The 54,673-nt window shown below is 39.0% G+C and overlaps 4 protein-coding genes across 6 annotated transcripts in view; 2 read left to right on the top strand and 2 right to left on the bottom strand.

The window, feature by feature from the left end:
- The first annotated feature begins 1,723 nt into the window (after window positions 1–1,723).
- LOC124285955 (nuclear RNA export factor 1-like) lies at window positions 1,724–34,122 on the top strand. The gene is made up of 19 exons (XM_046722244.1): window positions 1,724–1,734; window positions 15,941–15,946; window positions 18,507–18,578; window positions 18,902–18,972; window positions 19,194–19,282; window positions 19,899–20,006; window positions 20,592–20,701; window positions 23,101–23,137; window positions 23,678–23,746; window positions 23,930–24,046; window positions 24,730–24,776; window positions 26,736–26,797; window positions 27,574–27,689; window positions 28,556–28,598; window positions 28,816–28,888; window positions 29,372–29,429; window positions 29,908–30,062; window positions 31,313–31,373; window positions 32,250–34,122. The coding sequence occupies exons 4-19, from the start codon at window positions 18,957–18,959 to the stop codon at window positions 32,286–32,288; spliced, it is 1,200 nt and encodes a 399-aa protein (XP_046578200.1). The 5' UTR covers window positions 1,724–1,734; window positions 15,941–15,946; window positions 18,507–18,578; window positions 18,902–18,956; the 3' UTR covers window positions 32,289–34,122.
- LOC124285956 (nuclear RNA export factor 1-like) lies at window positions 10,428–17,979 on the top strand. The gene is made up of 7 exons (XM_046722245.1): window positions 10,428–10,585; window positions 13,427–13,495; window positions 13,984–14,105; window positions 14,758–14,816; window positions 16,128–16,195; window positions 16,888–16,971; window positions 17,941–17,979. Exons 1-7 carry the CDS (start codon window positions 10,565–10,567, stop codon window positions 17,977–17,979), a joined length of 462 nt encoding a protein of 153 aa, XP_046578201.1. The 5' UTR covers window positions 10,428–10,564.
- Window positions 34,123–36,843: 2,721 nt separating the features above from the next.
- LOC124285975 (tubulin--tyrosine ligase-like) lies at window positions 36,844–46,218 on the bottom strand. Of its 2 annotated transcripts, XM_046722282.1 has the most exons (10): window positions 45,944–46,218; window positions 44,586–44,664; window positions 43,851–44,074; window positions 42,275–42,407; window positions 41,696–41,896; window positions 39,442–39,535; window positions 38,598–38,716; window positions 38,026–38,399; window positions 37,735–37,809; window positions 36,844–37,409 (listed from the first exon to the last, which is right to left on the bottom strand). In XM_046722282.1, exons 1-8 carry the CDS (start codon window positions 46,116–46,118, stop codon window positions 38,291–38,293), a joined length of 1,134 nt encoding a protein of 377 aa, XP_046578238.1. In that variant the 5' UTR covers window positions 46,119–46,218; the 3' UTR covers window positions 36,844–37,409; window positions 37,735–37,809; window positions 38,026–38,290. The 2 variants fall into 2 exon arrangements, with proteins under 2 accessions (XP_046578238.1, XP_046578237.1); XM_046722281.1 differs by having other exon boundaries at window positions 37,735–38,399.
- A 3,434-nt stretch (window positions 46,219–49,652) lies between these two features.
- LOC124285962 (delta(14)-sterol reductase TM7SF2-like) overlaps window positions 49,653–54,673 on the bottom strand; it is a 17,707-nt gene continuing 12,686 nt past the window's right edge. For both annotated transcript variants that reach the window (XM_046722262.1, XM_046722261.1), the window contains exons 5-11: window positions 53,852–54,038; window positions 53,111–53,308; window positions 52,061–52,284; window positions 51,526–51,694; window positions 50,778–50,858; window positions 50,290–50,412; window positions 49,653–49,909 (exon numbers count right to left, since the gene is read on the bottom strand). In XM_046722262.1, coding sequence (XP_046578218.1) covers window positions 49,752–49,909; window positions 50,290–50,412; window positions 50,778–50,858; window positions 51,526–51,694; window positions 52,061–52,284; window positions 53,111–53,308; window positions 53,852–54,038 — 1,140 coding nt within the window. In that variant the 3' untranslated portion in view covers window positions 49,653–49,751. The remainder of the gene's footprint in view (window positions 49,910–50,289; window positions 50,413–50,777; window positions 50,859–51,525; window positions 51,695–52,060; window positions 52,285–53,110; window positions 53,309–53,851; window positions 54,039–54,673) is intronic.

Raw genomic sequence — 54,673 nt, 5'->3', positions numbered from 1 at the left:
ACCCAGTCCAGGTCTAGTCGCTGGGGTAATAGTGTCCTGTGTGGAACTTGGTGTAATTTGAGTGATAGTCATCTATACTAGATTGATGCATGTAATAAATGCTGAGCTTGTATATACACAAAGTGGTGTTTGTACTTTTTAAGAACAATGTTCTCACATACTGACAGTTGCCCACTGCAATACAACTCTATGTACAGTACATTTTAATTAATGTTCCAGCATACAGATCCGTGAAGGTCCGGGTTAGAATATTGGCCTTCAGTAACCCATGCTTGTCGTAAGAGGCGACTAACGGGATCGGGTGGTCAAGCTCGTTGACTTGGTTGACACATGTCATCGGTTCCCAACTGCGCAGATCGATGCTCATGCTGTTGATCACTGGATTGTCTGGTCCAGACTTGATTATTTACAGACCGCCGCCATATAGCTGTAATATTGCTGAGTGCGGCGTGAAACTAAACTCACTCACTCAATCGTAGAGATACTGCAGCGCAACCGGTACAGAAACGGACGACTGCTGAAGTTATGTGACACTGGACATACGGTATCTGGACATAGGTCAAGTTCAGACAATAGCACGGTAATTAGTCAGTGCTCCGCCTGGGGTTAGCCACGGGCATGTGTTCAGCTTTGTTTGCTGTTAAAACTAAACTCACTCACTCACTCCAACATACAGACATTTAACCTATGATGACTGTATGTGAAGTTGCGCATTTTAAAGACCACTAAATCCTTATTTTCATATTTCCACTTTTTTGTATATGGAAGTAAATGATGTTGACCTCGTCTGTATGAAACACCACACATAACTGATGGAAAGTTGATATACGAACACTGTAGATTCCTCCACCTGGCCGCCAGGGTTAGATCAAATAACAACAACAGGGCTGTTTGTTCATTTTATTCCTAAATACAGGTGTTCTTGAAGGTATCTCAAATGGCATACAGTTTCATTCAGATCTATTTGAAATATCATTTACTTTCAGCAGAACTTTGTCCACTTCACTGAATTATTGATTTTCAACGTTATATTAATATTTTAGAAACTCGTCGCTGTCTAACTATAACTTCAGTTGTTGTTTCAAAAACGTTCAGGACCGCCTCCGTGGTGTAGTGGTTAGAGCGTCCGCCCGGAGTGCGGAAGGTCGCGGGTTCGATCCCCGACCGCGTCATACTAAAAGACGTTAAAATATGGTACTTGTTGGTCCCTGCCTGGCACGCGGCATTAATGGGTACAACAAAGACTGGTCGGCTCGGAGTCAGTATAATGTGTCTGAGTGGGGTATTCATGCTTCACTGCGGCATGGTATCTCAGTGAGCTAGCAATATAAAACCAGCTTCAGTCTGGGCTAGTACAAACAGCCGCACATACACATACACACGCATGCACGTCTTCATATGAGCGAAATATTCTCAAGCACGACGTAAAACCCAATTTCACCTCACCTCACCTCACCTCACCTCAAAAATGTTCAGAAATTATCTGAATGAGAGAAATTGTAACACAAAGATGCATATATGGAGGTTGTTGCCTACTTGTTGGGTCTAACCTTGTAACACTGTGTACTACGACTCAGACTTAAATCGACAAAGTGTTGATGACAATCCTGCAAAAATATACCACGTAAGTTTATACTTTCAAATTTTGATACATAAATAATGTCATTTTTGTTTTAATGATCAGGGAAGTGTAAGGAAAAGGTTCATTTACATGCATCCAACCTGCCAAACGGGGTTCGATCCTTCGCCACATGGGCAATGGGCGTTTTACATGGGCAATGTGGTAGAATGCCATACTGCACTTTTCAAAAAGACTAACTGACTGACTGAGTTTGGTTTTACGCCGCTTTTAGCAATATTCCAGCAACATCAAGGCGGGGGACACCAGAAATGGGCTTCACACATTGTACCCATGTGGGGATTCGAACCCGGGTCTTCGGCGTGACGAGCCAACGCTTTGACAACTAGGCTACCCCACCGCCCCTTTTCAAAAGGAAGAAAAGCATCTGAGATATATACAATGTTGACTTTGTATATGAATGCATTATTTTTGACTGCATGATGTTCGTTAACTGGTGCAATTAGAGACAATATAATAGATGGTCTATTATATGGTCTCTGGTGCAATGCATACACGCAACGTTTGTAGCTTAATACAACAATTTGTATAAAACTGCACGAACACGCACGTGTAAGTTGTGACAATCATGTGCAATACCAATGACTGCAAAAAAGGTCAAACATCAGTAAACATTTTATCAAACGTCGTCCTTTTGTAAGGAGGAAAATGGCAATCGCAGCAGGAAGTCTGGAAGGTGGCGATCGAGTCCCCTATCTGCAGTTGCGCGTCGTTTCAACGTACACAAGAGCGCCACATCTTGTTTATGGGATCAGACTTAAAGCACCGTTCGAAATACCGGTATACACGAATCAGTTCAAACAGGTATCGTCCGACAAGTGGTAGTCCTTGACAAACCACTCATGTACAGGATCGCTACACCCGGGTCTTCCATCTACGTCATCGACATGCTACTGCCATTGATGAGGGTATCGGACTAAACAACCACGAATCGCCTGTTAGAGGTGGGAATTGGACCCAGGGCACCAGAGTTTCTCCCGGTATTGGGACGTTGGCATCGACGACAACGTCAGCGATGGAACAACACAGTACAGGCCTGTACGGTCGCGATTGATAGCGATGTCTTCTCGAACGACAAGATGGAAGACTTCGTGTCCACTGACGTTGTAATGAACGTTTAATTTGTACCGAGTTGCGGTCGACGGGTCGACAGATTTGGTGGCGAAAGTGTAAAGGTGTGGGAGCCATATCTTACACACGGAGATCTGGAATGGCGGTGGTTAAGGGAATCTGACAGCACACCGCTACATCTACTAAAACCTTCAACGTCACCTTCTTCCGATTATCAACCGACATGATTTGTTTCGGTGTGATAACACCGCGACACAAACAGCTCGGGTCACGGTTGACTTCCTTAATAATTCAAAAGTCAGTATCCTGTCACGGTCCTCCAGATCTCCAGATCTGAACCCGTTAAAGCATCTGTGGGATAGACTCAATAGACTTGTACGTCAACGTCAACATACACCACAGACAGTCACAAATGTCAATACGTTGCAAGGAGAATGGAGGAGAATTCCACAGGAAAGAATAGTAGGCTTATTATTCAGTTTGTGCCAAGAGTGATTGAGTGAGTGAGTTTTACGCCCCACTCAGCAGTATTCCAGCTATATGGCGGCGGTCTGTAAATAACCGAGTCTGGACCAGACAATCCAGTGATCAACAGCATGAGCATCGATCTGCGCAATTGGGAACTGATGACATGTGTCAACCAAGCCAACGAGCCTGACCACCTGATCCCGTTTGTCGCCTCTTACGACAAGCATGGGTTACTGAACGTACATTCTAACCCGGACCTTTACGGGATTTGTGCCAAGAAGATGCAGAGCTGTGATAGTGAGTGGGTTAAGTTTACGCCGTTTTAAGCAAATATTCCAAGACTATAAAGCAAATGGGCTTCAGAAATGGGACAATGGGGACACCAGAAATGTAGGGAATCGAACCCGGGTCTTCGGCGTGACGAGCGAACGCTTTAACCATTAGGCTACCCACACCGCCCCGCAGAGCTGTGATAACAAGACATGGTGATCACACCATGCAGATACTGATCGTACAATCTATCTCGAGGATGTACAGGTTTGTCATTGTCATTTAATCAATATCGTCAAAGTCAAATTAAGTAAAATATGTACTTTAAACTAAACAAAGTATTTCTCAAAAATTGCCCGTGCGTTCATTTTCAAGAGTATATATATTTTCGCTTAAGCGCTGTATAAATTCGTGTTCATTACTAAAGACTCTTCCATACCCAGATAAAGCCAATAACATGTTATTCCATCGCGATAGAAACGCTAATCACTCACGCAATGAAACAAATTGGCAACAAATATCCAAACCTCTCATTACTCTAAGGCCTTCTATGTACATTAGGATTAGGGCGTGGAAGTGTCCAAATTACAAAATTGCAAATTGTTCATTGCAAATACATCATGTGGACTTAGAGTGAGTGAGTGAGCTGAGATTTACGCCGCACTCAGCAATATTCCAGTTATATGGCAGCGGTCTGTAAATAATCGAGTCTGGACCAGACAATCCAGTGATCAACAGTATGAGCATCGATCTGCGCAATTGGATGTGCCCTTTGAGGAAACACGTATACCTTGGAACCATGTTGAACTATGGAGCTACTGGGGCGTAGGAACGGTTTTCAGAGTGGGGGTGCTAATTTATGAAAAGTATTGAAAATCAAAGTGAAATTGTAGTTATGATAAGGTAGATACTTTTTCGTCTTGAAAAAGGCCCCCCCCCCCTGTTCCTATGCGCCTGAGCTATGGGTCTATGACTGTGGGCCTATGGGTCTATGGGCCTATGGGTCTATGACTGTGGGCCTATGGGTCTATGACTTTGGGCCTATGGGTCTATGACTGTGGACCTATGGGTCTATGACTGTGGGCCTATGGGTCTATGACTATGGGCCTATGGGTCTATGACTATGGACCTATGGATCTATGACTGTGGGCCTATGGGTCTATGACTATGGACCCATGGGTCTATGACTATGGGCCTATGGGTCTATGACTGTGGGCCTATGGGTCTTTGACTGTGGACCTATGGGTCTATGACTATGGGCCTATGGGTCTATGACTTTGGGCCTATGGGTCTATGACTTTGGGCCTATGGGTCTATGACTGTGGGTCTATGACTATGGGCCTATGGGTCTATGACTATGGGCCTATGGGTCTATGACTATGGGCCTATGGGTCTATGACTGTGGGTCTATGGGTCTTTGACTATGGGTCTATGGGTCTATGACTGTGGGCCTATGGATCTATGACTGTGGGCCTATGGGTCTATGACTATGGACCCATGGGTCTATGACTATGGGCCTATGGGTCTATGACTGTGGGCCTATGGGTCTATGACTGTGGGTCTATGGGTCTATGACTATGGGCCTATGGGTCTATGACTATGGGCCTATGGGTCTATGACTATGGGCCTATGGGTCTATGACTGTGGGTCTATGGGTCTATGACTATGGGTCTATGGGTCTATGACTGTGGGCCTATGGATCTATGACTGTGGGCCTATGGGTCTATGACTATGGACCCATGGGTCTATGACTATGGGCCTATGGGTCTATGACTATGGGCCTATGGGTCTATGACTGTGGGTCTATGGGTCTATGACTTTGGGCCTATGGGTCTATGACTGTGGACCCATGGGTCTATGACTGTGGGCCTATGGGTCTATGACTATGAGCCTATGGGTCTATGACTATGGACCTATGGGTCTATGACTGTGGGCCTATGGGTCTATGACTATGGACCTATGGGTCTATGACTATGGACCTATGGGTCTATGACTGTGGGCCTATGGGTCTATGACTGTGGACCTATGGGTCTATGACTGTGGGCCTATGGGTCTATGACTATGGGCCTATGGGTCTATGACTAAAAGCCTATGGGTCTATGACTATGGGTCTATGGGTCTATGACTATGGACCTATGGGTCTATGACTATGGACCTATGGGTCTATGACTATGGACCTATGGGTCTATGACTATGGACCTATGGGTCTATGACTATGGACCCATGGGTCTATGACAGTGGGCCTATGGGTCTATGACTGTGGGCCTATGGGTCTATGACTATGGGCCTATGGGTCTATGACTAAGAGCCTATGGCCTCGTAGTTTGTCATGAAAAACAAGATGCAGAGGGAGTTCAATACCTGCTGCCACGGAATAGTGACAAAATACGTCTGTGGAGTATATACAGTATTGTGTTTCGATAACCCTATATTTAGCTCATTTATTTGAAACAGATGTTTTTCTCCAGGAAATAGATACAGGCTTCATTGGGGTTTTTATGGCTTTTTTATTGAAAAATACTTTCAGCGGCATTTAGTTACTTCGAGGCGATGTATCCTAACATAATTTGAATTAATATATATGTGGAAGACATTCTTGATAGAATATATGTGGTTTTGACTCAATCTGTAATAGTAGTAATTCAGTAATAAGAAATTGTTATCTCGTTTTGATCAAACTCGCGCTTATTGGAACGTATAAGAATCAGTAACTACTGTATTATGTGTGGTGAAAATAGGTATAATTGCATTATATTGTTGTATCCATAGATCACAAGAACCGGTCCCGCCTCATTAAACATAATCACTGAAATGTATAAGCCGTGTACACAGCTTCCTAGACGCATGTATTCTGGCTGTACAACGAGGAAATCGAAGCCCAAACCCCTGTTGTAGGGAAAATAACAACAGGATCCATCGAACTAGCTCGTCAGTATCTATCTCACCTTCATCACTAATGGGCTGACGATAAGGGTAAACACGTGTTGCCATGGTAACCAACAAATATTGTCGCCGCGTTATGATCACGTCGAAGTTAATTTCATAATTACGGGGTTATGTGCGTCAGGGAGAACCACATTTGCCGTAACTATCGTTTACGTACTTTCAGAATGATGGTATGCTTTGAAAAATACGATACATGCTTTCGTCTTCTGATTACAGTAATTATTACCGTCGACATCTATCGATTTTATATACATATACATGTACAGATGTTTCTAGTGAGACCTAAATTGAACGGGTCTGGTGGAGCAGTGGGAGGGTATTCATTAAGGTTATGGTAGAGGGATACAAAAATGTGTTGCGAAGTGTCTTATCGTTTTAAAATGTTTTGTTTAAAAACAAAGTCAACTAATAGAATAATATCTTCCTTTCAGTCCACATCTGGGGTTAAAACTGGATGTGAAGCAAGGGGTTTTACTCACCTGGAAATGGGAGTTGGGGTTTACACACTTGGATGTGAGTTTAAAGATTACACTCATTTAGTATGATGTCAGGCTATAGACCTCTGAATATGAGGTGAGGTGTTTTCAGTCTTGGATATGTCGCTAGGGCTTTGTACACGTGGATCTCTATGTGATACTCTGTACACGTGTATCACAAGGTAGGGCTTTACACACTTGGGTCTCAAAGTAATGCTTTTACGACTGAATCACAAGATAGGCCTTTTATATACCTGGGCCATACATTAACATTGACTTACGACTATCTTAGCGCTAAGACACCTTCGAAAGTCTAGGCCCTACATCTCAAAGTAATGCTTTTACACATGTATCAAAAGGTATTTCTTTACACACGTGGATCTCAAAGTAATGCTTTTACACCATGGATCACAAGTGTTACACAATCAGATCTCAAGATAGGGCTTTATAAATCATGAAAATCATGACAATCTCTGAACCACAATCGCATCATTGGGTGTTACTAACATTTACAAGAAAAGGGTCGCACTTCAGCTTGCTACACGAATGTCATAGGATAGTATGAAAAGATACAGAAAAAATAATTTCCTGTCAACGAACATACATCATTACAACGTACATGCAGAGTGCCATATATTTCCGCTATTGAATTACTGTCAAACACTCTTATCCACCAGTGTTAAATCACAAAGATAATAACTGTGGTAAATCTGTGCGTGGAATATTCTCCAACCTGCGCCTTAACTCGACATGGGGCTTTTAATCAAGATATATAATAAGCCCAAGGTAGGTAAAATCTTATTTACGTCATCAGAGTACTAGTATATAGATACACATAGAAATATCGTTCAGTGTTTGGCTGTCTGAAGATCTGGGAAAGCAGACTGAAGATCTGGAAAAAGCAGAGGATATCGGTTTTGAACAACTGACTAGAGGGGTATAGATGTAGGTATCCTGTTTATTGTGTCTGCCATAATCGCTACAGTTTGGGTTGTGTGGCTTCCGGGGTGTACCTTTCAATACCCCTTCGGGTGGTGCTGTAGTGGTTCGCTTGTTCGCTTATCACGTCGATGACCCGGGTTCGATTTCCCACATGGGTACAATATGCCCATTTCTGGTGTTCCAAACAGTGATATTGCTGGAATACTGCTAAAAGCGGTGTAAAACCACACTCACTCACTCACTCACTTGTAGTGATAAGTTAACTGGTATCATTTCTGGTCTTAATAGGGTCCCCACAACGCTAGTAAAGGTAATTGCTCATCAGAAATGCAGAAAATGCATTCGACTTGGTTGATGAATGCATTACTCTGAACACACTTACATAAGCAGATAATTAAGGTTATCCGAGTGGAATATTGCTAAAAGCGTCATAAAAATATACTCACTTTATGACTCAATATCCCGTATTTTGATCAGGACCACAGGGGGGTATTTACACATACCCCACAACAAGTGTGGGTTCCGTATTCCTCGCCGGGAGCTCTCATGCCCGTAATTCGCCCCGTTATTTTCTGTATAACTACCGTACATGCTTGAATATACGCCCGCCTCGCGTCTACTGACACCCCGCCATGACAGGGGCATAATGATACTCCGCTACAGTGACGTTTCAAAATGAATAGTGAAAATACTATGAACCATACCAGTTGATATCGGTTGGCCCCAAACCATAGACCGCGTTAGTTTGAGAAACAGAAAGCTGGAGATAAATACAAAGCTTTTATGTAATATCATGTTGAAATACAAACTGCCTGCCTTGAATGAATGGTGGATCTCTAGACTTTCCAGAATAAACAAATGCCGGGCTTTCATCCAAGGATTTACGGAATTAACAATACTCTTTGATGTCTTGTAGTAAACCACTCTCTCTTCGATGAGATATGACCCGGGTTAGAATTGATCTTCAGTAACCCATGCTTTTCGTTAGAGGCGACTAACGGGATCGTGTAGTCAGGCTCGCTGACTTGGTTGACACATGTCATCGTATCCCAATTGTGCAGGTCGATGTTCACGCTGTTGATCCGTGGATTGTCTGGTGCAGACTCGATTATTTACAGACTGCCATCATATAGCTGGAACATTGCTGACTGCGGCGTAAAACTAAATTCACTCACTCACTCATAGAGATATTGCAGAGCAAGTGTTACAGAAACAGACGACTATTGAAGTTATGTGACACTTATTACGGGTGTCTGGACATAGGTCAAGTTCAGACAATAGCCCGGTGATTAGTCAGTGCTCCGTCTTGGGTTAGCCACGAGCATGTGGTCAGCTTTGTTTGTTTGTTGTTTACGCCGCACAAGCTTAAATTCTAGCTAATATGATGGAGGTATGTAAATACTCATATCTGGACTAGACATAATGCAACAGGACATCTGACTTTCATACAACAGATGAAGACAAATGTAAAATCCTAATAAATCGAAAATTAAAAGAAATAATATACATTAAGTCCGTGTAAGTATCAGTTAAATAGGACCTGCAAAATTCGGGATAGAATTGCTCTGCGGCAACCCATGCTTGTTGTAAGAGGCGACAAACGGGATCGGGTGGTCAGGCTCACTGACTTGGTTGTCATGTCATCGTATGTACCAGTTGCGAAGGTCGATGCTCACGATATCATTTACTGGACTGTCTGGTACAGATTTAAATATTTACAGACCACCGTCATAGCTGGACTATTGCTGAGTGCAAATATTAATATAAAATGTTAAATACATTTTGTCATTTGCATGAAACATTTCTTATCAGACACTTATCCCTTTCAGGGCGGTGGGGTAGCCATGTGGTTGAAGTGTTCGCTTGATGACCCGGGTTCGATTTCTCATTTCTGTGACCCCCGTCGTGACATAAACGGCGTAAAACCATACTCAATCACTCACTCAACCGAGTACCTGGGGTACATTTCTGCAGTACCTGTAACGACAACGACCCCTCCCTTCGGTATTGGTAGTGAGGAGTGAATAGCTAGCCCCTAAATTTTCTCATGAACTCCCTGCATGTCATGTACAAAATCAATGAACACCCCTAACTTTGAAACGTAATTTTCAATATATAAATGTACAAAATTGCTGACCCCCGAATAAATTGGGTGACCCCCTTAAAATCATCATCACCCCCCACACACACACCGCCACCCCACCCCATCCACCCCAACCATAAATTATGAACGGTCCCCATATAGTCTTTTCGTAATCTTCTATTTCCACGTGTTTTTTGGTAGAAGCATTTTGCTTGCGAACAGATTATTTTCTGTGTACACACGTTTTGATATACAGAAATAACAGACCAAAGAACATAGAGAACGAAGTAAAATTTATGGTAGAAAGCAGTGTACCTCAATCGTACGGTTACTATGAGGAAATTTCCAATTAGTAAGTGGCAATTTCCAGTTAATAGGGATATGAAAAAAAAAGTGACATGGTCCTAATAGGCTTCCGTACAATCCTCATCGTCTAAATGTTTGGGATTTTCCCTCAAGAAATTAGGTATTTTCAGTGGTGGTGTCAGCGTCATTGCGTTATTTTTAGAAACATACATTCCCGTGACGTCATCAATTTGTGTGCGAATTTTCCTTACGCTGCAAGGGACATAAGAACGACTTCGACAGTCGAAGTTAACTAATCTGAAAGAAGGATAATGTGTGCATACAGACGGGACCCCGATAAATTCACAGTTACTGCCGGCAGAGATGGGTCTCGCTCGTTTGGGGGTAATATATTACGCTTTCTTTACACTATTCGTGGCTAAACACATGGCTCCGTATCTGTGGATTACCTGCCGCCATTTGCAATCGTATTTCTCCGTATGTTTTGAGTGAACGCTTTACGTCAATTTAATCTCCGCAATTTTCCAGTCAAACGCCCGAGATTAACTACTATATGGACTACACAAAAATACACAACTGCCAGCAACGAATACAATACTTGAAGTTTATAAGAACCTGGGTACACCAACCAAAAAACTAGGGAATGTCATAATGATAGCAAACACAGTTTTTATTTTGCTCACAATGACAGGGCTTCTCGATACCTAAATGAAATATACTTTTTGTTATCATGTTTCATTGAGCCCTTAACTTGATTGTGTGTAAATACGTCGTGCTGTATGGTAACTGTAAAGTCCAAACATATGCCAACAGGAGATTTTCAATATTGGGTAATTTTGTCAACTTTTTCCTTTGACCATTCTGTACTAATTATTCTCATTTGAAGATAACACTTACGAAATTCTGGATGACAATAAATTGAGTCATTCAGTGAGCTGAAAATAATATGGGGAGCACCTTTAGAATACAGCACCACAACTTCTCGTGAGGACGATCTCTGCCGTAGGTCACATGTCATTAAGACAAGCAACCAGTTTGTGAGAACCCGTCGGACCTTGAACCCACGACCTTCGGATTGTTAGCTCGACAGCTAACCGACTGAGCTACGTCCACACTGTTACACAATGTGCAAATTTATCGAGTCATTCCTGTGACGTCACGGAAATGAACGGAAAGAGTCGAATAGGTCACGGACAATTACGAATGCTACGGGTAGACTTGGTGTCTCGTGATTTTATTCTTCGGACAATTGCCGAATGGATCCGATGCCATTTGGCACACTCGTCCCATTCCGTAATCTACAAATTAACGTGTGGCGTGGAATGAGCCGATATGCCTCAAACTGAAAAGGGTTGTTGACGTCAGGCGTCAGGCGTAGATTTTCACGGTGCATGCATGAATGACGCTTTTTATATAAATCGGTGATTTTGTGACAGAAAAGTGATGTAGGGAACACTGTAAGGATAATGTGGATCGCACTAAGGAGCGAGGGAGACATGAGCATGTGTAGTGACGGCACGAGGGTGAGTTAGCCTTCGAATCATTACTGAACAAAATTTATGTTGCGTGTGAAAGAGGCTTGAGTGCAAATTCCAGGCCAATTTCCATTAGCCCACAATTTCTACATTAACCCATTTCATAATGTACTTTCGACGTTTTTGGTTTCCCGTTTTTGTGTGAAAAAAAGTATTAAAATGCAAAAAGAAAAACAACAAATGGTACTCATTATTACACGGACATGTACCTGCTATATTGGATTAGGTCCCTAACCCCTAACCCCTAACCCCTCAGCCCTAACCCTAACCCTAACCCTTGAAATAATCCTAATAAATAGAATGCATTGACCGAACCACGGACATGTACCTACTATATTGCATTAGGTCCCCAACCCCAACCCCAACCCCCTAACCCTAACCTAACCCTAACCTAAGCCCTAAGCCCTAAGCCCTAAGCCCTAAGCCCTAGCCCTAACCCTAACCCCAATACCTTGAATTAATCCTAATAAATAGAATGCATTGACCGAACCGGCACAGAACCCGACTGGCGTGTCTAGTGTAATGCATTATTACCAGCTTCGAAAAATAAAATACTAATAAAACACTTTTCTATGTAATGGTGCAAATTACTGAATGACAAAATATATATGTAAATTTAAAAATTACAAAATACAAAATACACAAAACATAACACCTCAGCAGCCCGTAATACAAATAAATATGAGTGTATTAGTGAAAAAGAAAAATATTTCAAACTGGTGCTTGCAAAATATTACGCATCCGCCGGTATACAACTACTGGAAACTCTCAACATCGTTGGGCTTATGCAATGAAATAGCTCGTAGAGATGAAACACCAGTGAGCGGAGCTTATACGCACTCGCTGAGCCAGACAACCGTGTTGCCATGCAGGCGTCATAGGGCATTGTATCGAGAACGTGCTTTCGAACAAAATCACATTACATTACGTAAAAGGGTATTATGACGTATTTTTAAAGTTTGTGGTGCTGTATTCTAAAGGTAGGCCTAATATGGATCTGAAACCCAAAATTTCAATTTGAGTTGTCTGAAACGATGATAACTAGTTTAACAACTCACTTCCAGGGTGAATCTTGTCTAAAATACATTCACCTTTCATGAGAGAGGGATCTTATGGTGGTCATGATATCTTTTGTGAGGCAGGATATATATAAGGATGGGTATTAAAGAAAACCCAATGAAAGGAAGTTCGCTGCAGTGTGTTTCAGTCTTCTTTTCGCACAATATGCAGTATTGCCATGTTTCTGTAGTGGGTACGTAGAAACAGCTGAATTGAAGTCATATTTTTAAGTAACAAGTGTCTGTGTAGAGTGCTAAATAGATGACATATTTGGTGTGATTAATCTTATTAATAAGGAGGACCCTATCTAACAAAGTGATCAAAGCGGTAGGTTCACCTTGTGATATAGCCCAGGGTATTTAGAATATTGAAGATAGTACATGACTGGTTGATCAATAGAGACCTGTTGCACAACGTAGTCATAACTCTGTTCTTGAATGTAGACTTGCAACACCGTCATGACTGCTTTCTGAAACAGATACTGCATAAATAGATCAACTCTGGAGTATTAGTAAATAGTCTTTACATATTTATCACAAACAATTATCCCATGAGATTGATTGTTAACACAATTGTTCTTATCTCCCACTGTTTTTTAAGACATGATGTATGGTTTTTTTATTCCGCCCAGGTCATGATGACAGATATTCTGGCCCCCGATATGGTGGAGGCAACAAGTACAAAAAAAAGTATGGAAAAGGTAAGACTGATTTCTTTTCAGTAAAATGAACTGGATAAATGGTCACTCAGACTTGTTGTTAACAGTCATAATTGATAACCTGCAGTAGTAGTAGATAATAGAGGAAGAAAGACACAGTCTTTTGTACACTGTATGTGGAAAAAGCTAGTTTTCAGCCCCCTGCTTTAGTTTTGCTGGATTATTGCTAATTCAGTAATTGCAGCTTAAGACAATAAACACTTGTATGCAAAAACGATTAAAGAATGCAATGCAGTGTTATAAATCAGGGATGCCAGTTGTTCCTGATGACCACAGTAGATCAATACTAAGTCAGGTTCTTGACTCATTGTTTTGCGTACCAGATAGGTTTGATTTTTGCTTGTGCGTTCAGTCATTGGTTTACCTGGTTCAGATATAAGTTTAAATGTCTTTTTAATAAATAGTAGAAATGGTTGCATCATTACTTTATGGTGTTCAGAATTATGACATTGCAATATCTACTTACACAGGTCGAGGCTATGGTGGGTACAGTCGAGGTAGGGGGATGTCAGGTCACCCCAACCCACGTTCCAGGTTTGAAGATGACGATGGTGATGTCAACATGGATTCTGGTGGAAGTAAACCCCCGATTGTAAGTAATGGCAAGGCTTTGACTATTTTACAGTATTTAAACATCCTCTACTACAAAACAAATCACATATAAAAAAGATGTTATTCATAAAATATCTTGCCTTCATTGTCAGTTACCAACTTTTAAAAGTGCCCATCAAACAGGTCACATCAGACTTGAATATTCAATGACATAACACCACACTGAAATATGTTTCTTTTCCCTTTGTGATGAGATAGTTTAGTACAGGTACTTACCCTGCTACCCTGCGTCTGTTTCCTGACAATGGTATAAGGATCTATACCATAATGGAAAAAAAGTTATCTACAAGATATGTTGCCTCTACTGAAATCTGATATCCTTATATATTTGCCCAGTTGATAGCTTGAAATATTACTGATGATATCAGGGGTGGAAATAACCCATTCCCTGATGTCCCAGTCCAGTGGGGTTTTTTTCTGTCGGGCAAGCTAATTTGTACCTGACGCTGTACCAGTGTCCAGTTGACTTTGCAATGTTAATTATGTTGTTTATTGACAAAATCAACAAGAAAATCAGCCGGTGTAGTGGAAAAATTATCAGGGCAAGTGATTTTACATGTGCCACTGTACCTTAGTACACTAGCAATTTTAAAGCTATTTCCACCCGTTGATATGCAATGATTATGTTTCAGCACTCCCTATGGTAGAGGAGGTAGCAGTAGCAGAGGAAGGTTTAACAGGACGAGAGACCGTGAGTGGAACCATGTAACATGTTCAATGTCCCTTGGAGATCATAGCGTTAGAAATGTGTTTTTCTTTAGACTAATCCAGCTTAAAACAAGATATGTTAGTAACATTCAAAGTGATGTTATTGTGAAATGTGTAATCCCAAATATGACAGGTTATGTTTGACCACTTTCTAAAGGTGTATTCAAGCCCTCAGCTGATTATGTATCATCATGATGGTTTGGAACACTGCTCATGCAGTGCTGGTTGTCTTGGACATGGTTGACATGGTAATTCACATGCTGTCGTGATATTGCTGTAATATTGCTGGCTGTATCTTTTATCAACTTGAAACCCGTGAAGGTCCGGGTTAGAATATTGATCTTCAGTAACCCATGCTTGTCGTAAGAGGCGACTAACAGGATTGGGTGGTCAGGCTCGCTGACTTGGTTGACACATGTCATCGGTTCCCAATTGAGCATATTGATGCTCATGCTGTTGATCACTGGATTGTCTGGAGCAGACTCGATTATTTACAGACAGCCACCACATAGCTGTAATATTGCTGAGTGCGGCGTAAAACTAAACTCACTCACTTATTTTATCAACTTGAATGTAGGAATGCTGAACTTTTACGATGTTCTGATCAATACACCATAGTATATCCCACTTTCTTTGAAAAACAATAGATGAATTTCTCAGCCGAAACTTTGTTGAAGTTTGAACAACCTTTCATGGGTCATTATCCATGAGTGAGTGTTGTAATTCATTTGGATTATTTCAAGCATCCTTCACCTATGTTATCCCTTTTCAATAATCCTGTATGTTTCAAATCACGGCAAGAAAGAATCACATAAGTGATGTATTAATTTTGATATAAATTAGTTCTGAACTATCAACTTGGAACTTCTACAGAGCATGTGACAACTATACCAGGGTTTCTGTGTCTTGGCACATTGCTCTCATTGCTGCTGTGTTCTTCGCCGCCTCCGTGGTGTAGTGGTTAGAGCGTCCGCCTGGAGAGCGGAAGGCTGCGGGTTCGATCCCCGGCCGCATCATACCAAAAGACGTTAAAATATGGTACTTGTTGGTCCCTGCCTGGCCCTCGGCATTAATGGGTACAACAAAGACTGGTTGACTCGGAGTCAGTATAATGTGTCTGAGTGGGGAATTCATGCTTCACTGCGGCATGGTATCCTAGCATTATAAAACCAGCTTCAGTCTGGACTAGTACAAGCAGCCGCACATGCACATCCACACGCACGTCGTCATATGAGCGAAATATTCTCAAGCACGACGTTAAACCCAATTTCACCTCACCTGCTGTGTTCTTCAGGTGATGGTAATACGCTGCAGAGATTAGGACTGCCTATATCCAATGAGACAAGGTGGACCAAAGTCACAGTAAGTCACAAAAAGGACTTTTACAATTATTTCATACAAAACCATATTTTAGACATCTGTTTAGTTTTCATTTAACTTAAGTAAGAGTTTCAACATTAGAAATACTATGTGGAAGTGTAGGTATTAATTCACATGAACTAGTGAGCACATATATCTCCCTAAAACAGTTGTGAAATCCATTTCACTGCTTTGAAATAATATTACTAAATGGAATATCATTAGCTGAGCTTTCTAGCAATAAAGGTGCGATACTTTATGAATTGATGCAATTTTCTGGACCAAACAGAATTTCACTTTACTCCGGCTTCAGACTGCTGACTGGCATCATAGGCCTAAAAGAAAAATGTTATTTTTCCGAATAACCGACCAATCCTTGAATTCTGGTGCCGACCCTATTCTTTTTTCAAGCGGAATGAATAAAAGATGCTTTCAAATCCCATTGTTTCTTTCCCGGCACCAACAGATATTGGTCATTCTGATAGAGGAAGTCGATATGATGTTTGTACTTTACTTCTAAAAAAATCAGACCTAACAACCCTAAATTTTAAAGAGGTGTAATCGGAACCACAACATTTTTTTCATTTGGCCATATTTACAACGATGTATTTACACTACAATTAATGGAAGTAATTTTTCTATTATGTCTTCTTTGGGACAGATGAAAATGTTAGATGTAATCTTTGATATTACAGGTACCACATGGTAAAAAATGTGAGAAAGATTTTCTGTTGAAAACAATCAATGGTCAACTCTCTGCACCCTTTGAGCCAGTTTATGTGAGTATAAACGTCACTGATTCATTGTTTTCTCAGTAATGTCAACTACTTAATTCTTTTCATTCTTCTTTGATTGTATCCATTAATGACAATCTCCACTCTAAATGGTTTTCAGTTCCATTGACCACAGTAGCTGCTTGATGTAATTCAATTCATGTTATTTTATTATGCACATGTGTTGAGGCAGTTGTGGTAGGTCACGGAGACCTGCATTACGTTGCGGCATATGCTACACATTTTTTACAAAGCGTGACTGTTTTACTTCTGTGAATGCACATACAAATTGAAAAGACGTCATCCCTCTTTTTGTAAGATCTCCATTTCATGCAGTATTTTGTCTCTACCCTTGTTTGTCGTGTCAGCATGGTTAGTGGCACAAGTTCTCCTTTGGGTCACATCACCACATGAACGTAAATACATAAAAATCTTCCAAGATGCTGAAAGCAAAAGGTTCTCGTCACAACACATGAAATCCAGCGCAAATCTGAAGTCATAATCCTGTGTTTAATGTCTTTTTAGTTACCCTATACATTAAAGTTTGACCATAGACTTGGGTGGGTTTTTTTGTCAACTTTCCTAACAGAACTATTGTCATTCCAAATGCCCACTATAAACACTAGTCTATTTATGGATAGAAACAATTGAGCTGTATGGTCAGATAGAAGTAGTTCCTTTTCCTTGTAAAATTTAGCATTTATCAAAGTATAAATGCAGGTTTTTGAGTATTCTTAGAAAAGGTACAGATGCAACTTTTGTTATCCCCCATAGCGGCGTTTATGGGGGGTATTAAAATGGACTCCTCGAGCCCTTTGACAACAGTAAGAACTGCATATTTCTTCACCAAACCCTGTGTCTGGAAAATTCTGGTTTTTGGTGTTTCTTCTTTACAGTAACATAAATTATTATATAAACATGGTTCGCTTTGACTGAAACTCACCCACTCAACTTAAGGCAGATCCTTTGTTATAGTTCCATCATGAAGGGAAGAATGCTGTGATCTCTATGTGAATAAAATATTTTTGTCACCATGGCAACAAGGATGTAGGCAGTGACTATCAAACTCATAGAATACTCTCCATTCGCGCAGGATGATGTGAAAGACAATGCTATCAAATGGGGGATATAAATGGTAAGGTAAGCAAAACATTGAGAAGACATGGTTCAGTAGAAAACAGAGTATGTCCCTCTTATAAACACACGAATGAACTGTTCAACAAATAAAATCAGTTGATTCACATATACTGATTGTGATAAGGAGCCCTCCACAAGAATTTCATAGTTCAAGAGGTTTGGATGTTGGTTTAAGGAAACATCGTCATTGTTGCTTCATGTTTCATAATTTCATCATGAATTTGAAGGTCTGCTTTGTGATGTAGATGTTGGTTTTCACTGTTGAATATACCAGGTTTTACCTTGACCTACAAAACTAGGCTCTGTGTACCATGGTCTTGAGGTACTGAATCTATATCATTACAAGTGTATTGTTGCACCTTTTCTTGTAAACTTGTTGTGACAGTTGGGGTATGTTGTTGTAGATGCTCCTCAATGTTGGGTTCAGCAAACCACCCATCATTCCCATGGACGAGTCAGCTATCAAGAAACTACAGGTATGTGAAAGCTGTTTTACAATTCCAGCATTGTTTCTAAGGAAACGTTGTCTTGTGCAAACTGAAAATATATAATATTTACCACCATGGTCTCCTTATAGAACCAGAATATGTATATATTTGTAATACAAACCATGCTAGAATATGATCTATTTTTGATCAGAATGAAATAATTTGAGACTTTAATACCCAACTTTGGACCATCAAACTTTGACAGAACATGTCAACTTAGCTCTTTCTAAAATGTTGTGATCACACTCGAGATTGAACCATGTTTGGATATTTTGGTCCATATTTCTAAATTGGGATTTTCTACGTTTCAGGAACGAATGAGTGACCGATACGACCCCGACCACAAGATCTCTCAATTTGAGCTCAATGTATAGCGATGAAGGTGAATCCATTAGTACGAGACATGTAAATCTTTAGACAGACATGTTATTTCATCACCCAAATCAAATGTTTCATGAGCCGCCAGTCAGAAATATGGACTGCTACCTTGGACCGTAATACTGTGGATAACTTTATATCTGTGTCAAATAAGGTATATGTGTAATAAAGTAACCTGTTGAATGTTTGTTGTCCTGGCGTTCACTTGAACCTCTCTGTTTGCAGTACTTAGAGCGGCTGGTATGTTCCTGGCTCTGAACAGAAGCAATGTTATGTCTAATATCATCAAGGTCATAAAGGAGAACATCCCAGAGGTAATGTAACTGTGACATGAAAATATAATGGTTTATGTTGTCTGATGCTGAAAATGAATTGTTTATTCATGGGGAGATGGTTTTGCCGGTGTGACCTTGTTTGGTTAAGGTGACCTCATGTGACCATTTGGGTGACGATGTGTGTCACCTTGGCTTATCTGTGGCCCCCACATTTAAGGTGGTTTGTCCAGGACAACGTATATGACCTAGCTGTTTCACTTACACCTTATGTGTGATCTGATCAGATTTGTGTGACCTCTCGTCTGACCTGATTTGATAGGTCACTTGTGTGACCTGGCTTATTTAGGATGGCACATATGGCTTGGTTTATTTCGTGTGACCCACTATGACATGATTTGGTCAGTGTGACCTCATGTGGGATCCGTGTCATTGTCAGGTTGATCTCACTTTGACCTAGTTTGGCAAGGTTATTTCATGGTGATCTGATTTGGTCTTTGAGGTCAAGTTTGACCATGTCCAGCTAGGGTGACCTCATTGTATTAAGTTTCAGTCTGGGTTCTGAGTCTGAGCTGCAATGTTGAAATTGTTGTCACATGTTCTGCATGTGTATGATCATTACTTTGTAGCTAAACCTTAACAACACTTCATGTTCCAGCTTACAAGCCTGAACTTGAACAACAATCGCCTGCTGTCTTTAACACATGTGGCGGACATAGTCTCCGCTGCACCTGGCATTACATCACTTGACCTTGGCAAGAACCAGGTAAGGACAGGAGCTGGACATTACTTACGACAAAATTTTAATTATATTTTGACATGCTAGTGTTAAATTCCTGATGTTGCCTTGGCATAATTATGTTTGCCAGTATGATGATCATGACAATAATAGGTTGAAAGCACAGTGCCACTTGCTTGCTAAGTTAACCTTTTCTTGATACCACATTTTCTTGTGTGTAATGTGTATTTGACTTGTATGTGGGGCACAGGGGTAGCCCACTGGTTAAAGCGTTCGCTCGTCATGACGAAGACCTGGGTTCGATTCCTCACATGGGTACAATGTGTGAAGCCTATTTCTGGTGTCCTCCGCCATGATATTGCTGGAATGTTGCTAAAAGCCATGTAAAGCCATACTCACTCACTCACTCACTCATTTGATGTTTCATTTTATGAATATTGATTAGTTGCAAGAGCCCATTGATAATTGCTGACGCAAACAAAATCGATCAATATCTCGCTGATATGTTGTGGAGTGCAGCATCAAAGTACAAGCAAACCAAGCCCCCAATCCATTAAGTGGCTTCTTTCAGCCTGGTTGTTTGGGACCTGTTCTCATCCTCTCTTTTTTCAGCTACGGAACATCGATGAATTGGACAAGATCAGTGGATGGAAACTGGATCACATTCAGCTAGATGGCAACGATCTGTGCGATCGCTTCAAAGACCGTACTCAGTACATTAGGTAATGTATGGTAGCTCATTGTCTGACGGGATGCTGCACCATCGATCGGGATGACTCCTTGCCCCACCCATCCAGCCGACGGACAGGTGACAAGTGAGACAACTCAACTGGTGGCAGCAGTGCCCCCTCAGCCTCCCTCAGTTGATGGTGTCGGCAGCATGAGTGTGGCATGTGTGATACTGTCCTGCCTTAAAGCCGCAATACATGTCTCCTTACAGTCACAGGAAAATCAAGTGACCATTTACGTAGACCATCTGTACAGGTCCAGTGACAAAAGTTCATTTACTGTTAATAAACAGCTGCATTTCAAGTTTCCTTACAATGACAGGACTACAATGTTGACAGTAATGTTAAGTCTGTACTTGTAGTGTTCTTTTTTTTCATACTTTATATAGGGACTCTCTGTTTCCATGACAATTAACGATTTACAAGTTGATAAATAGCTGATGAAGTTGCTCTGGAACTGATCTCTTCTCAGATACTACACAGCCTTTCTCAATTGTCAACTGATCATATAGTCTTCCTAAGCATACCTTATAAGTAAAGAGATGGAAAAACAATCTATTTTATTCCAAGCTCTGAAATTTGTTGGATAAGATCTGAACTCTGTAAAAAAATGATTCAGAAAATGTTTAAGAAACTTTAGCCAAATTTCTCTGCCCTCATTACTTTGTAATGTTTGATGTTGTGGTGCCACTGGTTGTAATGTGCTGCATGGATGCAATAGTACCTTTGAGCATCCTCATGATACTGTGGTCTGCAGACTGGCCTGGGCTTATCTGGTGATGTCGCTACCATGAATACACCTATATCCTTGCGAAGTGAGCAAGGAGATCCTGTAGACGTATTTGTGGTACTATTTCAAGATTGTCAAACATGTTTGTAAACAAAATCTATATTCATCAAGTCATTTATACATTGCATCAACTTCCAAGTCACATATATGAATAAGCATGGTGAATTTGTCCACGACTGAGCCAAAAAGGGAAAACTGAAAAATGATCGCTAGTGTCTGCGAGATAGATAATGTTGCTCAGTTTCAGTGAGCTCAAACTGAAAAGGTTTGATCACAATCCCTGAAATTGACATGGCATTATCCCAACAGATGGATTTAGTACTGACTGTCCATGGCGTGACTTGAGTGATGCGACTGGCTCTGATGACGGGTAAGATCTCTCAGAAGGGGAGACAACCTAAGACAGGAGTGGTCGGGACTCGGGAGGGAGATGACGCCATTTGCTGAAATTGACAGTCCAGATGGTGCTACATTTGGGATTAATATGTGTGAACATTGTAACATCATCACATCATCATATGGTTGCAATATACAAATTCGGTTCTTGCACTACACTATCAGATTTGAGGTGCTTTTATAGTGTGAAAGCTCGTAAATTCATATCACCAACAGATGATATGTTTGAGTTGTCATTTGCTGGAAGACAACCTTATGACACAAACCACGGACACGTGGGAAAAAAACATGGAACATAGCAAATATTACATGTTTCAACTGATTTTATTTTTCATACAAGAACTTGAATCACCAGTTTTAGAAAAGATGAAATCTTTTAAAATTTAGGCAAAAGATTTTAAATTCTGTCATATTAAAATTTAATTTGTCTTGATTACAATTATTGATAATTGTTTCTGATGACATCCAAGAAAAAAAAAATTCTTTCTCATTTTTGAACTAATTGTTGAATTTTTTCGTGATCATCTGGGAAATTTTTTTTCATTGGATATAGTTCATGGAAATGAATTCTTGTCATCAAAGGAAGCAGCTTTGTTTTCTTAAGATCCGAATAGATACAGTTAGTGACTTGTGATGTTCCTGTAATGCATCAATGACTTCATAATGTGCAAAATTTGCCAGTAAATTCATTTTTATGCCAGCATTTAGAACAAATTCACCTCTCCGATGAATTTAATGAATTAATTGTATGAATCAATAAATTTCAGTTCCCATATCCATCAAATTGGACCCTTTTATTAAGTTACCAGCCGCCTTGCTTTCCCCAGTCTGCAGACCACATTTCAGAGGATGCTCAATGATATATTATTGACAATCCTCATGCAATTCATTGTTGAAAAGTTAATGTCTGTATACCTGGAAAATTCAAACATTTTGTTACAAGGAGCATGTATCTGAAATAGGAAAATCATTTAATTCTTTACATTAAATTACAGTGTTTGCTAGTGATGATATGTATCATAAAGACAATAACAAGATTTTCAGAATTTTGTTGGAGAGATATAACTTATAGATAGAGATGTGAGGAACATTGTATTTGTCAACATGATTACTGACAGTGCATTAGTTCATTAATTACATTGATAATTACTGTTTGTCTATGAAGCATATTTCAGTATACTTAGAAAAGTGACATGAAATTTTGCAGTGCTGTACGCAAGCGGTTTCCCAAGGTCATAAATCTGGTGAGTAGAGATGCAATGATAAAGAATGGAACTTGATGCTTACTTTTTCTTATACATGTATATCATACTTTGGCCTTCTCTTCTCTCATCCCCCTCTACTTTGTCGTCCCCAAAGAACCCTAATAAACCCATTTATATTTCATTTTGTAAAGCTGAACCATATTTTATCACATCCATTGTCGTACGCTACCAGTGTAAAGTTATTTCGTTTCAATCGTTGCAAATACAAAATAGCAAGCCTCTTTTTGGCTGGGGGGAGGTGGGGTAGCCTAGTGGTTAAAGCGTTGGCTTGTCACGCCGAAGACCCGGGTTCGAATCCCCACATGGGTACATTGTGTGAAGCCCATTTCTGGTGTCCCCCGCCGTGATGTTGCTGGAATATTGCTAAAAGCGGAGTAAAACCAAACTCACTCACTCACTCTTTTTGGCTGGGCAGAAGTTAAATTGCACCTTATTGTTGTATTCTTTTCCCTTTTATCATGCACAAGAAATACATTATAATCTTACCATATAGAATGAGTCATGTTGCTTCTGTTGCAGGATGGTCACGCGCTGCCGGCCCCGATTACATTTGAGTTGGAAACAAGCACTGTGTTGCCCAGAACAAAGGTATATGGCCATTCATGTGTTTTTTTACAGTGCATAATACTCAAAAAGTGTTTCTTTGTATAACTCAAATACAGTTTAAAGCAACTCATGGACACGTGGAGCTTTAGATGACAAGATAGGATATAATCACTGTGTATTGATATTAATTGTATTGTTACAGAATTGTCTTGTCATTGTTTTCAGGAAAGTTACTTTCTCAATGAAGACATCCAAAACATAGTGGTGAAATTCTTGAGGGAGTTCTTCTCGATATATGATGCAGATAACAGACAACCTTTGCTAGATGCTTACCATGAACAAGTGAGTTGCCGTTGTCGTCTTTACCTCTTAAGAATTCTGTACAGGTGGTGGTAAGGCAAGATGTTATTCTATTTCTTGCTTTAAAGATTGTTTGTGAAAAAATTCTTGTCGGTTGTTGGAAGAAAATAAACTAAAAGGACTTATTATTTCTTCGTTCTACAAGCAATATCACAGTTACGTGTAGTGTTGATCACTTAAGTTTGTATTTGTAAGGGGGCGGTGGGGTAGCCAAGTGGTTAAAGCGTTGGCTCGTCACGCCGAAGGCCCGGGTTTGATTCCCCACATGGGCACAATGTGTTAAGCCCTTTTCTGGTGTCCCCAGCCGTGATATTGCTGGAATATTGCTAAAAGCGGCGTAAAACTAAACTCAGTCAGTCAGTCAGTTGTATTTGTAAGAAGTAAGAATTCTTTGGCATATTTTGGTTTTAGGATCAGTGGAAACAATGAACCATTTGAATGTCTGACCTTGAAATTTTGTTGTAGTACATCACAGCAGATTTTGTAATGTCCTGAAAGCCACAATTTTCAGTATGGAAGTGTTGCAGTGGACATGAATAAACATTTACAATGCTGATTCACCTTGTCCTGTTTTGAGGGAGGTGTTCGGGTTGGTACAACTGAGACTGTTTTGGTTCTGTTCTGTTCTTACAGTATTGTAATATTTACTTTGTGTGCATTTTCAGGCATTATTCTCTATGACAGCTTCCTACAACCCTGCAAATGACTACAAGTAAGTCAAGCATTAGATCACTCTGAAACCTTTACAGACAGCGTAAGATTGTCAGCAGTGGGGTAACAATACAGCAGTACACTATTATATGGCAAACGATGCCCATGATAAAATACACTGATTTACAATAATTGTATTGTGATACAATGCATTGCATTATTAATTACATTCATGTGAAAACATGAGAATACTAAAAACCAGCTCTCACAGACTCTCTCACTTTTAGTTGGGTATAAATTAGAGCATAACATTCACAGTATCTTCTCCATGTTGCAGACCTGTTTTATCCCAACTTCTATCTCTGATACATCAAACAAAAGAAATAAATCATGGTTGTGAATCATGAATTGAGAATGTCAGTGCATGAAATCTGTACCAGGTTATTAGTTTGGTATCAAGATACTGTATCATTACGCCTCTTATTAAGACTCTCTTGCCTGCTGGGGTTTGCCATGGTTTCCTTTCTCCTTCCTTCCCTCTGGCATACTTTATATGCTATGAATTGTATAAGTAAGGAAAGAATCTTTAATTATTGAATGTATGTTTTAGATGGATTTTCTCAGAACCATATAATTTGTTCTTCGGGCCTGTAGAAAATAGAATCTGCATGTACAATCAGTGTCACTCCCTGTCAAACACTTTAGCTCCAAATATATCGCAACACATATCACAATACAGATGCCAGTATCACAATACAATATACTAGTATTTGCCTATTCACAGTCCCAGTTATAACTATTTTCTTTCTTTTTATCCCCCGCAACGTCCGTCCATCCGTGCATATTTGTCTTTTCCAGAGCAGAACTCTAAAACCGTTCACTATTTCTTCACCAAGCTTGGCAGATAGATAGATCTGGTGGTGTACTGATGCCTTTTGGTAGTGTTGGAATTCTGAATAAAACATTTTTGGCGTTTCCATGGCAACAAGTTCGACTTCGAATGAATTTAGTGGTAGTGCTCTTTTCCGGAGCTGAACTCTAAAACTGTTCACTATTTCTTCACCGAACTTGGCACATAGATTGGTCTGGTGGTGTACTGGTGCCATTTGGTAGTTTTGGAATTCTGAATAAACTATTTTTGGCGTTTCCGTGGCAACAAGTTCGACTAAGTATGAAATTAGTGGTAGTACTCTTTTCCGGAGCAGAACTCTAAAACCATTCACTATTTCTTCTCCAAACTTGGCAGATAGATAGATCTGGTGGTGTACTGGTTCCTTTTTGGTAGTTTTGGAATTCTGAATAAAATATTTTTGACGTTTCTATGGCAACAAGTTTGACTAAAACAGAAATTAGTGGTATTCCTTTACCATTTTTATCCCACCGGCAATATTTTTCAACAAGACATGGTAGATATATCAAACAGATCCTAAAGTTGTGCCTTTTGCTATTTGCAGATTTTTGGCATTTTAATTTTTCCCAGTTTCCATGGAAACGATTCGGACTTAGTCCCAAAAGTGAGGGGTGGGCTTCGTTTCCGGAGCATAACTCAAGAACCGTTCAATATTTTTCAACAAAATTTGGTAGATATATGAAACAGAACCTTAAGTGGTGCCTTTTGCTATTTGCAGATTTTTGGCATTTTTATTTTTCTCAGTTTCCATGGAAACGATTCAGACTTAGTCTCAAAAGGGCAGGGTAGGTTTTGTTTCCGGAGCACAACTCTAAAACTTCTTAATATCTTTCAGTAAAACTTGGCAGATATGAGAGGCAGATCCTGAAGGGGTGCCTTTTGCTATTTGCAGATTTTTGTCATTTATTTTTTTCATGATTTCCGTGGAACGATTTGCACTTAGTCTCAAATCAAGCTGGACTTTAAGTAACTGTCAGATGATTTGTTCTTTCAAAGATGTGGGGGCCGGGGGGATATGTCATCTTCTGATGACTCTTGTTTAATCAGCGAACATCATTGAAGATATATGAAGATAATGAAGTAAAACGATTCGTATTTGCTTACTTTCAGGCAAGCATCCCTGAATGAATACATCTCTGAAAGCAGAAACCTTTTAAAGTGCAGAGACCAAGGTTTGTAGAAGTTTGTTTGTTGAAGTATCATGTGTTGATTAAGTAAAACACAATCTACTGTTAGGTTAATATGGGGGGAAAAATGAAACATAAAATTTTATGGATGACGACTTCTTGTTTATTGCGTTGAGCGACATTTCGATGTAGATTCCAACATCATTATCAAGCTAAAAGTGATTACAGCCAAATGGTGAGAAGCATATATATGGTATGTTGTGACAAGCAGCAGATTACCCTAAACAACAGCATGTAATAGAATAACAAGTGGTACATATTTTGTCATTTAGCTTGATAACGATGTAAGAATCTACATCGAAACAAGTTGTCATCCATAAAGTTGTATGTTTCATTTTTGACTAGCCAACTTCTAGAATGCTGATCAAACACAGAGAAAAAATGGTTCATCATATTATCAGCACCCAGTGGATTACAGGTTACAGTTGGTCAAAGCTGTCTAAGCCTTTCATGATTTGAAAGATCCATGGTTAGTCTATTGATATACAATCATAACCAGATTACATGAAATGCTGTTGTTCTTGCACACTGTGCAGGGTTGCCTCCCTTAGCTGTACCAGCATGTGCTTATAAGGAAAATACCCATACTCATTGTTAAATGTCCCCACCCACATTCGGATGACACTTTGTGCTAGGATTTGGCTGAGTGCAGCATTATGCAGAAAACATCATCTACGACGCTATCTACCTTGGAGTGGCTTGCATAATGGTGTGCACTCATTATTGGCTTAGTGCATTACCTTCTTTGTTAACTGTTGCAGTAAGGAGAGATAAGTTGTTACGGCAAGGGAAGCTGTCGGTGGTGTCGCAGCTGTGCCTGATGGCTAAGACAACCCATGATCCCAACTCCTTCATTGTTGACGTCAGTCATGCCAGTGTAAGTATGGGTGTTTCTTTGGGTGTAAATGGTGCAGCCTTAATTATTTACATTCTGAACTGGTCACATTAAGTTCAAGATACAGAAATTAGATTTGTTGGACTGAATGCTTTGCTTAGTTGTTACAAGAACTTAGATTGTCAAATATTGAGCTGCATTAGACTTCCATTGCCTATCTATTTACCATAGTCTGTTTGCAGTGAAAACATACCGGTGAATTGCACTTTAAACAAAATGTAAATCGATTACAGTGAAATTAAGATTGCAAATCCTCATTTTCTACCTTGCCAATGGAACATTTAAATCTTAGATTTTTATTCAACTTATGAAAAAAGTTGTTTAACAAACGATCATAGTTTCAAATCGCTTATATTGGTTTGTATTACAAGGGGGTAAGCGCAGTAGTTGGAACAGGGAAACAAATACTCGTGCGGTACGTGATGAGCGTTAACTTAGACCAACCCTACTTGATCTCGGTGTTTCATTTTATGTGCATATCCCCTTGTAATACAAACCAATAATAGCGATTTGAAACTATGATCGTTTGTTAAACAACTTTCATCCCAAGTTAAATAAAATTCTGAGATTTAAATTTTCAAATGGCAAGATAAAATTATGAGGATTCGCAGTCATAATTTCACTTTATTTGATTTACTTTTTTGTTTAAAGTGAAATTCATCGGTACGTTTTCACCGCAAACAGACTATAGTTTGCTGTCATCTTCCATCAGGAAATGTTCAAAGCTGTTGAGCAATAATGTTAGGAGGTCAGTTTGATGAGCAAATACATGTCTCTAGCATGTGAATCTCCAGATGTCATACTTATGTATAGAAAACCATGTCATGCCATTTCATCTTGTGTTGCAGAACACACATCTTATATTTGCACTGTCTGGTGTTTTCAAAGAAAGTAAGTTGTCAACTTCTAATATTTATTTTGTAAATAACACAGTAATTTGCTGACCTTGCACATCAGCCAACCTGCCAAGAAAAACCTTCAAATCACTACCTAAATGATGTCCCTCTGAGAAAAGCAGATGCCATATTATTGAACAAAAGGAAAGTTTGGGATAATGTCTGAAATACGAGGTACAAGTTGAGAAACTGTTATGAAATTTATTTGACAGGTGAAAGCAAATCAGACAAGCCTCCAATCCGAGCCTTCAACCGAGTCTTCTATACAGTGCCAGCAGGAAGTGGGTAGGTGCATCTTACACTGTAGGGGCCAGTTTTAAAGGTACAGCTTGTTCAGCTTGACCTGATCAAGTGAAAACTAATGTTTTGCGTGACCATGTCAAAACTGATTGAGTCTATTATTGTGAAGGGGTGCACCTCTGTCAGTTGATTGTCAACATGTCGAACAGCCGAGATAAGGTCGCCATTTAACATTCACTGCTCGCCTATTTAATGAGGTTAACTCGACCTGCCGTTTGTGCCATTTGACCTCCTGGGTCATGCATATGTAGAGTAGCTCAGGTCAAGCTGAACAAGATGTATTTAATAGCCTGAAAATACTCTCGAATCTCAACGTATTTCAGCAGTTTTAGACTTGGTTTATAGTACTAGTTGTTACAATTCTATGAATAAATGTCTCGTCTTTAGCATGTTAAGGGCTTTGGTTGTGGTAACAGGTTGTTACATGTTTATGGTGTATGTGATATTTAGTTGTCTCTCTCTCTGCAGGATGGTGATAACCAATGATATGTTGACAGTCAGCAATGCCACGACGGAACAGATGCAGGTAAGAAAGTGCCGCACTTCCTTTTACTTCATAGCTATATGGTAATTTGTCTTAAAGTGCCTAGATTTACTAATCAGTGTTGATTTTCTTAGACATGCCAGGATCTGCAAACACAGGGTTCAAATCCCAGATTCACACTGTTTGTTAACCTTGGTTTGTCTGCACCAAGCAGGTATTTGTTGGGATCACAAAAGTGATGAGCATGCTTTGAACTTTCTTCCCATTAATTGCTGTCATGCCATTTTATCTAACTGAAGTACTTTCAAACATTAAACTATCTCATTCACTTACTTGTAAATCTTTCACTTACTTGCCTTATTTAGATATGTGTTATTTTAGTTTTAATGGTGTATTAGCGTTATGTTAAATCTAATCCCACCATAATTTTCAACATGGCTGTTTTCTCCTAAGTCACTGCATTTTAATTTAGTTTTCACATGTTTGGTTTTTTATAAGGAGTATGCTGCGTATGTTGTAGAATGCCTTCAAGAGTGCTGGCCCCACCCCTTCCTCTAGTCCAGTGACAGGTGTCCCCCCTGAGCTTCCGTCCACAAGTTCTGGAGGGGTAGATCGCCAGACTTTGATCCAGAAGTTTTCATTACAGTCTGGAATGAACCTTGATTGGTCAGGAAAGTAAGTACTTTTGTCAGCTATAATTACCCTTGTATGGGTTTATCATTAACTCAACCAGTGCAGCAAGAAACCAATGCTTGTACAGTGTTCTAATATTTGCATGAAAGTCAAGGGGTCTTTGTGGTAACCCCAGTGTTGTAAGTTCAACATTTAGCGTGTCCCTAGACAGGGCTACAGATGAGGGGCGTACAGGCGTAATGTATGACTCAATATCAATGAAGTACGACATAATATGAGATTTCAAGCGTATCATGTACGCACATGAATACCTTTGTACGTCTAACATTTAATGTCCATGCGTATCGTGCAAGTGGAAATTTATTTCGGATAAATACTTGTTGTCAAGAGTTTCTTTTCCAAGGCGATTTGACACATGAGGAAACCCCAGCAGTGGGAATCCCTTGCGTTGCTATTTTTCGATTGGCTAAAAACAACACTGTTCCTATTTATATCCAGTCGGCCCTGACATTTCGCGCATCACACGGTCGCTCAGTTATTTCTCACTCGTCTTCAAATAAAAAATACATGGTTGGAAATAGTGATCAGTGAATCGTCCAGACAAACCACATCACCAACAAACTCACACAAAAACATGTCAGTACACCTCCAAAATTCTCAGTACACCTACACTTCCAACATGTGCAAGTACACCCACACCCCCAAAAGTTATCTGGAGCCCTGCCTAGATTCAAGTTACTGTAGAGGACCTCAAGGGAACTGATACACTGTGGGTTTGGGATTCCAGATTTGCCCTGATTATTTTCCTAGGTTTTTCAGCAACATGCCCATGCACTGAGTTTGTTGAAAGTGATAATCATGTAACACCTGCATCAGTTTGGTATTTCCTCCAATAGGCTGGCACATCATAATAAGGATGATATAGATTCACAAAGAACTCCTTCGCTCACTTGTTTAATCAGCTGTGAAGATCAGAGTTAGATCTTCAGCAAACCATGCTTGTCATAACAGGACTGTTGACACATAACATTATATCCAATTGTGTAGATCATACTCACGCTGTCATATTGCTGCATGCGGTGTTAAACAATAAACAAACACTCATTTAATCAACACATCATCAAAACTTTTGGACAACATAAGGATGTGATCTCAGTGTCAGTGTGAAATTTTAGGTTTTCCTTTTGCTGAAGATATCTTAAGAAATGAAATTAACCATAAAGGCAGCAAAGACTTATTTCCCTGTGTTCTTATTAATAGGCAATATAAGCATGTGATCTTTGTTTTTGTAGATGTCTGGAAGAAAATAACTGGGACTATGAGAAGTCAGCTACCGTCTTCACTCAACTCAATGTATGTATACAGCGAAGTCCATAGATGTAAATTCATGTTTGTGTGGCAACTGCAGTGGACAAAATCCAAGTTATGACACAAAGGTGTCTACATGTATACTGGGAACTGAATAGATACAGTTTCATTTGTTTCTATAGGAATTGATGTGGGCAGGATCCACTATTGTATAGGTGAAATAATACTTAGTTTGGCATGAAATAACATTATCTCTGCAATTCACTGTGCAGTGCCATCTGGTTGCTTGGTCCTGAATCCTACTCCAAATGGTGGAGGGCATGTTCGGCAGGCAGGCAGGCTTGATTATAAGGAAATAATGGGACATCCTTGCTTGCACATTTGTCACCAGTCAATTTATTGAACACACAGATGATCATATGTCCAAATCCCAGATTCAGTCTTAAAAGAGTGTCACCCATGAAGTTCCAGGTTAGAGTTGATCTTCAGCAACCCATGCTTGTTGTAAGAGGCGACTGATTGGATCGGGTCATCAGACTCACTGACTTGATTGAGACTTAGCATCATATCCCAGTTACATAGATTGGTGCATATAAGGTCAATCACTGGATTGCCTGGCCTGGACTCGTTTATTTACTGACAACCATCACAGCTGAAACATTGCTGAGTGCTGCGTTAAACAACAACAAAAGCAAAAAGTGTGTCAGTACCATATACCCTTGCTCATATCTTTCACCAAAGTGGTAAACTTTCAAGACCTGCATCACTGTAGGATGTTTCTAACTTCCTTATCCACAAATTTTATTTTCTTCTTTTACTTTCCTCTCTCCCTATTGTGTATGAACCCTAGAGAAATCATTCTAGACATAAGATACAAATAGAATCTATTGGGTATTATAGAAAGATAATTTGATATTGCAGGGTGATGGCCGGATTCCACCCCTGGCTTTCGTGAAATGAGAGAAGCTTGACCTCTATCATCATTGTGGTTATCTACAACACGCCTCAGCACTTTGTCAGACATTGAGAGTAACGTTACAAGCTTCTGTTGCCATGAAGAGTGAAAAACCTCCTTGATTGAAGGTGTATGCAGGAACATGTGTGAATATGCACACAGTTCCCAGATGGAAATAATGCAACAGCAGAATCAGAACCTAAAAGATGGATTTTGTTCATTGTGTAAAGATCTCAGACAAGAACTTGTCAGTGATAAATTTCCTTATTTGAAGTGTATAGTACTTTGTATATATGTGTACATTTTATTGTGTAAATAACTGGTGGACGAGATGTTTTTCAGAAATGACAATCAAAAAGTATGAGCAAATTAATTACTGTTCATTTTCCAGATCATTTCTGTGAAGATTTCCCTTCCTTCATTTGAATTGTTGAAAGTGTTTTTAAGATGAAAACTATTTTTTTATTCAAACATTTGTTGTATTTTGTTGATTTTGCATGTTTTTATATAAGTAGTGTGTTCTGGTGAGAGTAGTTCAGGGAAGGATCATGTACTTTGTAACAGAAATTAAATGCTGTATGATAATGTTTGTGACCTGTTAAAAGACATCAACAGGATTTTCATATACTTGTATTTGTAAGTGGTTGTTATTTGATTTGATTTGATTTGAATTTTTATTTTTTCATGAATTCTTTACATGATGCATATGTATGTAAAGATACGGCAAATTTAAGGTGTAGAAATAGACATAGGGAAATCATTTGGAACACTAAAATAGTGCTGTTTTGTTGATATTTCAGAAATAGATATTTATTTTCTTACAAATTGAATTCCTTGAAACCAATGGCTGTTTTATTTATATAAATTATACACTATCAATTACTTGGTTTACAGATTGTTTGTATACTTAAAACATATAGTGGTTAACAAAACTAGAAAGGAAGAGGGCAAATATTGGCTCATTTTAAATGTAAAATATAAATTTTTGGAACATCAGCATGAAAATTATCAGACATGTTTTTGCTGACAATTGCAATATTTTTTTATTCTTGTTGTGATCAGAAGTATGGCTAAAACGAGTGAATAGGGCAGAATTTGTATCTATGACCATTCTAGTCCATGACCCAGAATGATCTTTCTCACTTTGTTTGTTCGGTCTTTGACTACAGCTAAAAAATATGCCTATTCAAAAATTACAAATGCTTCCTGAAAACATAAAACGTCAGCCCTTTTGACATGTCTGATAATTATCATCAGTATTTGTGAAATTTACATTCCTATTTGTTAATTATACAGATCCTGTGGGCCATTTTGTACCTATTAAACACTGTCCTTGAAAGCAATTTTTGAAAAAGATATTCATAAAGTGAAAATGAAGAAAAAATCCAAAGAAAAGTGGGTTACTTCTTTGGCCACATGGATTTTTTGTATTGTAGTTGATTCATGACAAAAGAAAGAAGAAAATAATCAAATTATGAATATTAAGAAATTGTGCTTGCTGAATCTGTTGAACATATCTGAACAGAATATTGAAGATTACTTTTGCATGGAAAATACTTCAATGTTAATTTAGAGATTTCAGTTTACTTGTGAAAGTGCAATGTTGTGTGTATTTGATTCACAATGACTGTATTACATGCCCTCTGAACAAGCCCATAGGATTTGGCCTGGATGTTTTTAGTTGTATGATGCATCTATTGTAACATTGAGTAATCCTGTACAAATGTAAATAGTTTTATGTGATGCTCATGCATAAGTATTCTGTGTTCAACACCGACACAAAAGTGAATGTACAGTATTGTTGAAATATGTACATAAATAAATGCCATGAAAACAAAAGCAATATTTTGTTGTTCTGTGAAAGAAACCCTGTTTTTCTTTCAGTATACATAATGCTGATGTCATGACTTTGTATATCACTGTAAATGTACCTTAGGCCAGACAAACATGTGGTTGATGTCATGAGCCACACAACTGTCCAAGCCTGGCGACAGAATCTTCATTAGTATAATTTCCTGGGGATATTGTGACATGGTAATGCATCTGTAGTGTGTGGAAATGGCTTGTCAATTAGAAATGATGTTATAGCAGTCAGGATATGCTGAAGATAACAAAGTCAGGTTCAATTCCCCACTCAAATATTGGCTGTGGATCAATCATGTTTCTCAATGGGTTTTTTATGCCCCCGCCATATATGGCAGGGGTATATAGGGTTACCCTTGGTGTCCGTCCGTCCGTACGAAACAGGGAATGTATTCTATCCACTTCTCCACCATAACCGCTCTGTGAAATTCAATGAACTTATACATGGGCTTTCTTGGGACTCTAATGGTGTGCATCTCATTTTTTTATTTTTATTTTTATTTTTTTTAAGTTTAGAGACATTTGAACTTAGGTATATTTTGCTGAATTTCTCTATGTAATAGGGGATGAAGTCTATCCACTTCTCCACAAAAACTGCTCAACAGAATTGAATGAACTTCTACATGTCTTTTGTAGGGACTCTAAAGGTGTGCATTTCATAATTTTGTATGCAATTTCTTAATTTTGTCACTTTTACAGATGTTCAACTTAGTTGAATCTCGCGTTATTCAGCCAGTGTTAGCCATCCAACAGTGTGTAATGCTATCCACTCTCCTCAAAAACAGGAATTCATTTAGATTACACATTTGCTTTATAGGGACTCTAAAGGTCCTCTCATATTTTGATTTTGTATTTTATTTATTTTTCCAATTTTAATGCCGTTTGAACTTAGATAAATTTTGTTGAATTTCTCTCTGAATATAGTGTTGTAGGGGGTGAAGTCTATCCACTTCTCCACAAAAGCTGCTCAACAAAATTGATTGAGCTTCTACGTGTGCATCTCATACCTTGTTCATCCAATTTCTTAATTTTGTCACTTTTACAGATGCTTGAACTTAGTTGAATTTTGTTCTATTCAGTCTGTTCGTTCCATCCAACAGGGGGTGTATGTTATCCACTTCTCCTCAAAAACTACTTTATGGAATTCATTTAGATTACACATTTGCTTTATAGGGACTCTAAAGGTGTGCATCTCATACTTTGATTTTGTATTTTATTTATTTTTCCAATTTTAATGCCGTTTAAACTTGCATAAATTTTGTTGAATTTCTCTCTGAATATAGTGTTGTAGGGGGTGAAGTCTATCCACTTCTCCACAAAAGCTGCTCAACAGAATTGATTGAGCTTCTACGTGTGTTTCATTGGGACTCTAAAGGTGTGCGTCTCATACCTTGTTCATCCAATTTCTTAATTTTGTCACTTCTACAGATGTTTGAACTTGAATTGGCTCTATTCATCCAGTTTGTCCCATACAACAGGGGGTGTACTTTATCCACTTCTCCTCAAAAACCACTGCACAAAACTCATTTAGCTTACATATGTCTTTTATAGAGACTCTAAAGGTGTGCATCTCATATTTTGTTTTCGTATTTTATAATTTTTTTGTGTTTAGAGAATTTTGAACTTAGATAAATTTTCCTGAATTTCTCTGTGATGATAGTGAAATAGGGGATTAAGTCTATCCACTTCTCCACAAAAACTGCTCAACAGAATTGATTAAGCTTATACATGTGTTTCATTGAGACTCGAAAGGTGTGCATGTCATAGTTGCACAGATGTTTATTGAACTTGTTCGTGAATTTTGTTCAATTATTGATCTTTATATGTCTTATGAATGTCAGCGGGGGCATCCGTGTCCCTGGACACAATTTTTTCTTGTTTTTTTTTTAACCATGTCTGATTTATACAGAAATGGTAAATTCCAAATAGTGCAGACTTCTAAGGTTAAATTCTAAAGAAGCTCAGTCACTTAACTACAAGAAATTGTTGAATTTATACTTCCTAACAAGTAAAATTTGTCCTACAAACCTGGATTCACAGCGTTTTGATTGTAGCATGTTAATGTATACAAAAACTTGGACACGATAACTTGGGGGAAAAAAAAGGAATGTGCAGGGGTGTTAGCACAACTTTGATGTCGTGCACACAGCTGGACCAGAGACATTTGTTGGAGTGAGTGAGTTTAGTTTTACGCCACACACATTTGTTGGAAGTACAGCATTGTCACATTATGGACTTGGGCTGCCTAAGCAAATCAAACTGGTAAAACAGTACAGGATTATGATCGACACGCTGTTTAGAGATGCCAACTTTCCAATTTTCAAATGCAAAATCTGCTCTCCGATTTTTTAGAAAAACTCTGACTTCATTTTTGCGGTATACAATTTTGTAAGTCACTGGTGATTTATTTGAGTGAAAACTGGTAAAAGCATTCAGAAGCTTAGCGTGTGATCCTTTGGCGTGTTGATTGTGTATATTGCGTGTTATTGACGATGAAGTTTCACAAAGTTTTTCTGAATGCATGTCATAGTCCGTATGAAAGTGAAACAAAATGGCAGAGCCGACCACGCGCTCACCCCCAACTCGCACCTTTGGTGCTCAGACCTGGCTTTCACCAAGTCATGACTCCAATTTCCTTAGATTCAGAGTTGGCATCTCTGGCCGTTTCAAAAAGAAAAAGAATCACCTAAAACTGGAATGGTCTAAAAATGTTTTATTTATAGATTCCATGTATACTTCCATTAAACGAAAGATAAATAGAAATATATATATATATCAATGAATGTGTTCTATAATAAAACAACAGCAAGAAGCAACAATGGACAAGGTTCAGGTAATTCTTGACCACTTCAGTGTTAATCAATTGGACAAACCAATATAATTTGTAGACCTCATTGACACACATATCTGACAAAACTACAAGATTTACTCATGTTTCGCGCAGATCCAATGAGATTTGTTGTACTTATGGATGCTGAATTTAACATTAAAGAAACTTGTTTCCTTCAAATTCTTTTTGTCCATGATGAAAAAATGGAAGTGAATTATAACAGAAATAGAAGCCACCACATGACTAACACGATTCATATCAACAAAGGAAATAAACTTATCAGTGTTTGATGGATTTATTCTGAGTGTGAGGACCTCATCTGGGGCGGACACAGCTTTGAGAAAGGGGGAAGCAGACTTCATTTTCACCTGTTACCACGGGTCATTTAATAAACTTTCAGGACAAAATGGACGCACGCACACGCACACCTATGCTCATAGGGTTTCAGAAGGTCGCGGGTTCGATCCCCGACCGCGTCATACCAAAAGACGTTAAAATATGGTACTTGTTGGTCTCTGCCTGGCGCTCGGCATTAATGGGTACAACAAGGACTGGTCGGCTCGGAGTCAGTATAATGTGTCTGAGTGGGGTATTCATGCTTCACTGCGGCATCGTATCTCAGTGGGCTAGCACTATAAAACCAGCTTAAGTCTGGGCTAGTACAAGCAGCCGCACATACACATACACATGCATGCACATCGTCATATGAGCGAAATATTCTCAAGCACGACGTAAAACCCAATTTCACCTCACCTCACCTCATAGGGTTTCAGGGTTAAAGAACAATCTATGCTGATCACTAAACAGACTAAATGGATGAGGTGGTCGCTCACCTACATGTTTAAATGTGTGTCATAACAGACTAAATGGATGAGGTGGTCGCTCACCTACATGTTTAAATGTGTGTCATAACAGACTAAATGGATGAGGTGGTCGCTCACCTACATGTTTAAATGTGTGTCATAACAGACTAAATGGATGTGGTGGTCGCTCACCTACATGTTTAAATGTGTGTCATAACAGACTAAATGGATGAGGTGGTCGCTCACCTACATGTTTAAATGTGTGTCATCATGCGTTGATGGAATGAGTTGTTGCTCGAAATAATAATCACGGATTTGTCTGGTCCAGGCTTCTGTAATATTGCAGAGAGTAACGTTAAAAAATACACCTGAGGGCTCAAATGTGTCTGGACATCCATTCACTGGTATCTGTAAAGCTGAGAGGATAGCTTGAGCTGTGCAGAAGATTTCACCAACATTCATACATGTTGATACAACAGCCATGTCTTTGATTCCGAGAGAATAGAATTTCTCAGATCTGATCAAAGAGATTGGGTCCATACTGCACTTGACCATAGGGAACAAACACTGGGTCGATGGCTGTCTCCACTAGGCTCTGTACTAGACCAGACAACAGCTTCCTGAAATATACCAACATGTATATATCCTACACTTGGCACTAGGTCAGACAACATCTTCCAATGTACACTCGAAAGGAAATCGTGTAAATTGAGTACTTCTCCTAATTCACCAACTAGTCCACACATCCAGACTAACTAAAAACTCCACACCACCTATGTAACCAATCACCTGACCAGTTAATCAGTCTTATCACTTACTGTGCACAGGCAGGGGCCCCGTTCACTTCCAGCAGCCACACCTTGAGGTCACTGTCCACCATGAAATCAAAGCCCAGCAGCTGGAAGCTCCAGTAGTCCAGCCCTGTGGTGTTCAGTTTCTGTGCAGATATATCATATATATACCATAGAGTGGACATACACCTATCAACACTTATAATGACTAAATATCTCCAAGAATCAATGACAAAACAACTATTATTACTCATCAATGAAGAGAAATCAGTGCCTATAATGACTATTATCTTACTTCATGTAAAATACTTTAATTTCATTGGTCAATGACGGTTTAACAAGTTTCCGTGTCACCCTTCCAGGAGGGTGACAACTGGAAAAAATATTACTCACTGCCACGGTAACCGCCAAGCTCTCCGCCAAGAAGCTGAAGCGATAACAATCCTATGACGTCATAATATGACGCATGCCGTGCCGTGCCCTCGGTAAAATAGGGTCTGTCATGCCGTGCCCTCGGGCAATACGGTCTGATATAGATTAGACCGTATTATCCTCGAGAGAAGCATACAACTTATATAAATCTATCCAAGAATCAATGATAATGGAACTACTCAGCTGTGATTAAATCTTTTACTAACAATACTAAGAGTTGTTTCATAAATATTTAGAGCAAATGCTTCGAAGACTCGAACAGTCAGGAGTCTACAGAAATCTGGCAGCTCATTCCATCAAACAGTTCCAGAGTTGTTGAATGCTTCACAATGATGCCTCACACTTCTGGCCAGAAGTACTTTCAATACAGCCTCTATACCATATTTCTGAAAGTGGTTTAGTTAACAGTGTAAATATGTTTCATGTATCTGGTACTCACACTCTGGACAATACCCAGACAGGTCTTCACGATGGAGCGAATCTGTGGCAAGATGGCAGTGTCAAGGCCAACTCCATATTTGTCCTGGAGGAAGCTAAGATACGACATGCTTCAATACTTTGTCAGAGACTAATACGTTTACCAAAAAATATACTGAGTCAAAAAAGAAACTTCACATTCTTTCTTCGGGGCACTATGAAAGAACAAGAAATGGTAAGATGGTTAAATTGTTATTATTTCATTGCTGAGATCTGTGTGATATACTCGATACACTGACAGTGCCATAATCAGTTCCATTAGGCTACACCGCCGTTCCAAAACATGGGTATACAGAATGTCAAGTCACAAGAATAAAAATGCGAAATTTCTCAGTTCAATATCGTATGGTCGCCCAGCGTATTCACCACTGCCAAACACTGTCTCCTCATCGACTGCCTGATGCTTGTGAACCGTGGTTGGGGATTCTGGCGCCATTGCTCTTGCAAGGCAGCCAAAGTTCCTGCAAATTCTGAGGTTGGTTCCTAAGACCACGTAGCCTTCTCCCAAGTGCATCCCAAACATGCTCTATTGGATTAAGGTCAGGGGACCTCGATGGCCAGTCCATGGCGTTGATTCCAGCGTTTTGAAGGAAATTTCGTGTCAACATCGCGGTATGCGGCCGAGCATTATTATGCTGGAACTGCAGACCTGGGCCATGAGCCGCCATGAAAGGAACGAGTTCAGGGGTGAGCACCTGGTCGCGGTAAGCAGCAGCTGTGAGGTTTCCATGGATGACCAGAAGTCGAGAACGGTTGTTCCCACAGAAAGCACCCCACACCATGCAACTTCCACCCCGAATCTGTCGACTTCCTGTACACAACATTGGGCATACCGTTCTCAGCGTCGCCGCTCCAGACTCTATGCCTGCCGTCCGCGAATCTGAGGGTAAACCTGGATTCATCGCTAAAGACTACTTCGATTCCAGTCTCTCTGGGTCCATCGGAGGTGGCGTTGGGCCCACAGCAGACGTTGACGTTGATGAAACGGCGTCAATATTGGCCCACGATATGGGCGTCGAGAATGGAGATTGGCAGCCCGCAACCGATTTCAAATGGTCTGTGAGGACAGTCGACCTCTAAACATCTCAGCCCTGGTTCGTGTAGCCGGCAGAAATCTGTCACGTAGGTGGCGTAGGGCCGATTTGATCGTCTTCTGCTCGTGGCGCCACACGCGTGGGCCTCGACCTTGCGTTAGGCGATCAGAAGTGGTGCCAGTTTGTTGTAGAGCGACCTGCAAGTCATCATACACAGTACGGCGGCTGCATCCCATTGCTCTTGCGGCGTCAATAACTGATCTTCCCGCTTGCAACATGCCAACGGCACGTTCACGCTGCACATTTGACAATCGTGGCATTTCAAGTACCATTAGAACTGTGGTTTAAAAGTGTTTTTCAATTCTTGAGGCCAATGCAAACATCGCGTGCATATAAAGAAAACTTCGATGCGAAGATCACGTGATCGACTGCACGTGCAAAACCTGATTTGGCACTAACGTCATTTGCACGACGAATGGATGGGTTTGAGTGGGTTTTGCTAACGTTTTTCTAGAGTCGAAAGGTAGGGATCCCATTTCGGATACATAGATGTATCATCAGAGAAAAATTATTCATTATTTTTCAAATTACATTTTGTGAAGTTTCTTTTTTGACTCAGTATATTTTTCTTTTGTGCATGTTGTGTCCCTTTGCCATGCAGAGATCAATCGATAATGGGTTTGCACCCAAAAGTAGTCCTGATGATTCTCCTTACACGTAGTCAGTCAGCACCACAGTTATCAGTTTTATTGAAGTTATGGTTTATTTCATTAGGCCAGACCAATTTTATTTCTTGTTCTACAGATTTTTGTCCTCAGAAAACCTAAAGGCAGGGGGAAAAAATAATAAAATAAAATATCACCAGTCAAAGTAATATTCCTTTTAAATACTAAAAGTGTTCTACTTTTGGCAATGTATTAAGTGTATAGGGGCCAAAAAACAATCAAATCAATTTTTTTTTTGTAAGCTTACATGTTTGGCAAATAAAAACATCAGGATTTTATTTTTTGAGTAGGGAAATTTTATATATTTTTTTTCTTACTCTTGAGAAAATACGACCGGAGGATCCATAAGGCAAGAAAAAAATTGGTCTGGCCTTATGGTGAAATACTGAGACAACCTAACTATTTGAACTATCTTACAAACTGTTCAAAGCAGCATTATTACCCACTCACAACATACCTGTCAAACTCGTCATAAAACATTTCATTGCCAACTTCATATTTGCCAAAGTTTTCTGACAACTCCTGCTGAAGAGCATGATTGGTGAGGTGAGCTGTGAGATGGTCCAGTCTGTCAGGCTCGTACTCCTCCGACGCCGTGCGAAGAACTCCTTCTCTGTACAGGTAGATGGTGTATGTGGCATCAATCAGCACCCAGCACCTGCAGCAACAAGCATGATACAGTAATCACCATAATCTGCATGTGGCACCAAGCTCTGATGTTGATATAACGGTAATGTGGCTGTCTCTCCATGAAGGTTCATATTCCAACTACGGTAACACCCATAGTTTCCAATTTCCCCAAACCATTTGTCATATCTGTTTGGCTGATATGTGAGCAAACGGTTTGGTTCAATGTTACTTTAAACAATATTTCAATTATTGGGGACAAATACAAAAATCAGCAAGTCTAGTACCAGTACCCAAATTGATAATAGACGATCAAGGAACCCCATCCCCATCACCAGATCTACACACCCCTAGAGCTTTATCTGAGGGTATTTTCCAGGTTAGAATTGGTCCTTTACTTTATGCCAACCTGATGTCAAACTTGCGTCCACCAGACAATAGTAATGGTGAGTCAATGTACTGTTGTATAACGTAGGCTTTCTTCTGACTGTCCACCATCTGGACCAGGCTCCCTACATCACTGGAGATCTGGATACCATCTCCTGGAACAGACTGACACATGATAGAGATGGGTTTGAGCAGTATTTCAATGACTTCACAGCATAATTAAGCATAAATGAAAAGCACAATGTGTTCAGGGGCGTAGCTACCATTATAAAAAAAGCCCAAGCTTACACATGATTGTTGCTAAAAAGGTTGGGCAAGCCCTCAATACTATTTAAATATAAAGCTTTGCAACCTATCGGGCTTACATGAAAAAAATGGCTTGCATCTTGGCAGGCCATCGAACTATTGTAAAAGTGGGAGCCCACAAGGAAATGTACCGTAAACTACAGCTGTAACAAACTCAAAGGGACCACAAACTATAGTTTGTTGTACACTTTTCAACTAAATAAATTATACAGCAAGAGCCCAGAAGAAGAAAACAGTTTGTTTTATCTGTTTGTTTATCATAAACATTTGTTGTAAACTAGTTTTGTGTGGCAACATGGACCAAACAGAGGTGTTGGTTGGTATTGTTCAATACTGTGTTTTAATCGTTTAGCACAGATGGTGTATTTTGGTCTCAAGATAGTTCCAATATTTCTAGTATTTGGAGGTCAAGATAGCAACAGCAGCAATACAGGCACATGGAAACAACTGATTTATCTAAACATGTAAAAATATGAATTTCTTGATAACTGCTTCCAGCTGTGATAACACTGTTAAAATCCTTTTGTAAAAAATAAAACAATGGGCCAGATGAATTACCTGAAACACAAGTAGGAATTTTGCAGCGTATTGCACTTTATAGCTAAAATACATGGAATTATCATGAAACGGCCCTCCCATTATCAGAAATTTGCGGTCCGCTGCAAATGATATTGGACCGCTCAACCTTAACGACGGGCCACTATCAGTTCTGTTGTCAAGTGACGTCATAGTTCGACATTAATTTGCTTTCGACTGGCAGATATTCTGGGTCAAACAAGTCAAAGCAACCCAAATTCCCGCTTCAAATAGCAGTAGCATTGGCTTTCTTGTTGGTGCTAACCTTAACAATTGCACTATTAAGACTGTTGATGGACCAAAACCGAACACTGTCATAGTTTGACATGTTGCAGGCTATGGTCTTGTCAAAGGCCAAGGTCGAATATCGTCACTTTCTGTTGTGGCGTCACTTGAATTGTTCGATGACGTAATTGCATTCGGGCAGTCAAGCCCGTCAGAAGTTGATTTTGGTAAACTTACAGTCAAATTCCTTCATTGTTTCCCTTTTCTTTTCAACACAAATTCCATGTATTTTAGCAATAATACTCGGTAATGCTATTTTTGAGGGCATTATCATTTGCAGAAGCCCTCGGTCAATTTCAACTGCCCTCCTTCGTCGGGCAGTTAATGGAAGACCTCGGGCTTCTGCAAATGATAATGCCCTCAAAAATAGCATTACCCTTATAATGTTCAGTTTGATCACTGTATAAGAATCCTACAAGATTTAACATAACCTTTAGCCCCATTTGAGCTCTTTGCAATCCATATGACATGTGGGGCCCTCTCGGCACATTTCTTCAGTTGGTCCCGCTCGTCACTCCGTGATCGTCTCTGGCGTACAAGTTTCTCCTCACCAATGACCACCACTTCCTGATCACATGGTGGGTAGATGACAAATGATGTTGGCATCCACTCAAACATCCGTAGTTTCTGCTCTTCACAGTAGTCTTTAAGCGTTCTGGTGAATCAATAAGGACCACTAAACACAAATAACAGGTCGTTTTATGTCTTAGTCAGCAATATTCCAGCCACATTACAGCAAACCATAAATTATTAACTGAGGACATAATTAACAACCCACACTGTCCACATCCCTTAATCCATACAAGACACCAAATGCAGGTTGCCAAAATATAGATTTACTATCGGCATAGGGATGACAGATTAAAGTTTAAAGACACATGTTAATAATAAACATTTATATATCACAATAATATTTTAGGGCATCAGTTATAAACAAAACCATGCACAGCTCCAAAAATAAATTTGGAGACTACAAAATCTTATATGCAGATTATAAGCCTGTCCATTTTAAACAAAACAAATATCCCTGACCTCTGCTTAAAAAATGAAATCAAATGTGAAAGGAGTTAGTTGGTTTTTTATCAAACAACACTTTTTGTTATCTAATGATCATGATGATAATTACAGTATTATGTGAAGACGATGATGTAACCTCAATACTTTACCTGACCAAAGATGCTTTTCTGCAGATGACATCAGAGCCTCGATAATAGTTCACCACTTGAGTCAAACCTCGAATCTGACCTGTTGTGAACCAAGATATCTGGTCACTCATTTCATCATATTCAATTTATCTATCCTGTACTTAACGCCCAACGGCAAAAACCTACATGACAGAATGACATCAAATTTTAACATTTGGTGAACCAAAAGGTATTTGTTACAATGAACAATAAACTTATGAGAAACTGCTCCACAAGGTAATCACTAGCATGACAGAATGACATCAAATTTTAACATTTGCTGAACCAAAAGGTATTTGTTACAATGAACAATAAACTTATGAGAAACTGCTCCACAAGGTAATCACTTGCACACCCCAAAGAGTGTTCCAAATGTACTACATAAACGAAAATCCTGTATCCGCCCCTGACTAGAAATATCATTAAAGGATTGAAGAAGGATTCATAACCAGTGATATTCTTATGTACAATCACAACAATTGTCTGCAAGTTCCATGGTTTATATCCACAACTTCAAATTGATCTATAGAAAAGGTATATGTAATTAAGATGTATCTATTGCTTTTAGCATTTATTAAACCAATTAACTTGTAAGTGATTTTTATGAGCTAACAAACTTGCTTTATTTATTGCAATTTCTCATTACTATGTTAAGAAACTGATTTTTACACCTTTCTTATACATACAGATGAAGCTTAAAATCTGCTAATTCATGGCAAGTAAAATATTGCTATCTGAGCCAGACAAGCAGGGAAATGATCCACAATTATGTCACATCTGCTCTGCACAAATAAGCAAACATGGGGCATTGAAGAAATAAACCAGGCTTTTTATAAGATAATTTATTATCTTCTGTATACTATATATGTTTTGCTTATTTGAAGTAAAATTCTAACCCTCGATATACACTGGTAATGCATTATAAAAGGTCATGCACTTGCATGTTTCTCATCACCAGTTGACTTGAAAATTCAAACTCTCTGCATATTTAATTTGATTTATCTTTACAAAATATATTGCTGGAAAAATGTCTTTAATTAATACGTTCAAAGAATGCTTACCACATACATAACTATAGATACTTTACATAATTGCTTTCATTTATCATAAAATTATTAACTTCGTTTGGAGTTGTATGGAAACAAAAGAATAACAGTAACTCAGTACTGGCTACCGTAAGTATTTTCTACAAAACAATTTCATTTGTACTTTGAACGAAAATTATGAAATACGTTACCTACCCTTTCTATATCTTATTCAACTATACGTGATTTTGATTAGCATCTATCTGATCCACCTTTGTAATAGAGATGTTTACAATAGAGGTCCTAAACAATTACCAAGTTTGCTGTAGGGTAACTTGTTTCTGTCACCCAACATCAAATTGAACCTGGTCGAATCCTTCGGCACTTTCTTCCATGATTTATCTTCCCTTGTTTGCAGGTATTTTGCCACAGCTGTGTATACGCTGCTTCCGGCATCACGTTGTACAAACAGGTATGAAAGGTCTGCCATTTAGGAGCGACTACATACTGGAACTGTCACTGATCACTGAACAGTTAAATACTACCTTATATCTACACATTACGTGTATGCTGCAAGTGCGTGCTTAGAAACCAAGGAAGATAACTCTCTGGATAAGAATTGCATACCACTTAAAAATATCCGTAAAATATTTCTTTTCGTTTTCCAATCTTAAAATAATGTTTATATACTTCCGGCAGTGCACGTTTTTAGTTCTGAGCATTTTTTTGGTAAGAGTTCCTTACGTACCCCCCACCCAATTTTTAACTATAAACTATAGTGTTTGGTCCTCACAAAAATAGACTGGTGGTACGTAAGGACGTTTCCTTTTTCTTGAGTTTGCCCATTTTATAGGTGCATGATTAATCCAAACTTGATTCCACTGCCCAAAACGAAAACTGCTGGTTGTTTTAGATACGACTGTTGTGTGGTAGGAGTAATATTAAAGAGGATAAAGTCTAGTGCTGGCTAAAACGATCGATAATCAGAAAATGGATCTTTCAGAAATGATTTTCAATATGAAAATAGTGGCATAGATATCATACATCAACTTTTGTGATGAAAACGTGTTAATTTACTCACACGGTACACGAAGTTAGGTCTTTATTCATAGGCTGCTTCTAAATTAATGTTCTGGAAGCTGTTTTTTTGCATAAATATGAAACCATTCACTCAGAAATGTTGGCTCCTTTCAGACATGTTTGGCATTTTTGCACTCCCCTTCTCCAATATTTAGCAAACGGTTATCGATCTCCATCAATAGCCAGCCCCAAAATATCCCATTTCACATTTCTTCAAATAATCTTTTACTTCAAAACTCTCACACAAGTTTGAAGTGATCTTTGATTTGAAAGAACTAAAACAAACACAAACGTTTTTTAAAATAAAAATCTATTTTTATTTTCTAAAGATGTTTGTAACTTGATTCATAACACATGTATGATTATCCAGTATGCATAACATACACATTACAATATGCCATGATGATACACAATAGTAACTGTATACATGATTATTGGTGTATATGTCCACTGTCCGCTGTACACACCAAATGCAAATTGAAAGCAGAATGATCAACCTGTAAAATCCTTTCCAGTAATCATGAAGCATACTCCTCTACAAAATCTGATCATTTTCTTGATAGTACATATTAGCACATGTGAAAAGTTTCCACCTGGCCTAGATGCGTAATATATTGAAATACTTCCTTGGAAAATAAGCAGATTGGTTTTAACACTACAACAGTGGTGTCCAGATGATCAGACAGTTTATTCCTGCCATGATAATAATCAAACAAGGAACAAGTAACAATTAACCACGATAAATGGATATCTTGGTCTGTTTCTATACTAGGGAGCATCATGTCCCTAGGCAACCTGTAACTAACTGACTGACTGAGTTTGGTTTTACGCCGCTTTTAGCAATATTCCAGCAACATCACGGCGGGGGACACCAGAAATGGGCTTCACACATTGTACCCACGTGGGGATTCGAACCTGGGTCTTCGGCATGACGAGCCAACGCTTTAACCACTAGGCTACCCCACCGCCCCGCAATCTGTAACTGGTCTGTACAGCGGACAGTGGTGGTTGATGTAATACTGATGTACATGATAGTAGTCATGGTAATGCTGAGTGTCGGCATGGTCTGGATAATAACATGGCAGCAGCAAAAGAGCAAGGCATGCAGATGGTTTCATCAGCGGGAATGATTCCTCCAGCAAAAACAGCTGATCTTAAACACTTGCCCTACAGACATTCAAGTTATCACAATCAAAATTATTATTTCATGATCAAAATTGGCTATATTTTAAAAAACAAATGGTTGTTTTGATATAGCTTGGAATGTGTGGGGCAACGAAGATCTGGCTTGATTTTCTGGGATTGGAATGCTCAAGGCACTAGTTGGGACGATTTGTGACGTCAACAAATAGAATGCAGATGAGGCAGTGTCTGAAATTAAGGGGGGGTCCATGTGAATTTGGAACATAGTATTAAGATATGTTTTGCATGAAGACAATGATAAGGACCGCTTTGACTTCCCTAATTTAAAACACTGTACAGAGATAATCTTGAAAACAGTGAACATACATATACCACAGAACATTTTTCTTTTCCAGACATCTGTTACTGAAAAAGCATTTGCAGCAGGCAGAGGCATATGTTTTAGTATAGAATGTTTGCGTTCACATCAGAATGATCATAAAAAGCATGAGAATGATGGTTTATCTGGAGCACAATTGTTCTTAGCCATAAATCTGTGGCAAGATTTCGTGTTTACATTGAGATGTTAAAACCTAAGACTATTTTGGCATGGTGACAACACTGATTCTAAGACAAAGTTACTGATGAAACATTCCATATTTTAAATATCAAATATATACATTTAAAAGTAGCAGTGTTCCATCAAAATGGAGAGTTAACAAGCACAAATGACAAGTCTAAAAAAGGTCAATTCAGAAATTTAACTAAAAATTCAATTAGAAAGGCGTTTCAAACATTATACCCAATACGTGTAAGATAATTTAAATAACCACGCCATCCAGAGCAGAACCTATATTTAAAAACAGGAACAAACACATTACGCACACTATACATGAAATATGTACAAATAATATAACTATTTACATGGATTGCATCGATGGAGGTATGCAGCATGAATTATCAAACAGATGTTGCCATTATTTTAACAAATGGTAATGAAATTATGAACTATTTTAATGTTCTTACTCCCTTGAAATGAACAGTTGAGCAAAAGCAGCTGAAACAATATTCATGTTTCATTGAAAAAAAGAAGCGAATGTTGTTATTCCTCGAACAATGCATTTCATATGATCCTTAACTGTGAATAACTTATGCCATGACATTAATTACCACTACATACTGGCAGTGATATGATAAGTTATTGCAACATCACCAGGATTGTCAATGGTTTAATGATGTGATTAACAGTTGCAGACAAAATGTCAATTACAGCAGGGATGTTAAAATCTTAATCAAGACATCCAAAATCCATTAACAACTAGCACTCACTGGCTCAATATAAAATTTCATTATGGCAAATAAGCTCTAAATCATCAATCTTCAAGTAAGTTAACATGATTCAAGCTAAAAATCAAGTTTACAGTATATGGAATCTTCTTTTTAAAAACATTTATAAAATATTTAAAAATAGTGCTGCCATTAAAATATATTATGATCCCCACATCCTTTGATTTTCCTCCCTGTTAAGCTGCAAATACATGTAGTTTTAAAAGAAATATTAAGTATGACAGTGCTGCATCCGGGAATTGCCAACGTAAGTACTGAGCAGAATTCTCACTAAATGATCTTATGTATGCAGGCTTTCATCAAAATTGTCTACCTTTTATTCAAATGATCTGAGATTTACTGTACTAATGTATCATGTCACAACTCTGCTATTATATTTGTGTTTGTTTTGACAGTATGAAAAGAAGAGACAATACGTCCAACATGCTTAGTATCTATTAAATTTTCTGTCCAAATCTAACTCCTCTAATAATTCTTTTCTTATTTCCACATGTTAATTTAGGAGGCCATTCATCCCTGGATGCAGCACTACTTTGAAGTTAAGTATGAGCATTATCAGCAAGTGAAAACTGGCTCAGTAGACATATGGAATGATTCGGTAGGGGACCCGTTCACAGTAGCGGTTCCAGCTTGAGCCGTACTTCTTCTGGCACTGTGCCCCGTCCCGTCGTTCACGATGTACCAAAAGGACCGCAAAGTACACCGGGTAGAAGTAAGGGATGAGGGTCAGACCTGGCGAATTGATGAACATAACGTGAAGTTAGGTGCATACAGTGTTTAGAATTCAAGTAAATTAGACTAGAAAGTCTAAAAACTTCTGTGATTTAAGTTTTGTAATTCCAGATTTTTATCTATACAAAAAACTATTCAGAGTCCAAAAGTGACCAAGATTTCTTTCTTATACTATATGCCAAAAGTCTGAAGAGGCATGTAGCTTAAAATATTGAAAATAACCATGAAGCTCTGAAAACTTGCATCTTAATTTATTCGATTTAAGTGAATGAATGATGAAAGTTCCCTCCCTTCAGGCAAGGATATCAACATTGTGCCTGATTTGAAACAGGTTTCTGGCCGTGTGCCTATAAGTACCAGATTTTTAACATGGAACTCACCACAAGGCAGGGACCAGGCCAGAGCCATCATCAGGTCTCCGAGGTAGTTCGGCTTTCTGCACATCCCCCACAGACCTCCAACCAGCAAACGCTTCCCTGATGACGTGGGAATGGATTCCAAATCTGAAGTGCCAACATTTGTTATCATGGTCAAAACCTGTATTTTGTTTGAATGTGATTATAGGATACTTTGACAATTTCATACCCTTTGTTAAATGTCAGTGTTGGTCTGAGGTTTTTAGAAGCTGAAAATGATTAAATGTTCCAAAGACAGAATTGTCTATCAGTTATGTTCATCAACTTTAGAATTGTTGTGTACTGAACAATAGAGATGCTGAGGGTTTTTTTACACTGTATTCTGTAGTAATAAGGAAATATCAAATATGATTCACTTATCAAGTAATCATAGTGACAAATATTTATATCAAAGCTGTTATTTGATGGAAAGACCTATTTTTTTTCTCTTGGGGATGATTAGCAAAACAAACCTGCAAGACTTGGGTGGAATGGGTTTTTCCTAAAATCATTCTTCTGAGAGTTAGCTCGCCTGAAGATCATGTAACCGAACACTGTAAGAAGAGAGAAACAAAAGCTGATAAACTATATCCTTACATCAATCTTATTAACACTAATATTGGTGACATGTTGTTAGGCTATTCATCAATAAACAACATTAACAACTTCCTTCACAGAGTGAATGACCACATACAACTAAAAAGCTGTTTTCACAGACACCACTTTGATGACTTAAAAGTTTCAGCTAAACAGTTCTATCTATTGTTCAAATAACAAAGAATGAACAGATTGTTGGCATAAATACTTCATTCATTCTACAATTATCCATGAATCTTTCACTGGAAGTAAGATCCTTTAGCTGTTGGATCATCATTCTAACAACTAGATCTCTGACTTGACTTTTTGCGTAACAGGATTAAGTGTGCAAGGATTTTCATAGGTAAATCATGAACAGTGGAATCCCTCTAAACCGGCATTTGGTGGGACCGGCAAGAAATGCCGGTATAGAGGGCAAGTAAATGATCATAAATTAACTAACTTCTGCCTTGGATCAAATTCTAGTGCCAATATTGAAAGCATGCCAGATTGGAGGGCTGTCGGTTTAGAGGGCTTCGACTGTATAGCAAGAGAACTGTTTATGACATCTTCCTGAATCAGTACCTCGGGTATGTCCTAGAATCTAAACCAATCTGACACCTTTGTGCATCTCTTTATTCTCACCATTGAGAAGAGCAATCCCAGCTAGCGAGTACCAGGCTAGTTTGGGGTCATTGTCCAGGAGAAATCGGGGCTGGAGACAGTAGAGGAAGGGAACCCAGGCCAGGTCTCCGAACGCCAACATGAAGCCGAACCCATCATGGATGATGTCCATTGTGGTCAGGATGGCATCCTGTACATGAGAGATGGATCATTGTTAGAAGTAGAAATTGGAATCTAGTTCAGAGACATGGAAGTTTTGGAACATGGTTAGATGAAGTAACTGAAGATGTTAATTGTGTTTTAATTCTTTTAATAAAACAGACAAGCCGAGAGAATGTAAAGGTCAACAACATTCTTGCTTCAACAAAGTCCAGAAAATAGACTGACCCATAATCATAAATGGTTGACTACCCTTTCCTATGAGAGTTATGACACTTGGCCATGAATGCAATAAATGAGATCACACACTGCCATCACCTGATCCTAATTTTCTTTGACTCTTACAGGATATGGGAAGCTATTCCAACCTGGTGTCAAGAAAATGACTGTTTCTTACCTCAAACCAGAGAGCATCACCAACGTAGAGTGTCTGGAAAGCCACCACTAGTGTCAGTGCAGGGGGGAAGGCACCAGTGTCCTGGTAAGCCTTCAGCACGAAGACAAAGTTGAGAATCACCCAGCCAATCAGGCCTGGTCTCAGCTCACAGAAGAACTTCAGGTCGAAGCTGCCAATTCTAGGGTTCAGTTCATGACCAATGAAGAAGTCATAAAGTGCATTTCCTGAAAGACAGAAGTTTGGTAAAAACTGAAAATAAAATAAAAGTACAGCTGTTCCTGAACAAAACAAAAACACTATTTAAAAAAAGATGAGCACATTTGTTGACTTACACTTTTTCAATCTACACCAGAAATGAAATCCACAGGACCCAAGTTACCTTTTGGATTACTCAAGCATGTTTTGAAACAAAAGTCATTTCAATAAATATTGATGCATATTTTTTTTCTTCTTCAGCTGTTATCAAAAGGAAACAAGAATTGCAACTGCTGTTAATCTCATATTTTGCAGCATTCTATAATCTTCAAAACAGAGAAACACAATGCTATTATTATTAGCATGTTATAACTAGCTTTTCGCTAAATACTACCTCATACTTTAGTGTATCAAGTAGAAACAAGTTCCAAAATCCATGGATCAAGGTTTGATATTTCCATCGAAACATTGTATAAGCATGACATAATTAGTTCAAGATAATTTTATCAGACTTTGTGTTATTTGTGTGGTGCTCTATGGCAGTGTAGGAAAGATAGCCCGTCCCAACGTCCGAGACGGGTGAATTTTGTGGAGGACGGGTTAAAAATATATCTAGTCCGTCCTCATGTCGGGTCAATTTTAGCAAACCAATGACATATATATAATGATTATAACCTTTTTGAATATTTACTGCCGAAGGTGTTTTATTTATATTTGGAGGACAGGCTAGATTTTGGCAGGACTGGTAAAAAATTTGACCTGCCAGTCCTGTGGACAGGCTAGATTTTCTACATCTTTCCTACACTGTCTATGGACTGGACTGTCACCACAACTGTGACTGGTGTATGAACATACCTGTATTTCCACCTGGTGCAAGCTGGCTTGCAGCTACAGCTCTCTCCTTGATGTACAGGAAGATGCTAAGAATGAAACTAAACAGGATGGCGGACGTCATGATGCGGTAGAACTTGGCATGAACCATTTTCACAAGTGGCACATTAAAGTACACACAGATACCAAATGCGATCACACTTGCCACAAAGGCAAAGAAACCTGAAAGACAAGACAATTGAGATCAATACCTATGGGGAGAGTATCATCTATCAAGGCCATTGTTTGACAACAGAATTGCTCTGGTTTGCTAAGTAACTGTCTTGTCCCTCAAGGTAGACATCCTGGTATTATTTGAATAAATCAAAAGCTACAGTACAGTACAGTACGGCAGGAAATGCCATCTATATGATAAATGTTATATACATGATCACAGAGAATTAAAGCAACATATTTATTGTATTTCTTTCCTTTTCTTAAGTTACATGTTTACTGATACTGTGTTTCAGGGAAACAGTATTTTGTTGCGGGAACATCTGAACATTTTCAAAGTCCGGGTTTAAGGCAATGGCACGTGAAATAGACCTTCAGTTTGATTATTCATTACATACCTTGTACCTACATATGATTTGTGGTTAAATGCGTTCATGTCACAAGCAGATAATAAACTAAAATCATACTAACGCAATGGATTTGTCTTTGAATATCATCTTTAAACAATATCAAATCATTGTCACGAAACAAAACCTGGAATATGGAGCCTACCGTTACATCTGTACTTGAGACGTTTCCCAGACTGTAATGGCTGCCCGTCCACAACTCGACCAATAGGAACCAAGGCTAGGACAGCCTGGAATGCTAGCCAACCAAAGAACAACAGCGTGGCCTCCATGTCAAACAGAATCCAGGGGTTCTTTGGCATCTTGGGAAGTTCTAGTATGGAGCACTTGGCCTACAACACATGTAATAGAAACCTGTAACCTGAGCCGCATCAACGTCAGCCAGTGCTCGATATCAGGCACAAAAGTAAAAGGTTCTTGTCATAGCCCTAATATTGAAAGTTGCAGATTGTAGTGGTCCCTAGATTTATATACCATAAAAGCAAACCTCAAGGACATGACAGCCTTGAATTACAATTCAGTATACATAACTAAAAGCAGAGGAACAGATCATTCCATCATTGACTGGAAAGGTTCGCCTTGAAACTTTAACCTCATAACAATTAATGTCCAAAACAGCATGAATGACTATGAATGGGCTTCAATACTTCTGAAAGAAGTGTCAAACTTAGACTGCGTACAGTCTGCTAAAATATCCACATATGTAAATCACTGAAGAGAATTATGACAAAATATTGAAATACCCAATTCATTGATAGAAATTGGATTTTACGACAATGCCCATGTACAAATCATTGTGGGAGACTCGGTTATTTATCTAGTTATTATCATCATGGACATTGTACATCTAGGACAGTCTGCTACTTCATTGTCAATTAAGAAGCATCATGCATTGATTTCTAGCATGCTCAGTCTATTAATACTAAAATCAGCTGAAAATAGTGTCAAGGCACAATATCAAGATAGT

Source organism: Haliotis rubra, unplaced genomic scaffold (genome assembly GCF_003918875.1).
Source record: "Haliotis rubra isolate DU_JTF1 unplaced genomic scaffold, ASM391887v1 Scf371, whole genome shotgun sequence".
NCBI classification, from domain to species: Eukaryota; Metazoa; Mollusca; class Gastropoda; order Lepetellida; family Haliotidae; genus Haliotis; species Haliotis rubra.
This window is presented reverse-complemented; position numbering and strand designations above follow the sequence as displayed.

Coding starts and splice junctions, on each gene's coding strand:
- LOC124285956 (XM_046722245.1), top strand. CDS start 10,565: ATGGGTCTCGCTCGTTTGGGG. Junction 16,196..16,887: donor CAAGGTGGACCAAAGTCACA/GTAAGTCACAAA, acceptor TTGATATTACAG/GTACCACATGGTAAAAAATG. Junction 16,972..17,940: donor CACCCTTTGAGCCAGTTTAT/GTGAGTATAAAC, acceptor CCTTTGTTATAG/TTCCATCATGAAGGGAAGAA.
- LOC124285955 (XM_046722244.1), top strand. Junction 20,702..23,100: donor GACCGTACTCAGTACATTAG/GTAATGTATGGT, acceptor GAAATTTTGCAG/TGCTGTACGCAAGCGGTTTC. Junction 23,138..23,677: donor TTCCCAAGGTCATAAATCTG/GTGAGTAGAGAT, acceptor CTTCTGTTGCAG/GATGGTCACGCGCTGCCGGC.
- LOC124285975 (XM_046722281.1), bottom strand. CDS start 46,118: ATGGCAGACCTTTCATACCTGTTTGTACAACGTGATGCCGGAAGCAGC. Junction 44,075..44,585: donor AGAAAAGCATCTTTGGTCAG/GTAAAGTATTGA, acceptor TTGATTCACCAG/AACGCTTAAAGACTACTGTG. Junction 39,536..41,695: donor TTTTATGACGAGTTTGACAG/GTATGTTGTGAG, acceptor GTCGTATCTTAG/CTTCCTCCAGGACAAATATG.